This window comes from Pelobates fuscus, chromosome 10, assembly GCF_036172605.1.
Source record: "Pelobates fuscus isolate aPelFus1 chromosome 10, aPelFus1.pri, whole genome shotgun sequence".
Taxonomy (NCBI): domain Eukaryota; kingdom Metazoa; phylum Chordata; class Amphibia; order Anura; family Pelobatidae; genus Pelobates; species Pelobates fuscus.
Window position 1 is genome coordinate 139163742 of NC_086326.1, and position 72089 is coordinate 139235830.

Sequence of the window (72089 nt, forward strand, 5' to 3'; positions counted from 1 at the left end):
CCTGCCAGCAACAAGGACAAGGACAAGGACAAGGACAAGGTTATGGAGGCCAAGGGGGCTACCAGGGTGGTAGTGGAGGAGGATGTAAGAAGTAAGGTGCCAAACCTGGAAATTCTCTTGACAAGTCAACATCCCCTATCTACAATCTTAAATCCAATCAATGTCTACTGATTAAAAAATATATGTTTAATAAATCTTTAAATTAAATCTGTCCTCGTAATGAAATCAATTTGTCTATTCGTGTTTATTTATACTTAATTCTTTTTCTGTTCTTTCATTATATTAAGAATTTGGGGGAGAGATTGGCAGCAGATTGGAAGCAATATATAATGCGTAGTGCAAATTGCACCAGAAGTAAAATTCACCAATAAACTACGATCAGTAAAAAATGATTTACAGTTTATCTTTGTTAAAAACAAGGCAGTTCAATTAAAATTATTATATAGCTATTACAGAATATGCTGTTAAATTGAATCCAACAATCCAACAGAGGTTTGCCATCACAGTTAATGTAGGACAGTGAAAGTTACTGCAGTTATGAATAAACAGTATCAAGTCCCAAGTCAACTCTTATATAAAATATAAAAAAAACTCACCCGTAAATGTCTTCAACATGATGGAATGCAAACATTGCAAAACTTCATTTAAAAAATCTACTACATTCAGTATGGTGTTCAGTGTACAGACGGAGATCTAAAAGTTTGCAATGCCAGCAATATAAAAGCTGTGCAACTTATATTTTTAGATAATTAACCTGAAAACAGGACACAAAAACCATTTTCAATGCATTGAATGGAATAGAATATAGGACTTTCCTCAATCAATGTGTGAGTTTAGGACAGAGGGTATAGTTTTGATTAAGAGGAAGCAATATCAAGTCCAATCAGAGAAACAGGGTACATTTCCTGTACTTACCTCAAATATTAATTACACTAGTTTTTATTTTAAGTTCTGTATTTGGTATAACGACACACTCTGGATTTGGGAAGTTAAGTGTTAATTCACCCAATCAAACTATTATCAGCAAGAGAGACAGTGACCATCGCTACATCATAGCAACAACCCGTCACATGAAGAACATGCAATCAATCACAACACAGCTCTCTTAATGCTTTCCTATATGCAAATTGTGATATCAGACATGCCATTTGTCGGGAGCAGCAACATAAACATATAATTAGGTAGCCATGTAAATATATATTTCTTTTGTGATATGAATATATATGTGGGTAGGTATTATTTGTCATGGTATAACTAAAGAAAATAAAAAATGTAAAAAAGCTAGGCTGGGTTTGGCAAGGAGAAAATACATGCGATAGCGTGGTATTCAGGCTCACCCACCAAGACCTTATAATACATACCTTATGTACCAAAGAAATCTGAAACATTTGAATTGCTTCTCAACTTGAGAGTTAAGAAACTACAGGTGGACATGCATATGTAAGGACCTTACACGACCTATTCAGTAGTCTGTTTGCCGTTGGAAACATCCACTTCAAAAAATACCTTCAAGGATGTGTGGAATGTTGTATAATTGATGGAAGTACCCCATCATAGATTAGTAGGAGTTCTTTAAAAAAAAAAAAGAATAAATAAATAAATAAAAGGTTATCAGAAGTGGATATTAAGTATAGGAAGTTAATCAGGTATTAATTAGCTGTAGAATAAAATAAGCAACCTAAAAATACTGAAAGTAGAAATATTCTAGAACTAGGGCAGAAATTACAATGTGAGAATTAAAGGAAAAATAATGCAGCAAGATTGTAACATCAATCCTGATTAGTGATGTACCGAACTGTTCTCTGGCGAATCGTTCCTGGCGAACATAGCGAGTTTGCGTTCGCCACGGCGGGCGAACACATGCGCGGTTCGATCCACCCCCTATTCGTGATCATTGAGTAAACTTTGACCCTGTGCCTCACGGTCAGCAGACACATTCCAGCAAATTAGCAGCAGACCCTCCCTTCCAGACCCTTTCATCTCCTGTACAGCATCCATTTTAGATTCATTCTGAAGCTTCATTCTTAGATAGAGGAGGGAAAGTGTAGCTGCTGCTCATTTGATAGGGAAATTGATAGCTAGGCTAGGGTATTCAGTGTCCACTACAGTCCCGAAGGACTCATCTGATCTCTGCTTTAAGGACAGCACCCCAAAAAGCTCTTTTTAAGGCTAGAACATCAGTCTGCTTTTTTTTTTTTTCTGTGTAATGTAATTGCAGTTGCCTGCCTGCCAGCTTCTGTGTCAGGCTCACAGTGGATACTGTGCCCACTTGCCCAGTGCCACCACTCATATCTGGTGTCACAATAGCTTAAGCTTGCATTTAAAAACAACATAATTTTTTTCACTGTAATAGAATGAATAGCAGTTAGTTGTCTGCAAATGTCTGGGTGTCAGGCCTTCAGCGTGTACACTGCCAACCTCTGCCAGTGTACTTTGCCACTCATATCTGGTGTCACTATAGCGTGCACGCATAGTACCACTAATCCAAAAATAAATGACAGGCAGAGGCAGGCCACCCCGCAGGGGCCATCGTGGTCGTGGTGCTGTGATTCCCTTTTGCCCTAGAATAATGCCCAGTTTTCAGAGGCCACGTACCCTGAACTTGAAAAGTTCTGAGTACATAGTTGACTGGCTAACACAGGACACCCAATATTCTACAGCTTCCGCTCGGAACCTTGACGCACCATATTCCATCAGCTTAGCTTCGGGCACCTCTCAAGATACCACTCACCCGCCTGCTGCCACCACCAACACTAGCACCACAGCCGCTTCACTTGGTATGTCAGAGGAGTTATTTACACATCCGTTTGAAGAAATGAGTGATGCGCAACCATTATTGCCAGAGGATGTAGATAACAGGGATATGTCTCAGGCAGGCAGCATTACACACATGGACATACGGTGTGATGATGATGATGATGTTGTACCCGCTGCTGCTTCCTTTGCTGAGTTGTCAGATACAAGTGAAGCAGTTGATGATGACGATGCGTCCATGGATGTCACGTGGGTGCCCGCTTGGCAAGAAGAAGAACAGGGCGAAAGTTCAGATGGGGAGACAGAGAGGAGGAGGAGAAGACGAGTTGGAAGCAGGGGGAGGTCGTCGCAAGGAGCTAGTGGCACAGTCAGACAGCATGCATCGGCACCCGGGGTCAGCCCGACAGCACGCCAATCAACGCATGCAGTGTCCACCACCAGAATGCCGTTATTGCAGAGCTCAGCAGTGTGGCTTTTTTTTTGTGTGTCTGCCTATGACAACAGCGATGCCATTTGAAACCTGTGCCAAAAGAAACTGAGTCGTGGGAAGTCCAACACCCACCTAGGTGCAACTGCTTTGCGTAGGCATATGATCGCACATCACAAACACCTATGGGATCAACACATGAGTACAAGCAGCACACAAACTCAAAGCCGCCATCCTCCTCCTGGTCCTGCATCTTCAGCCACGTCAACCACTGCTGTCCTCCTTGCCCCCTCTCAACCATCCGCCACTCCGTCTCTCACCTTGAGCAGTTCCCGCTCATCTGCCCACAGTCAGGTGTCTGTCAAGGACATGTTTGAGCGTAAGAAGCCAATGTCAGAAAGTCACCCCCTTGCCCAGCGTCTGACAGCTGGCTTGTAGTGATGTCGCGAACACGAAATTTTCGGTTCGCGAACGGCGAACGGGAACTTCCGCAAACGTTCGCGAACCGGCAAACCTGGCGAACCGCCATTGACTTCAATGGGCAGGCGAATTTTAAAACCCATAGGGACTCTTTCTGGCCACAAAAGTGATGGGAAAGTTGTTTCAAGGGGACTAACACCTGTACTGTGGCATGCCGGAGGGGGATCCATGGCAAAACTCCCATGGAAAATTACACAGTTGATGCAGAGTCTGGTTTTAATCCATAAAGGGCATAAATCACCTAACATTCCTAAATCACAATGGATATGGATTGACACCTGACATATGACATATTGACACCTTGACATATGGATTGACACCTGTCCTCAGAGACCCTGATACACACTGACACAGAGCAGAATAGGGACTGTTCACCCTACATAGGGTCACTTGGCAGATATGGATTGACACCTGTCCTCAGATACCATGATACACACTGACACCGAGCAGAATAGAGACTGTTCCCCCTACATAGGGCCACTTGGCAGATATGGATTGACACCTGTCCTCAGAGCCCCTGATACACACTGACACAGAGCAGAATAGAGACTGTTCCCCCTACATAGGGTCACTTGGCAGATATGGATTGACACCTGTCCTCAGAGACCATGATACACACTGACACAGAGCAGAATAGAGACTGTTCCCCCTACATAGGGTCACTTGGCGGATATTGATTGACACCTGTCCTCTGACACAGAGCAGAATAGAGACTGTTCCCCCTACATAGGGTCACTTGGCAGATATGGATTGACACCTGTCCTAAGGATCCCTGATACACACTGACACAGAGCAGAATAGGGACTGTTCCCCCTACATAGGGTCACTTGGCAGATATGGATTGACACCTGTCCTCAGAGATCATGATACACACTGACACAGAGCAGAATAGAGACTGTTCCCCCTACATAGGGTCACTTGGCAGGTATGGATTGACACCTGTCCTCAGAGACCATGATACACACTGAGACAGAGCAGAATAGAGACTGTTCCCCCTACATAGGGTCACTTGGCAGATATGGATTTGTAGTAGATTCTTTTATGCAAACCAAGAAGTTTGAATGACTATCTGTTCCTGTCCAAATTAAAAATAATAAAGTTGCGTGCATGCAGAAGTAAATTCACACTGTCACAAGGTTCAGGTTAATGAAAGAACTTCAGGAAATTTAATGGCAAGAGCACAGAAAGTGGGTGCGCAGACCCTTAGAAAGGCATTATTACATCACTAAAGAATTCAAGATAACATTGATTTATGCATTAATAATTGGTTACGTGTTAAGTGGTTCATTCAAAGCATGCCCTACTAAAATGTTAGTTACTAAGAGATAAACTTTATTTGTTAATATCAGAAGACTTGTTAGCCCAAAGACCCATGACCGCTAACTTGGTGTTATTGCAAAGTGCAGTCGGATGTAATAAATATAGTACAAAATATCATTAGCAGTGATGGTTGTGGACTCAACCCTCGTCTTTTACTGTGAAATCATCTGGTACCCCCCTTGGCACACCTATGGCATCAATATATATATATATATATATATATATGTACAGGTCAACCTGTCTTTTACAGGGGTGCTCCTTTTTGTTCTGAAGCATGAATGTGGTGTGTCAAGAGTACCTTGTCATGTATTATGTGTATGGACATAATAACCTTGGCTAGGGCACATTTACTTATTCATCATAGTATGAAACCTGTCCCATGCTATGTCAGTGTAGGTGGACTTAAATCATTTAGTCAATATTGATATCACCACAAACTCAAGATGGGCAGATAATCCTGAAAAAGCTTGGCGTCTGAATCTCTTTAGCTTCACGAGGTCTCCTTTTTGGGGTCCTCGGCTTTCCATCGATGGCAGGTGGTCAGGCGTTATTATGGCCATCAAAACACCTACTTGTTGATATCTTTTTCTCTTCTAACAAGTAACTTTTCCTTTAGAGTCAAAGGTTTGTCAAGGTCAACAAATGTTACTTCCCATGTTGCAGAGATAGTCTTGAATCTGGAATGGTGAATCCACTGAGTGATCTCTGCAACCTTCACGATGCATTACTGGGTATATGGTCTTGGTTGTCACATTGATGACCGGCTAGGCCTCTGGTCATCCTGACAAAATGTCTATTATAACTATTGCATATTTGAACCGGCAACTCTCTGGCACCTGGATATAGTCACTTGGATTCTTGAAAGGGATAGTGAGAGTTAGCTAGATGCTTAGGATTCTCCTCCTCTTCTGCCTGAGCTGTCCTTGGCACAAATGACACAGGATCGGCAGTAACTGTTGATCAGAGGAGTAATTCTAGGTGCTTCAGAGTATTTATAGATCAAAGAGTTCATGAGGGTCTTGGATAGGTATAAAGCTCCATGGGCCCACTGGACCACTGCCCAGTACATGTTTTTTGGGTAAACAGAACTTGAGAGTGTTGGAGTACAGCCCGTCTTTAAGGGTTGCCCCTTTCTGTTTTCCAGCTTTGTATTTCTTCAGGGTCAGCAGCTGCTTGTCATTCTTTCAGGAGCTTGAGATCTGTGGATAGGATCTACATGGTGAGTATAGAAGTTTCTTCAGTGGACACTCTTCTGTCCACTTCCCTTGGTGCACTTGCGGCTTGCTTGGCAGCTTGGTCGGCTGAGTAGTGCTTCCTCTAAATTCAGTTTTCCGTGGGCCTTCACCTTCATTATGGCCACTTCTTCAGAAGGAGTGGGGCATCTACCAACTTCTTAATAGCCGTGCTATGCTTAACTGGCGTGCCAGTCACTGTGTGAAATCTTCTTGTCTTCCAGATTGATCCAAAATCATGTGCCACACCCAGGGCATATCTTGAGTCAGTGTAGATATTAGCACGTCTTCCTTCAGACATTTTGCATACCACTGAGAAGGCTGTCAATTCAGCGTCTTGAGCAGATGTGGGTGAGGAAAGTGAAGATGCTTGACGTACCTGATCTTCTGTAGCAACAGCAAATCCAGTATGGTACCTTGCCTTTTCAACCGCAAATCTAGAGCTATCCACAAACAGAGTGGAGTCAGGATCTGGCAAAGCTACTGCATGCATTGTTGAGAGATGTCTTGTTTCCTCTTTCATCTGTTCAAAGCAACCATTTCTGTGAGATATTGAGGGTATCTGTCTTTCCATTCACAGTTCTCTTGTTGACCAGGTAGAAATGAGGAGGCAGGTAGGATTCTCTTCCGCTATGGAGGCCGCAAATAGCCCATTTACAACAACTATTAACTGACCCTATGCTTTCCCTATAGAAAAATAATAAAAGGCTAACAAGCACATCTGTCTGAACAGGCCTCGAACGCTTCACTCCGTGGGTATCCCGCAGTGGCTAACCCACTACATCTCCCACGACAGACTTTTGCCCGTGGAGACAGACGCTATCCCTGACTCTCTCCTTTTTTTTATGACATATCTCAAAATATAATTCTTACATACATCACAAATATACATTATCACAATTTTATATCTCGCAAAGGGGATAAAACTTATGTTACTCTTCACTGATAATGTATTAAAACATACAAAATAGACAAATAACATTGTTTTCTGCGAAATAAATGAAAAAGATAATGGAGATTTTATTTAAGCTTTATAAATAGCTATACATTAATTTACCTTTCTTGTTTTCCAGTTTCTGGCTGTTAATGCACTTGCTGCTAGTAACAGATCTGGAATCAATACATTATAATGTCCAAAATCTCGACTTATATGTATATGCAATAATAAAATACCAGGGTTTACGTCAAAATTTATGTTAATCCGTTTTTGAATCTTGGAGGCTATCATTTTTCAATAAAGACAGATTGGAGCACACTCCCACCTTTTCCATTCTTCATAGTTTATGCTAGTACCTAAATCCTTATTCCATTTGTAAATAGTTAGGCTTATAATGTTTTCTGGTTCCTTTTCAATTAGATCAAAACATTTTGAGACCAATCATTTAACTGTATTACCATTTGTTCAAGAAATCTTTGTTTATTAGAAATGTCTTTGGGTAAATATGCTTTAAGATAACCCTTTTCCAGCATATTATCAATTTTTTTTTTTGTACACAAAGTTAAAACACATGTGTTACTTACACGTGAATCGATATATATATTTTCTTCATCATTAACTATCACTGTCACAGACACATTTCTGATACAGGGAAACAAATAGCAGGATTATTTTAGTAATTGTAACTTTTCAGTTCATAATATGTAGAGTTCAAGGAAAACAGTATATCTTAAGATAGGATGAGCATGATAGGGGTAGGCCTCATGATGGAGGCAGCCATGACAGGGGCGGGGAAGGAAATGATGACAAGGGTGGGAGTGACGACCATGATATGTGTGGGAAAGGAAGAGACAGGAGGTGAGGTCATGGTAAGAGCGGAAGTGAAGTTACTTTAGGAGCGTACGTGACTGTAGATAATGGTAACCAGGTGGAGGTCACGTGACTGGCAGGGCCAACCTCCTTCTGTATTAGAAGCCATTTTCTTTTAGGGTGGTGGCTGACGTACTTTCAACATTACACTATATTATAGCTAATAAAATAAGTCAGAGAAGCAACATTCTGTTCAGCAAAATGAAATACTAAACTATGAACAGACTTGGAGGGTTAAATAAGACAGTTGAGAACATTATGCATTTAACAGCCCATAAAGCTGTCTCTAGAAACATGTACTTTAAAATAACATGATGCAAAATAAACTCACGGAATTCAACCAATTTACCTTATCATCCAACAGCCATTAATCACTTCACATACTAACTTAACAACTTTGCATATTCCCTCTCTCCACCTTGCATAGTATTGCAACAAATCACACTTGCCTTTACACTTAACTCGTCCAAATATTCCTCTATTCTATCAGATTCACTTTCCTAAACTCCGTAATCAACACTGAGCCATACCCCCACTCTCTGCCTTATCACAAAACACAATATATATAAAGCGCTACGGAATCTGTTGGCGCCATATAAATGGCAACAACAATAACAATATACAAACCCTATAAACCTCTTATACGACACATCACTCCTTAACCATCCTATCAACTTTTATGTAGATAACAAAATACACAATTAGAATATTTTCTAGCAAAAATCCAATTTCTAACTCTTATCGGTAGCTCTGAATAACTTCACTGAACACCGACCTGCCACATTCTCCACTGAAGGCAGGCATGTCACTCCTCCCCTAAAGAGAGGAAGGGGGGGAGAGAAATTGAGACAGAGTGCAAAAAGGGGAGAGAGAGAAACGAGAGAAACTGCAGGCATGAAGGTTAACCATGTCAGTGCCGGACAGTTACGTTACAATTATTGCGAGCAAAGAGACACAAAAACACAACATTTAGACAATACACCACACACACCTAGGGTACCCATACTATAGCAACAATTAAACAAAATCCACAGAATAGCAGACAGTAATATGGCCATGTACATATAAGAACGATGCGCATATGAACAGTAAAACACAGCAAACAATCCCTGATCCAGTCAGGTCAATACATGAATAATCTCAGTGAAACTCAATACAAAACCGCAACCCTCTATCAGGGTGGTACCCGGCTCCTAAATCGTCCAACAAACAATACAAAAACCCAACAGCATTTAAGATTGGGGTAGGGTGGGGACCAGGGATGGTGACCGTGGTCAGCTACATTTCGGTCATTACTGACGGGATGTTGGGCGTGGTCACCTCCTGGACGCCATAATAGGGCGCTGGCTGGGAGAATTTCCCAGTAACACAATTATTATAATAAACATACAATCTTAAACCTTTGTGATCAATTTCTTCCTCAACCCAGCCCTCTTGCTGAATAGCCCTTGCTACTCGGTACCAGGCTTTTGCTGTTCGGACCAAATCATGGTCCGACAGCTTCCCTTTCTTTTCTGTCAGTAGCTTACGCCAGCTCTCTGGCTGCAATCTAACGCACGGAGGTACAGCAATTCCACACACTTTAGCAATTTTATCAACTTTCTTAACCATCTCCTCTCCTTCTCTATCTTCTACCAAATCACATGCTAACCAACCCTTATTGGGTTTATCTAACTTCTGTCCCATCCTCCCTATATAAGGCGTCCCAGATATAGGGAAAGGAAACGGAAAAGAAGGTCTACAGTGCTCGACTGCTACGTAAGAGTGGGTTCCTACGTACGTCTTCCCAAAATGTAGACTAGTCACTAATTTCGCCTACCCGAGGTAGCCGCGGATTGGAGCGTGGCGAGAAGTGTGTGACCAATCACTTCCCTCAACAAAGAGAAATAGGAGGGGAAAGAGTAAATAACACAGAGAGTAAAATAAGAACAGGCACAGGAATCTGTGTGACAGACATTTAAGACAACATTTCAGATAAATTACAGTGCATGCATCACAGTTCAAATAAAATTCAGCAGTAATCCCTTTCCTTTACTCTTGTGGCCCAAGCCACCTCCCTCAACCTCGTAGTGTCCCTGTTGCGGACCCACCCGCAAGTCTCACTACCACACGGTGATGGAAACAGCAATGCCTGCCCGAATCCAATCCCACCATCAACCAAACAATGTCCGTATCCGCGGGCACTGAGAGGTTATCAGAACACTGCCAGCGTCAGCGCTCGAGGCTGGAGTGTTCTACGCTCTGCAAGCAGAGTAATCGTGCACAATGAGGCTAGCCAGGCTCTCAAAGTGACACCCAGGGCCTGGGAAAGTAGTGAGACTACACAGACTTCCACCAGGTCCACCCCCCTTTTATCCTTACTGTTATAGCCACTTGGCACCTAAAAGGGGTAAACAGGCATTCACTCTCCCCGGGGACTAAGCTAAATACAAACCAATACAAACACACCCAGGCAACAGATAGTCAAAAATGCAGGTAAACTAGGTATCATTAAAAAAAAAAAAACAAGGTATCTGGGCAAGTTATTACCTGACTTTGATGTCCTCTCGGCAGCAGTAACAGAAACTGGGACAGGTCAATCACAGGGGCAGGAACATACCGGCTAGGTGCTGAAGCAATCTCTACGCGTACACATGCCTGAAAAATTAGGTATTGTTGCAGCCGATGTTGTAGCAGCGGCCATAAAAATTGATGTTTGTTTCCCAGGCAGAAAGTGCCCTAAAACATTGCGGCTTGAACCCTAGTTGGTGGCGGATAAGTCACGCAAGTCAACCGTCATTCAGAGCTAAAATACAGCAGCGTGTAGACCATTTTTAGCCCAAGGCAGCTCATCTCATCAGGCCTTTTTTAGTCGAATGTATCGCCCACTGTCAGTCCCTTCGGGATCCATCCCTCATTCATCTTAATAAAGGTGAGGTAATCTAGACTTTTTTGACCTAGGCGACTTCTCTTCTAAGTGACAATACCTCCTACTGCACTGAAGGTCCTTTCTGACAGGGCACTTGAAGCGGGGCAGGCCAGAAGTTCTATCGCAAATTGGGATAGCTCAGGCCACAGGTCAAGCCTGCACACCCAGTAGTGAAGGGGTTCATCGCTCCTCAGAGTGTCGATATTTGCAGTTAAGGCGAGGTAGTCTGCTACCTGTCGGTCGAGTCGTTCTCTGAGGGTGGATCCCGAAGGGCTGTGGCGATGCATAAAACTTAAAAAGCTCTGCATGTTCTCCATCAACAACACATCTTTAAAGCGTCCTGTCCTTGCCGGCATGGTCGTGGGAGGAGGAGGATTACTTTCACCTCTTCCCCTGTTAGATTCCCGTTGTGCTGTGACATCACCCTTATACACTGTGTAAAGCATACTTTTTAATTTATTTTGCAAATGCTGCATCCTTTCCGACTTGTTGTAATTTGGTAACATTTCAGCCACTTTCTGCTTATACCGGGATCTAGTAGCGTGGACACCCAGTACAGGTCGTTCTCCTTCAGCCTTTTTATACGAGGGTCCCTCAACAGGCACGACAGCATGAAAGACCCCATTTGCACAAGGTTGGATGCCGAGCTACTCATTTCCCGTTCCTCCTCCTCAGTGATGTCAATGATGGTATGTTCTTCCCCCCAGCCACGTACAACACCACGGGTACCAGATAGGTGACAACGAGCACCCTGGGATGCCTGTTGTGGTTGGTCTTCCTCCTTCTCCTCAAAGCCGCATTCCTCCTCTGACTCCTCTTCCTCACAATCCTCTTCCAGCGTTGCCGCAGGTCCAGCAAGCGATGCTGATAAGGCTGTTTCTGGTGGTGATGGTGACTAAAACTCTTCCTCTTCCTCTTCACGCTCATCTACGGCCTGATCCAGCACTCTTCGCAGGGCACGCTCCAGGTAGAAAACAAATGGTATGATGTCGCTGATGGTGCCTTCTGTGCAACTGACTAGGTTTGTCACCTCCTCAAAAAGACGCATGAGCCTACAGGCATTGCGCATGAGCGTCCAGTAACATGGCAAAAAAAATCCCAGCTACCCAGAGGCTGTCCTAGCACCCCGGTCATACAAATATTAATTAATGGCTTTTTCTTGTTGGAGCAGGCGGTCGAACATTAGAAGTGCTGAATTCCAACGTGTCGGGCTGTCGCAAATCAAGCGCCTCACTGGCATGTTGTTTTGCCGCTGGATATCTGCAAAGTGCGCCATGGCCGTGTAGGAACGCCTGAAATGGCCACACACCTTCCTGGCCTGCTTCAGGACATCATGTAAGCCTTTGTACTTATGCACAAAGCGTTGTACGATCAGATTACACACATGTGCCATGCACGGCACATGTGTCAACTTGCCCAACTTCAATGCCGCCAACAAATTTTTTCCATTGTCACAATCCACTTTGCCGATCTCCAGTTGCTGGGGAGTCAGTCACTTTTACACCTGTGCGTTTAGGGCGGACAGGAGTGCTTGTCCGGTGTGACTCTCTGCTTTCAAGCAAGTCAAACCCAAGACGGCGTGACACTGCCGTATCCGGGATGTGGAATAGTACCTGGGGAGCTGGAGGTGTGCCGTTGATGTGGAGCAAGACGCAGCAGCAGAAGAGGACTCAGCCGAGGAGGTTATGGAAGAGGATGGAGTAGGAGGAGTAAAGGAGGTGGCAGCAGGCCTGCCTGCAAGTCGTGGTGGTGTCACCAACTCCTCTGCAGAGCCACGCATTCCATGCTTCGCAGCCGTCAGCAGGTTTACCCAATGCGCAGTGTAGGTGATATACCTGCCCTGACCATGCTTTGCAGACCAGGTATCAGTGGTCAGATGGACCCTTGCCACAGCACTGTGTGCCAGACCTGCCATTACTTCCTTTTGCACAATCGAGTACAGGTTGGGGATTGCCTTTTGTGAAAAGAAATTTCGTCCGGGTACCTTCCACTGCGGTGTCCCAATAGCTACACATTTTTTAAACGCCTCAGACTCCACCAGCTTGTATGGTAAAAGCTGGCGGGCTAATAGTTCAGACAAGCCAGCTGTCAGACGCCGGGCAAGGGGGTGACTTTCTGACATTGGCTTCTTACGCTCAAACATGTCCTTGACAGACACCTGACTGTGGGCAGATGAGCGGGAACTGCTCAAGGCGAGAGACGGAGTGGCGGATGGTTGAGAGGGGGCAAGGAGGACAGCAGTGGTTGATGTGGCTGAAGATGCTGGACCAGGAGGAGGATGGCAGCTTTGAGTTTGTGTGCTGCTTGTACTCATGTGTTGATCCCATAGGCATTTGTGATGTGCGATCATGTGCCTACGCAAAGCAGTTGTACCTAGGTGGGTGTTGGACTTCCCACGACTCAGTTTCTTTTGGCACAGGTTGCAAATGGCATCGCTGTTGTCAGAGGCAGACACACAAAAAAAATTCCACACTGCTGAGCTCTGCAATGAAGGCATTCTGGTGGTGGCAACATCATGCGTTGATTGGCGTGCTGTCGGGCTGACCCTGGGTGCCGATGAATGCTGTCTGACTGTGCCACTAGCTTCTTGCGACGACCTCCCCATGCTTCCAACTCGTCTCCTCCTCCTCTCTGTCTCCCCATCTGAACTTTCGCCCTGTTCTTCTTCTTGCCGAGCGGGCACCCACGTGACATCCATGGACGCATCGTCATCATCAACCGCTTCACTTGTATCTGACAACTCAGCAAAGGAAGCAGCAGCAGGTACAACATCATCATCATCACACAGTACGTCCATGTGTGTAATGCTGCCTGCCTGAGACATATCCCTGTTATCTACATCCTCTGGCAATAATGGTTGCGCATCACTCATTTCTTCAAACGGATGTGTAAATAACTCCTCTGACAGATAAAGTGAAGCGGCTGTGGTGCTAGTGTTGGTGGTGGCGGCAGGCGGGTGAGTGGTATCTTGAGAGGTGCCCGAAGCTAAGCTGGAGGAGGATGGTGCGTCAAGGTTCCGAGCGGAAGCTGTAGAAGATTGGGTGTCCTGTGTTAGCCAGTCAACTATGTCCTCAGAACTTTTCAAGATCAGGGTACGTGGCCTCTGAAAACTGGGCATTATTCTAGGGTAAAAGGGAATCACAGCACCACGACCACGATGGCCCCTGCGGGGTGGCCTGACTCTGCCAGTCATTTTTTTTTTGGATTAGTGGTACTATGCGTGCAAGCTACTGTGAGACCAGATATGAGTGGCACTGTGCAGTGGCAGAGGTTGGCAGAGTACACGCTGTAGGCCTGACACACCCGCTTGAAGACAACTAACTGCTATTCAATCTATAACAGTGAAAAAAGTTTTTGGGTTTTTAAATGCACGCTACTGTGACACCAGATATGAGTGGCACTGTGCACTGGCAGAGGTTGGCAGAGTACACGCTGTAGGCCTGACACACACGCTTGAAGACAACTAACTGCTATTCAATCTATAACAGTGAAAAAAGTTTTGGGGTTTTTAAATGCACGCTATTGTGACACCAGATATGAGTGGCACTGTGCACTGGCAGAGGTTGGCAGAGTACACGCTGTTGGCCTGACACACAGACGCTTGCAGACAACTAACTGCTATTCAATCTATTACAGTGAAAACATTTTTTTTGTTTTTAAATGCAAGCTATTGTGACACCAGATATGAGTGGTGGCACTGGGCAAGTGGGCACAGTATCCACTGTGATCCTGACACAGAAGCTGGCAGGCAGGCAACTGCAATTAGATTACACAGGAAAAAAAAGCAGACTGATGGGGTGCTGTCCTTACAGCAGAGATCAGATGAGTCCTTCAGGACTGTAGTGGACACTGAATACACTAGCCTAGCTATCCATTTCCCTATCAAATGAACTTTCCCTCCTCTATCTAAGAATGCAGCTTCAGAATTAATCTAAAATTGATGCTGCACAGGAGGTGGGAGGGTCTGGAAGGGAGGGTCTGCTGCTGATTGGCTGGAATGTGTCTGCTGTGAGGCACAGGGTCAAAGTTTACTCAATGATGACGAATAGGGGGCGGATCGAACCGCGCATGTGTTCGCCCGCCGTGGCTAACACGAACACACTATGTTCGCCAGGAACTATTCGCCTGCGAACAGTTCGGTACATCACTAGTCCCTAAGTGTCTGTAATAACTAAGTGCCTGTAATAACTTAGCAATCTGTTGAAGTGAAGAAACTACCTGACCTAAAACAACATTATTCACAGTTTTTTTGTGACTCACCCAGCTCATGACTATGACCCATGGCGTCCTGGGCACCTTCACTCTCTTCATACAGCCTAGGTCTCTCCTCAGCCTCTTTACTCTTATTCTTTTGTTCGACTTTCCTGCTCTGTTTCCACTGCCTTTTCTTTCTTCTTATTGGAGATAGTGAAAAAATCTCCCTGGATCTGTAAATCCTTGCCTCACGAATCCTGCAGGGGTCACCTCATCAAATCTTCTTCTTGCACTGGCCCCTTAATTGTGGGAGGGAAACAGCCAGCACACTCGTCCATTGACAGCTCCTCCTGTGGTTCAACCCCTTCCTCCTCCAATTCCTTCACACCTGAAGTACCAGGGGCTGACACCCGGCATTCTTGCAGCCACTTAGTATCACCACAGCTTAGCACCTTCCTTTTGAGTTGTTCCAAAAGAGCCTTAAATGTGCCAGACATATCCCTGAGGTGAGGGCTTCAGCTTAATACTTACAACAGCCAATTTCCGATTTTGTTCTGTCACTGACTGAGGTGAATTTAATTTTTGTCGCCTTTAAATGTATAGCTCTACAGTTCCCACCGCTAGGTGGCTCGCACTGCAACAAACCAATCAGGTACTTTACCTGAGCGCAAGCTTCCTGCTGGCACCAGCCGCAAGCCCTGTCCTGCGCCTAACACCTACCTCGCGCTACCTCTGCAAATTAACCTTTTGATACTTGCCCACAAACCTCCGCTCCATCAAACCCTTATGAGGTTGCTCCTTATGTGTCTGCCCGCCCGCCCAACAATCTTGCAGTATCTAATACTTAGAATGAGTCCTAAAATGGTCTGACTAGATAAACCAATTGATTCTCATGTTAAACTAGGCTTCATATGTACAAACACAACACAGAAATGGTGGATTGGCACTTTTATAAAAATAAGCAACTACCCCCAGTGCCTAAAATCACTAAATGGCACTCAAGATACAGTGAAAGAAAGAAGTATAAGGGGGGTGCAGAAAGAATATACACAAATATGGTATACTTAGTACGATGAGTGGAACACCTCCTGATTTTCCTATAATAAAAACATATATATATAGTGTAACACAGTGTTTTAAAAGGAACATCAATCAAAAGAGGGTAATGGGTCACTCACAGTATGCAGAGCCATATAGAGCTGGCTATGACTTCAATGGCAGGTGAATAATAAGCTTATTCAGGCTTTCAGACTTCCCACCAGGATAGCTCCTTTTCCAGCCTCTCAATAATTCAGGATATCCAATTGGGTAAAGGTAAATAAAGCTTTACTGGATACAATACAAGAGATAAAATAAGCTAAAATAACATAAGTAGAAAAAGTTTCCACAGCACTAACGCGTTTCGACCTCCAGGTCTTTGTCAAAGTGTGTGGTTGCTGTTGCCTTTCTGTCACTTAAATAGTGGTCCTTCCTTTGAATTTGGCGATGTTTTCCCGGCGTCTTTCTTCACTTCCGGGTTCGTTGTGCATCCGTGTCATGTGACCTTCCGCCCGGTCACATGATTCTGACGTCATACGCATTGACGTCACTTCCGGTTTTTCGGTCACAGCTTTATACTTTGTTCACTGATCGGCAGTACTGGCGATTTCGCCATATTGGAAGAGGGAAAAGAACCACTACATACAGAAAATTTCAATATAAAGTATCATATACATATTCTTTATACATCTTAATACTTCACAATACAAAATATTATTGAAAAGACATATTTATACATAAAATAGTGCTACATATAGCACATTGCATCAAAATGACATATCCATAATATAAGGAGGATAACCCCTTAAAGTGAAACACACTTATACAGGGGAATAGTGATAATAAGTGTATAATTATAAAAGGAGATTTCTCACAAAGGGAAAATGTGTACTACATCTGTAAAAAAGGAGACAAAGATTGTTAGTAAAAAACATTAATACAAATTAATATTAATAAAAATATATTATTAAAAAAAATTTTTTTATATAATATAAAAATCCTTAAATGGGAATAAAAAATGGAAAAAATAATAAAAAATAGAAGGAGTGGAATTTGCAAACAAAGTCAGATAAGTGCTGTCATCTCAAAATCGACGTTGAGTCCGCCGGGAGACAAAGTGTCCAAATTAAATATCCACTTCATCTCGCAGCGGCTCAACGTCGATTCCAGATCCCCTCCTCTCCAGTGGGCTTCCATCCTTTGTATGCCGAAAAATTGAAGTCAGGAGGGGTCTCCTCCATGGCATTTTAAAAAAATGTAATGATACGTTGTGTTTTAGAAAGCCCCTCCTAATATTATAAATATGCTCACGTATCCTTGTCTTAAGGCACCTGGATGTTTTTCCAACATATTGGAGCCCGCAAGGACACGTGAGCAGATAAACGACACTTTTTGAATGGCAAGAGATAAACAAATCTATCTTATACATAGGGTTACCTACCCTTGACTTAAAATTCTCAACCTTTCGATTTTGGTGCTTGTAATTTTTGCAGCCCATACACTCACCACAATAAAAGAATCCCTTTTTTCCATCTTTAAAGGATTCTAAAAAGTTAGTATTGGTAACATCTATATAACTTGAGGTAAGTATATTTTTAAGACTTTTGGCTCCCCTAAATACAACTTTTGGTCTATTATCTATAAATGGTTGAATTTCTAGGTCCTGTTGGAGAATGTGCCAATTCTTATTTAAAATTTGTTTTAATTGTTTCTGGTCTTTACTATAATTGGAAATGAGTGGTATAGTGGAATCTGCTTTATCTTTCGCTTTAGTTGGTTTATATTTCAGAAGGGAAGTCCTATCTAAATCTCTAACTTTGTTTATTTCATTATTCAGTTTTTCCAACTTATATCCACGATTTAAAAATTGTTGTTTCGGGGGGGCGGGGCCAGGCCGCCGAGCAAGATGGTCGCATGTCAGACCAGCTCCTGAAAATTCAAACGGAACGAGCAAGAAAATCAGACTTTTGGCATAAAAAAGCTGACCAACTGCGGTAAACCTCATCGGGTTGAGAGTACCAGACCCAGGGTGAGGCTGGCCTGACTGGTTTCATTCCCCTGGTGGAAGAATCCTCATTGGCGCCAACGAGGCCTACTACGGCGGTGAGTGGAGCAGACGGCCGCTGCTCCACTATCCTGCCCATCGGTGCTCAACCAAGGGCCATACCAGTTGGGAAATGGCCCCGCTCCCCCCCCTCAGGACCAGGGGGGGGATCCCGGTCCTCACCCCCGCATGCCCCGACCACCCAGGGAGCAGCAACAGGGCCGCCCTGATCCGACACCAAGACGCAGCAGTCAAGATGGCGGAGGCCATAGGTGATGGCGCCAAAATCGGCAGCGAGGCCCAGAAGTGGCCCACACCGCTACCCCTGCAAAGAATGTACCTGCGGGCCGACCCGGCAAGAGGCGACACTTTCACGAGTGATTCCTACTGGATGCACCTTTACGGCTACAGCTTGAGAGACCCACTACCAGAGCCACAGATTACTCACCAACACAGAAACCGGTCCACGCTGAGACACCCAAGCCACACACTGCCGGTCCGAGGGGACTACGACTCACATCACGGGGGGTTCCCACTCATCCCCTAAGAGGCATTGGCTGATACTAAAGAGACTAGGACGTTATGGGCTGAGTGCTCGCTACTGCTCAGGTTTCTCTACTCTAACTGGACCCCCATGACTGTCTGCCGCCATTGCCTTTTCCCTCTCGGTTTCCTAGCCTGTTCACACGGGGGTCTGCGGGGAGAGATGTCACTGGTAGTTTCTCTGCTGTAACACGAAAATAATTATGCCCAGACTGGCTCAGATTCAAGCAAGTCTGAACCTATTTATGATTTTGCTGTCTGCATTCTATGTCTCATAACATGCATGTCTATATTAAGCTTTTTGCAGCACAGGAGGTCAGATAGGCATACTATGTAGTACCATGAGCGAGCCGAAAGCAAGCTAACATGCCAGCATGTACTGATCTTCTCAGTACACTCTCACCTCTACCTAAGCTCACCCGCAGCATTGTTATTTTATTTTATGTCAATGATTGTTATTACGCAGCTAGGCATTTACAGCACAACTAACTGAGAGAAATGTACTCTCTTTTGCTAGCCTTAGCATTTAATGATAGACTGCTATCAGAACCAGCATACGTTTAACTATATGCCAGACAACCCTCAGTGAAACAAATCGTAACCTTACGTACACCTGTGTTTATGCTCCAATTGTTAAAAATGCCAGTATTAGCGACGAATATAGCGGGAACACCACATGCTTAAGCTCATTAATCTACCATTATCATTATAAAAATTGTGCAGACATTACAGTTGCCATATGTGAAATGTATGTTGAATATGCGCACGTGACTGCTATTGTGGCTCATCTGTGAATTCTTGCACACAAAAATAAAGAATTTATAAAAAAAAAAAATTGTTGTTTCAGATTGTCTGCCTGATTGTTGAAAGACTCCAAGTCGGTACAGTTCCGTTTGAGCCTTAGAAACTGTCCTCTTGGAATATTCTCCAACCATGGTTGGTGATGGCAGCTCTCTGTGTGGATATAGCTGTTTACATCAACTTTTTTGAAAAAAGTTCTCGTTTTGATGTGGTTATCCTCTATGTAAATTTCTAAGTCTAAATAATGAATATTCCTGTTACTAATTTGTTGAGTTAATACAATATTCCATTGATTACTATTTAAGAAATTTAAAAAAGCTAAAACTTGAGATTCTTCTCCCTTCCAGACAAAAAAAATATCATCAATATATCTTTTGTATAGGACCAGGTTCGCGCTCCAGTCATGCGAAGAATAAACAAACCTATTTTCCCAATATGCCATGAATAAATTTGCATAACTGGGCACGAACCTGGTCCCCATAGATGTACCCCTGCGTTGTAAATAATACTCCCCCTCGAACCAGAAGAAGTTATTGCGGAGAATAAACAAGATCCCCTCCATTATAAAGTCCACCTGGTCCGAGGGATAAAGTGCCGACATCTCTAAAAAATAGCGGGTAGCCTCACAACCTAAATGGTGGTCAATACAAGTATACAAGCTAGTGACATCACAAGTCACTAGGATAAAGTCTGCCTCCCATTTAAAACCATTTTAAGTCAAGGGTAGGTAACCCTATGTATAAGATAGATTTGTTTATCACTTGCCATTAAAAAAGTGTCGTTTATCTGCTCACGTGTCCTTGCGGGCTCCAATATGTTGGAAAAACATCCAGGTGCCTTAAGACAAGGATACGTGAGCATATTTATAATATTAGGAGGGGCTTTTTAAAACACAACGTATCATTAAATTTTTTAAAATGCCATGGAGGAGACCCCTCCGGACTTCAATTTTTCGGCATACAAAGGATGGAAGCCCACTGGAGAGGAGGGGATCTGGAATCGACGTTGAGCCGCTGCGAGATGAAGTGGATATTTAATTTGGACACTTTGTCTCCCGGCGGACTCAACGTCGATTTTGAGATGACAGCACTTATCTGACTTTGTTTGCAAATTCCACTCCTTCTATTTTTTATTATTTTTTCCATTTTTTATTCCCATTTAAGGATTTTTATATTATATAAAAAAAAATTTTTTAATAATATATTTTTATTAATATTAATTTGTATTAATGTTTTTTACTAACAATCTTTGTCTCCTTTTTTACAGATGTAGTACACATTTTCCCTTTGTGAGAAATCTCCTTTTATAATTATACACTTATTATCACTATTCCCCTGTATAAGTGTGTTTCACTTTAAGGGGTTATCCTCCTTATATTATGGATATGTCATTTTGATGCAATGTGCTATATGTAGCACTATTTTATGTATAAATATGTCTTTTCAATAATATTTTGTATTGTGAAGTATTAAGATGTATAAAGAATATGTATAGGATACTTTATATTGAAATTTTCTGTATGTAGTGGTTCTTTTCCCTCTTCCAATATGGCGAAATCGCCAGTACTGCCGATCAGTGAACAAAGTATAAAGCTGTGACCGAAAAACCGGAAGTGACGTCAATGCGTATGACGTCAGAATCATGTGACCGGGCGGAAGGTCACATGACACGGATGCACAACGAACCCGGAAGTGAAGAAAGACGCCGGGAAAACATCGCCAAATTCAAAGGAAGGACCACTATTTAAGTGACAGAAAGGCAACAGCAACCACACACTTTGACAAAGACCTGGAGGTCGAAACGCGTTAGTGCTGTGGAAACTTTTTCTACTTATGTTATTTTAGCTTATTTTATCTCTTGTATTGTATCCAGTAAAGCTTTATTTACCTTTACCCAATTTGATATCCTGAATTATTGAGAGGCTGGAAAAGGAGCTATCCTGGTGGGAAGTCTGAAAGCCTGAATAAGCTTATTATTCACCTGCCATTGAAGTCATAGCCAGCTCTATATGGCTCTGCATACTGTGAGTGACCCATTACCCTCTTTTGATTGATGTTCCTTTTAAAACAGTGTTACACTATATATATATATGTTTTTATTATAGGAAAATCAGGAGGTGTTCCACTCATCGTACTAAGTATACCATATTTGTGTATATTCTTTCTGCACCCCCCTTATACTTCTTTCACTATGCTTCATATGTGCATTATGTATTTATTAAGATCAATCCTTATTTATGTTTGCTAAAATCACTATTACTAATATAATTATAACCAGCATTACATTGTTCAGAAACAATCAATTAAATTGACACAAGTTGTTTGGCTAATAAAGAAATTAGAGCTGTTGCTTAATCATCTGGCAGCAGCAACATGTTTTGTGTATAAGTAGAATCTTTAATTACTTCTGACATATCTAGGGCATCTTTAACCATATTTATGCTAATATATAGAATTTAAAAGTCATTAGATCGAATCTAGATGTCAAACAGGTTTGTAACTAGAAGCTGCAAACATCAACAAAGGCCCCATCCTTCATTCCCCCCTCTCCCCTATCACCTTGTGTGTTGGGTTGGTTGAGTTTGTTTGAGTGGTGGTTGGCCGAGGGGGGGGGGAGGGCAAACGGGGCAACCCTAATTTGAACCCTCACTTAACCCTAAATGTCCCGTGTGCCTAAGCTTAGTGAATGCACTAACTATAATGAAAGTGGAAAACTAGTTTTACTTACCTTCCAGGACCTGGCTGTGGAGGAGTAGCAGGAGTGCTAGCACGCATGTGCAGCACTCAATCCAGCTGATTCCCCTCCCCGGAAGTGACGAGGGTATAGAAATCTGACGGGGTATAGCACAATGATAGAACACCGGCAGGGGGAGGGAGTGAGAGAGGACTCGGGAGCTCAGCCTGCAGCTCCTCCGGGTCCTCCTCTCGCGAGCATGGAGCGTTGCCGCGGTTACCACGGCAACGCTCCAAATCTTGCGAGAGTGAACTCTAGTCCTGGAGCGCAGGCTAGAGTTCACCTCACCACCACTGGGACCACCAGGGATTCCCCACTGGACCACCAGGGATCGAAATATGTCCCCCCTCCTCCCAGTAAAGGTCAGAAGGGAGGGGGGACATAATGAATATTTATTTTAATTAAATTTAAAAAAAAAGCCTCCCTACCCTCCTTTCCCCCCATACAAACACTGCCCCCATACACACACTACACACACTGCCCCACAAATACTGCCCCCATACACACATTACACACACTGCCCCACAAAATCTGCCCCCCATACACACACTACACACACTGCCCCACAAAAACTGCCACCCATACACACACTATACACACTGCCCCACAAACACTGCCCCATACACACTGCCCCATACACACTGCCCCATACACACTGCCCCATACACACTGCCCCACAAACACTGCCCCCATACACACACTGCCCCACAAACACTGCCCACAATACACACACTATACACACTGTCCCACAAACACTGCCCCCCATACACACACTACACACACTGCCCCACAAACACTGCCCCCCATACACACTACACACACTGCCCCACAAACACTGCCCCCATACACACACTACACACACTGCCCCACAAACACTGCTCCCCATACACACACTACACACACTGCCCCACAAACACTGCCCTCATACACACACTATACACACTGCCCCCATACACACACTATACACACTGCCCCACAAACACTGCCCCATACACACACTACACACACTGCCCAACATACACACACTACACACACTGCCCCACAAACAATGCCCCATACACACACTACACACACTGCACCACAAACACTGCCCCCATACACACACTACACAAACTGCCCCACACACACTACACACACTGCCCCACAAACACACACTGCCCCACAAACACTGTCCCTATACACACACTACACACTGCCCCATACACACACTACACACATTGCCCCCCATACACACACTACACACACTACACACACTACACACACTGCCCCCCATACACACACTGCCCCACAAACTCTGCCTCACATACACACACTACACACACTGCCCCCATACACACACTACACACACTACAAACACTGCCCCACAAACACTGCCCCCATCCACACAATACACACTTCCCCCATACACACACTACACACATTGCCCCCATACACACACTACACACACTACACACACTGACCCACAAACATTGCCCCCATGCACACACTACACACACTGCCCCATACACACACTACACACACTGCCCCACAAACACTGCCCCCATACACACACTATACACACTCTGCCCCCATACACAGCACCCCATAAACACACTACACACACTGCCCCACAAACACTGCCCCCATACACACACTATACACACTGCCCCACAAACACTGCCTCCAATACACACACTATACACACTGCCCCACAAACACTGCCCCAATACACACACTGCCGCACAAACACTGCCCCCCATACACACACTATACACACTGCCCCACAAACACTGCCCCATACACACACTACACACACTGCCCCACAAACACTGCCCCCATACACACACTACACACACTGCCCCCCATACACACACTACACACATTGCCCCCATACACACACTCGACACACTACACACACTGCCCCATACACACACTAAACACACTGCCCCCATATACTGCCCCCCATACACACACTACACACACTGCTCCACAAACACTGCCCCATACACACAATACACACACTGCCCCACAAACACTGCCCCCATACACACACTATACACACTGCCCCACAAAAACTGCCTCCGATACACACACTATACACACTGCCCCACAAACACTGCCCCCATACACACACTGCCGCACAAACACTGCCCCCCATACACACACTATACACACTGCCCCACAAACACTGCCCCATACACACACTACACACACTGCCCCACAAACACTGCCCCCATACACACACTACACACACTGCCCCCCATACACACACTACACACATTGCCCCCATACACACAGTCGACACACTACACACACTGCCCCATACACACACTAAACACACTGCCCCCATACACTGCCCCCCATACACACACTACACACACTGCTCCACAAACACTGCCCCATACACACAATACACACACTGCCCCACAAACACTGCCCCCATACACACACTACACACACTGCCCCCCATACACTGCCCCCATACACACACTGCCCCCATAAACACACTACACACACTGCCCCACAAACACTGCCCCCATACACACACTGCACACACTGCCCCACAAACACTGCCCCCCATACACACACTATACACACTACACACACTGCCCCCATACACAGACTACACACACTGCCCCATACACTGACCCCCATACACACACTACACACACTGCCCCACAAACACTGCCCCCCATACACACACTATACACACTCCCTCACAAACACTTCCCCCATACACACACTATACACACTGCCCCACAAACACTGCCCCCATACACACACTACACACACTGTTCCACAAACACTGCCCCAGACACACACTGCCCCACGAACACTGCCCCCATACACACACTGCACACACTGCCCCACAAACATTGCCCCCATACACACACTACACACACTGCCCCACAAACACTGCCCCACATACACACACTACACACATTTCCCCACAAACACTGGCACCATACACACACTGCACACACTACTCCACAAACACTGCCGCCATACACACACTACACACACTGCCTTACAAACACTGCCCACCATATACACACTACACACACTGCCCCACAAACACTGCCCCCATACACACACTACACACACTGCCCCATACACACACCATACACACACTGCCCCCATACACACACTGCCCCCATACACACACTACACACACTGCCCCACAAACACTGCCCCACAAACACTGCCCCCATACACACACTGCCCCCATACACTGCCCCATACACACACTGCCCCCATACACACACTACACACACTGCCCCACAAACACTGGCCCCATACACACACTGCACACACTGCCCCACAAACACTGCCCTCATACACACACTACACACTTTGCCCTACAAACACTGCCCCATACACACACTACACACACTACCCCACAAACACTGCCACCATACACACACTGCCTCATACACACACTATACAGACTGCCTCACAAGCACTGCCCCCATACACACACTACCCCCCATACACACACTACACACTCTGCCTCACAAACACTGCCCCCCGTACACACACTACACACACTGCCCCACAAACACTGCCCCCCATAGACACACACACACTGCAACTCTCACACACACTGCCACCCTCACATACACACTGCACCGCTCACACACACATACACACTGCAGCTCTCTCACACACACCCACTGCCCCACACATACACTGCCCCCTAACACACGCACTGCACCCCTGACATACATTGCTGCCCTCACGCACTCGTACACACACTTCACCGCTCACACACACACACACTGCACCTTTCACACACACTTCACCCCTAACACATACCAATGCTCCTATGCCCTATGTCCCAGCAGACCCCAGGTAAGTTGTCAAACTGTTCTTAAATGGTTTGACTACTATACTCTGGGATGGGATCCTGGCACTACTGGCGCCATAACTACTACACTGAGCTGTAGTGGTTATTGTGCCTGCATTATTTCTTTACATAATCTACAAGTGCCCCTCCCGAGATCAGGCTCTGGATCCGCCACTGAACTGGCTTAGTGTGATTATGTGTACACATATGGCTGACTCTGACTGTGTGTACAAGTATGTATTTGAGTGTGAGCTTGGCTGAGTGTATTTAAATGTGATTTGTTGTGTGTGGATGGCTGTGTGTGATTACGTGTACGGTTACCTGCATTTGATTGTGTGGGTGGTGGCTGAGTGTGATTGGGTGTGTGCAGATGGCTGTGCGTGATTAAGTGCATGACTGCCTGCATGTTATTGTGTGGGTGGTTGACTGAGTGTAATTGTGTTTGGGAGTGTGACTATGATTATTGTTAAACCCTGCCTTGCTTATTTATTTATTTATTTACATTCTTTAGTAATTTACTTGTCTCATTTTGAAAAAAAAAATATGGTCGGCTTTTTTTATCCCATTCTTTATTTTTCTCAGAAAAAAATTGGGATTACAATATGGCACATATATTAATTGACAGAGAAAATTGTGCTAAATTACTGTGATATGTATAGCAAAGAAGATTGTACAGACAATTTAGATGTGAGTAGAGTTACGGCATTTAAAGATAAGTAATAATTTGGGGCATTCATGTCCAAAACGTTAGCGAACTATCAAGAAACGTAGTAGTAGTTATAGTGTGTTCATTGCTGCCGCCCAGGATTGATGGGAGTGAGTGCAGGACTTATCTTTCTGTATTTGTATGTTACAATGCTGCCGCCCATCCCATGTGTTCCCTATGAAAGATTAACAAGTATATAGGGGTGTATAAAAAAAAAAAATACCCCTTTCTGTTTTATTAGAGATATTTTTGCCAGAAGCTCAAGGAAGCAAGGTAAAAAGTCAGAGTAGGACCCGTCTAGGGGGGATCTGCCTTGACGTTGGCAGGCGGGCATTCCCTCCAGTGGCCATTGGAGTAACTAAATGACCTGCATTTGTTTAAATATACATAGGGATTAAGGAGAGAGCGCAGGTAACTTTTTTTTTCCTTTGGTTTTTATTATATGTATTAGTTGATGTGTACTGTGGTCATTGCTGCCGCACAGGAGTGATGGGAGTGGGTGCAGGACTTTTCTTTTTGTATTAGTAGCTATAAATGCCTATTTCCACTTTGTGGTAAACTGGTTTATATAAATACTAAAATGCCAAGTATTAGTTATTATTATTATGTTATTATTTATATAGAACCAGCAAATTATGCAGCACTTTACAATGGGTGGACGAACAGACATGTAGTTGTAACCAGACAAGTTGGACACACAGGAACAGAGGGGTTGAGGGCCCTGCTCAATGAGCTTACATGCTAGAGGGAGTGGGGTAAAGTGACACAAAAAGGTAAGGATAGTATTAGACTAATGACAGTTGCAAAATACGTTTTTTTTATATATTATTTTGTTTTTTTAAAGATTGATAGAGTACATGCATGCATTGACATCGACAAATGTACAATAAAATTGATCATCAGTGAGATCTGGTGTTTAGATTTACAATGCAAATGGCGGCATCAATAACATCAATACAAAGGTGTACAACCTTAGACAAAACAACACGCTACATCACAGTCACATATATTCAGGTCAAATCCAGCAAATGTGCAGTGAATGTTATCAAATTGTGTACATTATACTCCTTATATTTGACAGTCGTCGATTCAAGCATGTCATGTCAGTTGTCATTGCAAGTATGCATGCGTAGGAAAAACACAATTATTGCGGATAAATTAGAGAATGAAAGAAACAAAAAGAGAGAACATATTTTTGAGAGTGTAAAGGTTCTGGGCTAGTGTGCATTGTCGTGACAATGTATGTTCAACTACTTAGTGGGATACCGGCAGGCCGTTCCACAAATGCTCTATACAGCTTGCTAACACCTATAAGGGGTGTGTGGGATGTAAACGAGTGGGGCAAGAGGGAATGCTATGCAGGGCCGTCGCTACCATAAGGCGGCCCAGGCGGCCGCCTTAGGGCGCACCGGCCCTGGGGGCGCAAAATCAGGCTGACCGGAAGGAGGGAAGCGCACTGCGCTCCCCTCCAACCGACGACCTAATGTAGCGTGGCCGAGCGCCCGGTTCTGCGGGCGCGCGAGGGAGCACTCTCCCATGTGTGCTTCCTCTTCAGCTCCCTCGCGCGCCGCATACTGATACCGGAGCCGGAAGATGACGTCATCTTCCGGCGCCGGCATCCCTACGCGGTGCGCGAGGGAGCTGAAGAGGAAGCACACATGGGAGAGTGCTCCCTCGCGCGCGTGCCCGCCAGCCAGCCAGCCCGCCTGCCTACCCACCAGCCCGCCTGCCTACCCGCCAGCCAGCCAGCCTGCCTACCAGCCCGCCTACCCGCCCGCCCAGGAGCCCAGCAGCACCACTGGACCCCAAGGAATCCCTTCAGCACTCCAAAAGGTAAGGAGGCTGGGGGATTAAATTTAAAAAAAAAACATGTGTTAGTGTGTGTGTGTGTGTGTCTGCTAGTGAGTGTCAGTGTGTGTGTCTGCTAGTGAGTGTCAGTGTGTGTGTGTCTGCTAGTGAGTGTCAGTGTGTGTGTCTGCTAGTGTCAGTGAGTGTCTCTGCTAGTGAGTGTCAGTGAGTGTGTCTGCTAGTGAGTGTCAGTGAGTGTGTCTGCTAGTGTCAGTGTGTGTGTGTCTGCTAGTGTGTCAGTGTGTGTGTCTGCTAGTGTCAGTGTGTGTGTGTCTGCTAGTGTGTCAGTGAGTGTGTCTGCTAGTGTGTCAGTGAGTGTGTCTGCTAGTGAGTGTCAGTGAGTGTGTTACTGTGTGTCTCTTACGGAGTGTGTTTGTGTGTGTATTAGTGAGTCTGTTTGATGTCTGTTAGTGAGTGTGTGTTTGTCAGTGAGAGTGTATGTTTTGTAAGTGAGTGTGTGTGTATGTCTGTCGCTGAGTGTGTCTGTCAGTAAATGTGTGTGTCTGTTAGTGAGTGTCAGTTTGTGTGTCTGCTAGTGTCAGTGAGTGTCTCTGCTAGTGAGTGTCAGTGAGTGTGTCTGCTAGTGAGTGTCAGTGAGTGTGTCTGCTAGTGTCAGTGTGTGTGTTTCTGCTAGTGTGTCAGTGTGTGTGTCTGCTAGTGTCAGTGAGTGTGTCTGCTAGTGTCAGTGTGTGTGTGTCTGCTAGTGTGTCAGTGAGTGTGTCTGCTAGTGAGTGTCAGTGAGTGTGTTACTGTGTGTCTCTTACGGAGTGTGTTTGTGTGTGTATTAGTGAGTCTGTTTGATGTCTGTTAGTGAGTGTGTGTTTGTCAGTGAGAGTGTATGTTTTGTAAGTGAGTGTGTGTGTATGTCTGTCGCTGAGTGTGTCTGTCAGTAAATGTGTGTGTCTGTTAGCTGGTGTGTATGCATCTGTTCGTGAGAGTGTGTGTGTGTGTCTTCAGCACTTACCTTTCTCTAGCGCCGGACTCAATGGCACTGGGGATCCCTCCGCCTCTCAGCTCCGAATGCTCTTGCCGCGCACGCATTCAAACCGCCCATAGGAAAGCATTACTCAATGCTTTCCTATGGACGTTCAGTGTTTTAGAATAGCGGAAGCTCCTCTAGCGGCTGTCAGTGAGACATCCACTAGAGGCTGGATTAACCCTCGGTGAAACATAGCAGTTTCTCTGAAACTGCTATGTTTTCAGCTGCAGGGTTAAAACTAGAGGGACCTGACACCCAGACCACTTCATTGAGCTGATGTGATCTGGGTGTCTGTAGTGGTCCTTTAAGTGTGTGTGCATCTGCATTCACTGGCGTACATACCGCGGTCGCAGGGGTCACAGCCCTGCAACCCCTGCGACCAGGTGCCCGCCGCCATGTGTTGGAGGGGGCGAGGATATGAATGACATCATATCCCTGCTCCCTGTGTACCACACAGCGCAGCTGGCGCCCTGTGATGGGGCTGTGATGGGGCTGTCTGTATGACGGTATGTCTCTGTATGCGTGTATGTCTTTGTATGCCTGTATGTATGTATGTGTCTGTATGCCTGGATGTCTCTGTATGTTTCTGTATGTCTATGTATGTATGTATGTATGTATGTGTCTGTATGACGGTATGCCTCTGTATGTATGTCTTTATATGCCTGCATGTCTCTGTATGCATGTATGTCTCTGTCTGTGTCTTTATGTCTCTGTATGATTATTTCTGTGTTTGTATGAACCTTATTTTAACAGAAGGTGGGGGGCACCAAAATGCATCTTCGCCTGTGTAACTAAAAATCCTAGCACCGGTCCTGATGCTATGGAGTCTATACAGCAACATATTGCTGAGGGTGATGTGATTATTTTGTTGTTAAGAGTGGCACATGGGGTCCATACCTGTCCTGCTTACTTATATGCAAGTGGGGAAGTTTAACCCCTTAAGGACCAAACTTCTGGAATAAAAGGGAATCAGGACATGTCAGACATGTCATGTGTTCTTAAGGGGTTAATGCTTGGTTGTCCAGTAGGTTCTGGTAGGATCCCAGAAGATGATGTATACCGGATCCCTGTTGGCCCAGTGGAGAAGCGTATGGTCTGCAACTCCTGTAGGTGCAGACTACAGCACAAGTTCCTTACCGTCGGCACTTATTCATTGAGACATATAAGCACTCCCTCACAAAATGTAACAGTAGTTTAACATATTGATAGATAGTTGGATGCCTAGACCTTATGTTAAATAATAAAGTTAAGAGTTAGCGTTTAATAAATCATTAAAATGATATAGTTGGTGACAAACAAAAGTGTTAACATCACGGGGGGAGGGGTGGACCCTCCAAAATATATACAGCAGACATAAATGTACAGGAAAAAAAAAATATGATACTAAATGAAGTATATACACAAAGAAATTGTATCTATATATCAAGATCAGGATTGAAAAATCCAAGGCAATATACAGTGAACTATAGCTAGTATATATTCGAAATCTAAATAAAGCTCTAGTGCTGGATAGCCTAGTGTATCGACTGCCTGAGAGGATAGGGGTAACAAACCCCCACGTAAAGAGTCTGACCGTATAAATTTAGATACATGTAACAAATATGTTACTCAGACCCCTGAGAGCAACACTTGTATCGCAGAGTGAATTTCGTTCAAGAAGGGGAGACCTTCCTTAGACAGTGTTATCTTAAACAGTCTATCAGTCAGTAAACACACTGTCAATGTATTGCAGAACCTGGATATAAACAATTCAAAAAAGATGTTAGTGATCCATGCTAACAAAATTCTATGCTGTGCTTTCAAGAGCGCCTAAGCTTGTGTCTGATAAGACTCAATCTAGCTGTCACCAAAACCAAATGATACCTAGATCACCCAGATCAAAAACCAAAGAGACCGTATTTTCTCTAGCAATAAACAAAAAATGTGAAGACTTGTAAATAAGTCAGTCGAATTGGTACAAGTGATTATAGGTATAGTAGGAGCACCGAGTTGCATTTCGACAGTTTGGCGGCTCTATGACAAGGATCCAAAAACTCAGTGTTCTCCTAGATAAGTTTATGAAGAAAAGGACAAAGATAGATATTTTTCTCCAATGTGGAATCTTGGGTATCACATTATTTATTATCTGCACTGGATATGGGACCCAGAGGCACAGTTTTAGAAAATATATATTCTGAATACATTAACAAAAAAATCTGTTATTAGTAAATATTATGTGAATTTGATAGAGCCTACTGAAAAATATAGAGCAGTATATTTGTCCTGCCATAGTCATACATTGGGTTCCAAACGTCTAGTTTGATCCTTAACATAACTCCAGCAGAGACTGAATATCAGAGAAGATTTTAATAAAACAAAACAATCAATAATGTTTTCATTTCTGTTCCTCCCTAAAAAGAACTTGACAAACCGGCAAGCAACGAGAAAATATGCTGACTATTGTGCTTTAAGCACTCCTGCATTTTGCACAGTAAAAAAAAAAAAAAACCTGACTTGTACAGTAAATGTCCTTTGATGAATTAATTGCCAAACATTACACAGCTGCCTCAGCTTCATAATAAGCCCCAAAACATAGTAATTCTTCTTAAGGAACGTTTTAATAATATTCCAGTGACAGGTAATATCTGTGACTCACACTATAGCTTAGGTTAATTCATGGTAAACTTAAACCAAATTACCTTTCAACTGTTGTGTTTTGAACATGAAATGTCAGACAGTGTGTTAAAATGACTAGGATAATAGTATGTATATGTCGGTGATGGAACTGAGCAATCTATACAGCTGTAGAACCCATTCAAACACCAGGGCTACAATCAGTGGGGTGCCTATAGTGGTCGCAGGGGTCACAGCTGCATCCAGGCACATCACTCAGGGGGACCCGGCCCTCCTATCAGCCCCTGCGACCACAATGACTTTAGGGCTGGTGCAGAGCCACGCCGTTCTGGGATGCATAGTTGCTGGGTGACCGGCAGGATGGGGTATACAGCACAGTGCTCCCCTGTTGCCGGTCACGGTAAGTAGCGTGGCTGAGTGGACTGGGTACTTTGGTCAGCTCAGCCACTCTACATGAAGGTAAGGGGGATGGGAGAGAGACACATGGAGGGGCTAATGGGGAGGATGCGGCACATGGAGGGGATGGGGGAATGAGAAATTGTTTTTTTCCCTAGAATAAAAAAAATAAAAAAAAGTTTAATTCCTGACAATTCCCATTTGAGTGAATAAACCAAGTGGGCTGAAATACTGGGATGGATTTTTAATGGCAAACCTGAGGCCAAAATAACCCAGATGTGTCTATAAATGAGTTGGAGATTATTTTTATAGAAATCAGTTATTTTAGCCTCACTCTTGCCATTCAAATGTCAGTTCAATACAATTTGAAGTTTAAGGAATAAACTGAGTCAGATTGCATACTTCCCAACATTGAAATTGGGATGAGTGGTCCTTCAAGGAGGCGTAACTTGTGTCACGGGTGACACCATAATAGGTGGGCCTGACTGCAAAGTATGCACGCATGCCTCGTCCATTCAAGGGGGCTATCATTCTGGTGTCAAGTACACTCCTCCAAAATACAGGACCATGCAGAGAGCACTAGTATCTGGTGATGCTCCTGCACTGTTGCTGTCTGGTTATAGTTTCCTGCTGTCTCCATATGCATGGCACTGGGGAACTGAATCAGGACAACTGTACAGAACCTCAAAATAGGAACTATCCTACCAAATGGAGCTGAGATTGCAGTAAGACACAATGTGAGGTACAGGCTTGTGAATGTTTTACTTTTCTTAAACATAGTCACTTCTTCAGAAAACTTGAACATTTATTCGAGCCATCTTACACCTTCTGTCATCTCTGGCTAATTTGTGCAACTAATTTGTGCAACTTACTCATTATTCACATTAATAAAATGAACATGTACTAACCATCCTAGATAGGCCTAAATACAGGAATGGCCGCGGGGAATGGCCGTGGGGAATGCGGAAGTGATGGGGATAGTGATACCACGTCACTCCCGATCACCTTACTGGACTAAAGGTGAGGAAAACAACCATGCAACAAACAGAAACCTGATTGGATAATGCGAGTGAAGGACCGCCCCCCAGGATGAAAAGACCGGCATATTTAAAGCAGCAAGATATTAGAAACACTAAATCCGAATGAAAAAGCCCACAGAGCGTGGGCGAAACGCGTCTCGGAGCTGGAGCCAGCTACTGGGACATTTACACTTTGTAAACTAGCAATTGGACACTTTGATTTTATTTTCTTTGATTTTATATTTAAAGTTGCAATAAATTTACATTTTTCATATTAAGTCCCATTGACTTTCTACCCTCTCTTTCTGCTAAAAAAAGAGGCACCCCCCTCTAGAGGCACCCAGGTCTACCATCCAGAGCCAGGTTTTCATTGGCTCAGAAATAGGTGGGCACAACCATAACCACTGTAATTTTGATTCATGCTGAAACATAGTACACTAGGAAGTCTCCCTTTTTTTTTTCTCTTGAGGAAACCCATTCCAGCCAAAGGGTGCAGTGTCTCCATACGACACTACTGTGAAAGCGATTTGAGCCTGTTCCTTTGATGCTCCAATCCATGTGAGTTTGACTATTAGAAACATTACTATAATACATCTCTATTTGCAGATTCACACTATATGGTGTTGTATTCTTCTGTTTCCTTTATATGTACCAACAAACATCTGAGTTTTAACTCTATTTTATGGTAAGTGTATATCTCTAGCGCTCCACTCACTTGATTAGTACAGTCTGGATATCACCAATTTGTCTAAATACAGGAATATCTGTTGAACGTCTGAGTCCTGCAGTTACATTTGACATCCATTTACATATCATCTAGAAAAGAGGTGCCCAAAAGGTAGATCCCCAGATGTTTTCAAACTACAGCTTCCATGATGCTTTGCCATTCTAAAGGCATCCCAAAGGCATGCAAAGCATCATGGGAATTGTAGTTCTACGACGTCTGGGGGTCTTGGGCACTCCCGATCTAGAGAAAGTTACCTCAATTAGACTGATTTATTGACTCTCCTTATTACACCCTTTTAGAGAATAATGATGTTAAATCACAGCACTCTCCGGCTTCATTAGATCAAACAGAAACTATACATGTAGGTGTGTGGGGCACAGATTCTTTACTATAGCTGTAGACCAACAGATGGCATACATGGTTATTCAATAAAGTGAGAATTCAAAGTGAATTTCACATTTAAGGCCAGAGTAGCTGCATAGAAAGCATAGATATTTTAAGTTAGATATTTTCTCCATTTCAGCTATTTTGACTTTAAATTTGAAATTCTCTTTTAATTCGCTTTGAATTCTCACTTTAGTGAACTTGTGTCTAGACTAGATAATTTGTCCAAATCAAATTCCTGGTAATCACCAAATAAATCAATCGTTTACTTGTGGAATCTACAGGTAAGATTGATTCCGAATCGATTCGTTCCAGTAGAGTTTAACAGGAATTTCGTTTTGGCGAATCACTTCAAACTAAATTTTGCACAGATCTACTCGTGGCCCGGTTCAAACTGCTTCATCCTGCTATAACTGTAGTTAAAAAAAATAAAAAATAAAAAATAAAAAAATAACTATTTTACCACTATCTATATTAAAATTAACCAGTTAATAATAATTATTCTATAAAAACATAGCTTGAAAGGTCTCCTTGAAAACGTTGATCGCTAAAATGCATGTTTTACTTTGCCATCCATCAAGGATGCGATTTAATGAGACGTACAACAAGCACTAGCATTAAACGTTATTTAGAGATGAATAGAGAGCAAAATATAGATCAAACGTATTCTGCCTTTGAGGTGCACAGAATAATTGCCGACATTAAAGGATTGCAGAATGTTTAGTTATAGGAAACTCAAATAGAAATCCCATTGGTTGGACTAGGGATTCCCAAATACAGACCGTATTTATTCATAATTTAGAGGCAAGGAACTGTGTATATAAAGACATTCTCATACTGATTAGTTACAGAATTCTAAAAAAAATGTCTGGGACTAAAGGTGGTAGCAGCCAAAAACATGGGCAGTCCAAAGATCATGAAGGTAAGTTTCATTTAATGTGTATTTTAGATGTACTCTGTTATTAACTCTAACTATTAATGCTCTGTTTTGCATGTTTTAACGATTAATTAAAGGCACCCACGTTCGGTGCAATGTGTAGGGTTACACTCCAGTTAATTATACTGAGTGTGCATTTGTTTTTTTTTCGATATTGAATAGCATGATCCAATAAATCATCTTTCTGCCTGTCTTTCCCAAGCTACAGAGTTCCCTTTTTATCCAACGATACAGCTGCGTGTGAGTTCATACATGTACCTGTGTTATCCTGCGACACTCCAAAGCAGACATTTCTGGGAGCTTTGCAGGTGTTACAAAAAAAAAAAGCTAAAACTGAAATACAAATCTCGGAGCCTTCTGCTATGCCCAAAAAACACTGGTGTGCAGGGCTTTCTTAGAAGTTAAAGGTGAACCTTCACTGTCACTTTAAACAGTTGTTTACGTCTCTCTATATTTAACAAATATGTACTGGTGAGGTGTCATTTTTTTTTAAAATTAAATTAAATGTAGAAATTTACCTGCAGATGAGCGCCTCCATCGTTCATCCATTTTTTTTTTTTTTTAAAAAGCTCTGTCCTTCACACCTGGTAGTAAGCACAGGGAAAGCCTACAGAGAAGAAGATAAATTAAATAATGTGTCTAAATTTCCTGGACATTTGCTTTATTTGCCCTGGATTGGCCTCGTATCAACTCGATTATGATGTTTTTTGTTATTTTTTTAAAATAGAAATTTTAAAGAAAAAGAGAATCTTGTTAAAAAGGTTAGCACACATTATAGGTCATTTTCAATGTTTTATTAAATGGTTTAAATGTAAGAGAAGTGACAGATTCCGTTTAAGTGATCATCATGATTGACTTAGTAAGTTGCAAGTCATGGACGGAGCCTGGGTAAGTACGGCAAATGCAGAGAATTCAAATGGCAATAGGTTTATTGTTTTTCTATATATTTACTACTTCGTTATCTGTAACATGCATAAAAAAATGAATGCATTGGTGGGCTTTAGCCTGGAATATCAATTTAATTTAGGATTTACAGTGCTCTTAGAAAAAACTTTTTTTTTCTTTGTTTTTTTTTTCTGTTGTTGGATGTTTGATTTTAAGAACATAAGAAACGTAAGAAAAATATACACTCCATAAAAAGGTATTTCATTCACAGTGAATTTTAAATTGCAGGCCAGAGTAGTTGACCTAAAAGCATAGTTGGTAAAAAAATGTTTTTTCCCTTTTCAGCTATTTTCACCTTAAATTTAAAAATCACTTTGAATTCACCTTGAATTTTCACTTTAGTGAACAACCTGATAGTCACAAAACTAAGACCATGGGATTTATGTAAATGGCATAAAATAAAATGATTGCTGTATAACTTGATGATACAAACAGTTACATATAGAAACATAGAAACATAGAAACATAGAATGTGAAGGCAGATAAGAACCATTCGGCCCATCTAGTCCGCCCAATTTTCTAAATACTTTCATTAGTCCCTGGCCTTATCTCATAGTTAGGATAGCCGTATGCCTATTCTACGCATGCTTAAACTCCCTCACTGTGTTAACCTCTACCACTTCAGCTGGAAGGCTATTCCATGCATCCACTACCCTCTCAGTAAAGTAATACTTCCTGATATTATTTTTAAACCTTTGTCCCTCTAATTTAAGACTATGTCCTCTTGTTGTGGTAGTTTTTCTTCATTTTATATATAGTCTCCTGCTTTACTGTGTTGATTCCCTTTATGTATTTAAATGTTTCTATCATATCCCCCGTCTCGTCTTTCCTCCAAGCTATACATGTTAAGATCCTTTAACCTTTCCTTGTCCATTTTATCCTGCAATCCCTGAACCAGTTTAGTAGCTCTTCTCTGAACTCTCTCTCTAAAGTATCAATATCCTTCTGGAGATACGTTCTCCAGTACTGCGTACAATACTCCAAGTGAGGGCTACTTAAATGTACATACACAATGTCCCCTGAGGACTATAGAAAGATTACGCTGCTCTAATTCAGAGGTCCCTACCCCATCCCCAAGGCACACCTATAGTTTTTAACCCCTTAAGGCCTAAACTTCTGGAATAAAAGCGAATCATGACATGTTACACATGTCATGTGTCCTTAAGGGGTTAAATACCTGTCTATTTGGGCTTTACAGCTCTGTTGTTACTAAACACTATATCTGTATGGGCTGAAGATGGTGTTCCATTTGGCCTCCAGTATCCCACATGTCCTAGCTTCTGATGATAATTGTGTCATTTGGGGATGGGTCCACTGTCTGCCACCCTTCTGGGGATGGGGGAAGTGAGCATGAGGTAAGTATGTGTTAAAATGCTCCCCCAGGAACAAATAAGTATATAATCTATATATTGACAAAATAGTCATTATCTATTTTTAGGCTATAACGAAATCTCTCTTTTCTAGTAGGTACCAAATTGGCACAATCTCAGGATGCTACACAAGCTCACTCTAAAGGTAATAAAACACACATAATGTACTGTAGAATTTTATAAATACACAATCACAAACATGGATTATGATTGAGGACATGAACCAATTGATCCATTAAACCTGCCATTTTGAAATTGCAATAAAGAAAAGAAACACAGTGCTGATCAGAGTGGGTGCACTGACTTCTATCTCATACAGAATTTATCAATATCTCAAAATAAGGAATAGTCCAGGAAATATCTTCCAAAATCTACAGTAGTCCTTTTTTACTATTGTCTCTCAAAGTAATTCTTTGGCCTTAGCTATGATTTCGTCAAATCATGCTAACGGTGATTTATATCATGCTCCACTATTTAAATTACGCAAATCTATGTTTGAACATGCTTTGTTAACGACTCATTTAGAGCTGAAACGTTGCTGTAAGCAATGTCACTCATAAAGGATTGAAGAACACGTTGGAGAAGGTGTCCTGGATTGTTCTTTAATATTCTGGATTTTGAAACTTCAATTTGGGTTTGCAATTAAGGATCATTAAACATAGGTTCCAAACAACCTTGCACTATTTAATTGTTTTAGATTCTATATCTTTCTCTTGATGGCTACTTCGTATATCTACTAGACTCGTAAATAAAATGTCTTGCATCACTTAAAAAAATAACATTAATTAACACTTCCTGCATTATTATTTTTTTCCAAAAATAAAATTTTGTTTGGGATGTTGGACTCTTGTTCATTTGTCAGTTTGGCTCGTCTGAACATCGTCCAAGAAAAATATTTGGGGAAAACGATTCAGACCAATCACAAAGATTGTGAAAATGAGTCCCTAATTGCAAAACCCAAACTGAGGTTTCAAAATCCAGAATATTAAAGAACAGTCCATGACGCCTTCTCCAGTATGTAATGCAAAAAATACACAATATAAATATTATGTATATATTTTGTAGTATACTGATTGTTCTGCCATTTGGTTCACAGATCAAGTGTGAAGAGGTAATCAAGGGAAAAACAGGAGGAGCAGTAGAAAAATCTAAAATGATATATTTATATGTTATATATTTTTATTAAATATATAATATATAAATATAGATATTTTTTTACTTATTATCCTCTCTTGGTGACTTCTCATTTGATATGTGAATAAAGCTAACATTTAGTAACTGTAGATATTATTACATTATTTAAAAAAAGGTCTGGAAACTTTTTTGGATAATATAGATTATTTAACAATATAATTTATATGACTGAAGATAACTCAGTCCATGATGGAGTCAAACATTTTTTCATCCCTTTTGTGGTGTAATTGGCAGTCATGTTAAAATATTTTTCTACTTCTTTCGGGTCAACAACATAAACAAAAATTTGGGATTGGCTTAACTTGGTGGACTCGGGTAATTTTTCAACCTCGATTAATATGTAACTATGTTTCCGCTGCACTTTGATTGACATATTAAAATAATTCAAATTATGTGTTATTTTAGAGGTCCGTATTTCTACATTTTTGTGGACAGGGTACCCAGAACCAGAAGATATTTCTAACATTTTGGAAAACTTAAAACGTAGATCAAATCAATCCTTACAAAGCACAATAAATAGGATTTATTTTATCTAAATACTATTCCTGAATAGCCAAACATAAAGAAACAGTTTTGCTGTAGTGGTGCTTTGTATGTGTCTTCTCTGCTAAATTTAGATTATACAGTTATCAGTGATAGTGCATCATGTTTCACATTTTTCAATTTCTCATTAGAACCCAGTCACCAACAAGATCATGGGGGTCAAGATCATGCAAGCAAAGAGAGCAAAGGCCATGAAGATAAAGGTCATGGTGGAAAAGGCTCTGAAGAAGGTGGCCATGGAAAAGGTCAAGAAAACAGTGGTCATGAAGGAAAAGGCAATGAAAGTAAAGGCCACGAGAAAAAAGGCTCTGGAGAATCAGGTTTAGGGGGACAAGACCATGGAAGTAAAGGCCACGCAGAAAAAGGCGATGACAATAAAGGTCATGGGGGCAAATGATCCAGAGGTTCAAATGATGGAGTTTAGACGTGGAAACACAAGAGCTACCCGACAAGTGAAGATTCCAAAAATAAGCACCTGGCCCTTTTCTTTAACCTTTAAGCCCTGTGCGTAGGAACCAGACAATAAATCATTACTTCCAACTCTATATGTTTATTGAGCAAAAAGTATAAGCTTCTGAGAAATTAAATAGTTAACAAAAAATTGCATCTCTCTTGTTTATTTTGTAATGGTATGAATATATATTGTGATGAACAAATGATGTAGGAACTGTAACCATCAATCTAAGGCATTTGTGTCAAGGAAGGGATGTTAGATAAGTCGGTTACCATGGTAATCTAGAATTCCAAAATTCTATCTTCTATCATGTTGATGTCTGCGCATGTTTACACAAGCATGAGTCTACAAGAGTGTTTTACTTTTTATATATAAAGAAGTAAGTGGAGGAACATGGTTGGAAGTAAAAGAGTTGAATCTATGTACTGACTTACATAACAGAGACCTTTAATTAATTAATTAATTAATTAATTAATTTAATAATTTTACCCAAGATAACTTAACATGAAAACCAAAAAAAATAGGGGACAACACTAAATTCAATAGCAGAAGATTTAAGCAAATTCAATTTACAAAACTCTAGCAATAGAATTAATGTGACAATGTCTTGGTCTGTTAAAAGGTGTACATCTTGTGTGTGCAGTACGATACACAGATTAGGGTTAAAAATCACAATTTAATACTCTCATGTAATAAATGTTACCAGATATGACTTTATTGTGGAAATCATGCTTAGCCAACTTACAGGGTTATTCTCTAAACTCAAAAAAATTCAAAATTAAATGAAAAATTCTCCCGCTCAGCTAGAGTCTGCATAACATCTTTACCATTCGATTTTAATTATTGAGTCTTCTGAATAACCTTGTGAGTGTCTAATTTTGCACAATAGAAGAAAATAAATGTGTCTAACCATTTAATAATGGTAATCCTTCACCGGTAGTAGAAAAAATATACCTCCCAACAAACTGGGATCTAGAAAGATAGACCCACAAATATGGGTTAATGTCTTACAGCTCTTGTTTTATCTCCCCGATAAGAGTAGCACAAGCATATCATTGGTTTTCCATGAGATGCACACACTGAGTTCAGAAATATTATAACCCATACAAGATTGCTTCAAGAGGAATCTGCACATGGAGAATGCTGAAAGGGTATGGCCAGAGTGGCTGTCCTTCTTTTTGTCTGGCAGGTGGGGCCAGTTTTGAGAAATATGAAATGGAGTTTCATGAACCACAGTGTGCCGACTGACACAATATAATATTAGGGACACTAATCAACACAAGTTTACAGAATCCTAAATACTAAATATTCCAAATACTCCAAGATTAGAGCCGGACCAAACTCTACCTGATGAAATGCAGAAGGGTAACGCTGAACCATGAAGAAAGTAAGTTATGTGGCATTTACAGGTTGCAATCAAATATTTTTCATATTTCCTGGCCTGTTGAATCGTTGACTGGCTAGGGCACCTTGACATTTTACTTATTGTTGCCTTCAGTGCTCTGTCAGGTAAATAAAATGTCTTGCATCACTTAAAAAAATAACATTAATTAACACTTCCTGTATTATTATTTTTTTCTCTTAAAAACACAATGCTTATTGAAACCAGTGAATTATAATTAAAATATGGCTTCATATTTGTGAGGTTCCTTCCCAGTACACAATGTAACTTTTGGCCAATCATTAGAGAAACTATAATAACCTAAACTATAATAACCTAAACTATAAATTTATTATTTTGTGTGGCAGGTTCAAATTTAGAACTCTGTGTTAAAGGAACACTATAGTCACCCAGTTCACTTGAAATCACAATGGAAGGGCGTGGGTGCAGTGTCCCTGTCCTCTTAACCCTGCAATCTGAAACATTGAGGTTTTTGACAAACAGGAAAAATGGGTTGGACCTAATACCCCTAGGGACAGAAACACTATAATGCTAGGAATACAACTTTGTATTCCTAATGTTATAGTGTTACTCTAAATGTATTTTGCAAGCTCTAAGTTTTGGAATACTAAAGCCCTCTTTATAATATTTGACCTATAACTGGTGAAGGTTGGATTAAGTCCCGTCATAAACTCTGAGTGAGTTCCAAATCTCAGAACTAATATATGAAAATATTTAAAGGTATTATTCTGCATGTGCACTAATTACAAATGTACAAATTATTATTAGCATAATCTAAGTGTGTGTATGTGTCAACTGCAAAAGAGCTTGTTCATGTTCTGGCAATCTCTTGCATGGATTACTATAATTCTTTCATGGTTGGTCTCCACACAAGCCGAACAGCCCTGCTACATTCTTAAATGAATGCTCCCAGCAGGCTGATTTTTCTCACCTGTCGCTCCTCTCACACCTTGCCCCTCTGTTGATCCTTAAATTGGCTTACTGTATCCTATAGGTGTCAATTCAAAATACTAACCCCTTACCTATAAAGCTTTAAACAACTGTAGCTCCTGTTAAATTTCTTCACTGAGTCATAGATATACATACCCCTTCTCGATCTCTCCGCTCTGCCAGTGACCTTCTCCTGTCTGCTGCTCATAAACTTACTGCTAACTCGCGCTTGCAGGACTTCTCGTGGACAGCTCCCTTCCTTTGGAACAGTCTGCCTAAACCTATCAGACTTTCCCGCAGTCTTCAATTGTTTAAGAAGTCCCTCAAAACACATCTGTTCAGGAATGCGTATGGACTTCCAGAGTAACTTATCTATACTTATCCATATCTGTCTCTTGCTCTCCTAAAGAGCCACACTCCACTCTCACCTCCAGCTCTGCTACTTTTCCACCTTGTTTGTTGCCTGTCACCCTTGCTACCCAGTTGTGTTTTTGTTCCCCACCTCCTCTACACTGTGAGCTCATTTGAGCAGGGCCCTCATCTACTTATTGTTCCTGTGTCATTGCGTAATTGTTTAATTTACTGTAAATTTCATAATATTGTAAAGCGCTGTGGAATTAGTTGGCACTGTGTAAATACTAATAATAATCTGCGTATTTATATGTGTATTATGTTGTGTGTGTGTGTGTGTATATGTGTTATAAGTGTGTATATATGTTATCTGTATATGTAAGTTTGTAAGTGTCTGTACATGTATGCATCTGTTCGTGTGAGTGTACCTTTGTGTGTATTTGTATTTGTATGAGTCAGTGTGAGTCAGTGTTTATCTATGTATGCATCTATCTGTGTCAGTGTGTGTATCTATGTGGGGCAGTGTATGGGCAGTGTATGTGCATATGTGCGTACATACCAACAGTCAAACGCCAACTCACATACAAACACATTTGAGCACCAAACACAAATACACCACTGCTTTCAAATAGCAACAAACACACAGCTGCATTCAAATGCCAACATTACACACAAATACATACATACATACATACATGCAAGCACACATGCTTCCATCAGGGCCGTGTGTGTGAGTGTGTGTTTGTGTGTCTGTCAGTGAGTTTCTGTATGGGTGTGTGTGTGTGACAGTGAGTGAGTTTATGTGTGTCAGTGAGTGAGTGTGTGTGTGTCTGCCAGTGTGTGTGTGTCTGCCAGTGTGTGTGTGTCTGTCATTGAGTGCGTGACACGAAGGGGTGGCAAAATGGATCTCTGCCTAGGGCGGCAAAAATCATTGCACCGGCCCTGGCTTCCATTTAAACACAAACACTTCCCACAAATACAGCTCTGCAAGGATAAGCACATAGAAGATCCCCAGCTGGGACTCCTCAAATGATGGGGATATACCTCTTGGCCATGCTTGCACTACAGAAGGCCAAATAAAATTAATTCTTGCACCAGAGCCCTCTCTTTATTAGTTCTGCAACTTTTGGCAATGGTAATTGATATATATTGCCTCACTCGTGGGTGAACCAACAGCAGTCTAGTTATATTAGTGCATGTAGTGTATAACACCAGGTGCTAAAGAATACAAGGTGCAGCTCGTAACACTGTGAAATAAATTACAAAAAAATTCCACTCTTACAATAAATACAACACATAGGAGTGAACAGTGCAATCACCACACAGCGGTATATAATAGCAGTATATAATAGCAATATTGCACACATTGATTGGCACACTGCTGTGTGGTGATTGCGCTGTTCACTACCTATTTGTTTTGGTTGTATTAGTATCTAGTCACTTTATTATTACATAAAGCACGCAAGATGATGTCATCGTATAACAAGCTTCAGTCACACCTGCAAATAATTCAATGCTATTTATTTGTGACGCAGATATAATGTATTTCTGCATGTGGAGAAAACAAAAAGTCAGCAAAAATGGGATTTGAAAAGAGTTAGGAAAAATGCTTCATTATTTTATCCTTTAAAATGAGAAAAGCTTTTAAGGAAGCCAGATTAATGGCTGCAATTTAAGGATTGCGATGTTCTGATAAAGAATGGTGTGCTGGGATTGTTATTGGATAGTATGTGGCTTATTCACAATCAAACGGTCTTAGACTATATAAAGAGAAATGGACCATTCTTATTACATACACAGCAGTGTTCTACTCCAGTCTGTTGGCAGAATCTGTTACCATGTCGGGGGAAACAGTAGGCCTGCAAAACATTGGTCCACGTACAGATCACAATGGTGAGTAATATTGGGAATGTAAATTCAGACATGCATACGCTGTCAAAGGCCTAAGACCTGTAAACATTTATTGCCTTTCTAGTGCTGTGATCAAAGTGATTTAACAGGGCATTCCAGACATTGTCTATCAAAAACTTGCATAATATTAAATAGAAAATACCGGTAATTGAAAAAAAAAAAACCTATTTCCTCCTAAACTATGTGATCGGCAGGATTTATAAAATCAGAAAAAAATTGATGCTTGCTATATTTTCTATTTTATTGTTGAGCTTTTTCCCAGATTCAGCTGTTTATGGCAAAGTCAGGGATTCTGGGAGCTATATTACACAGCTTTTCACAGCTAGCTTTTTGTTGTACATATGTTTTTCATATATATATATATATATATATATTTATTTATTTTTGAAGATAGGAAGGGTACTAATGTACATAAATGTTGTGAAAAAAGCACAAAGGAAGGGCTGAAAGAGCAAAGTAATTATCTCGAACACTATTTAAAAAAAAAAAAAGATAGCAGGAAAAACATATCCAGCATTTTAGTTAACCAAACTACTTATTGATATTGTTGTCAGGAATGCTATATTACAAGGTTACTCCAAACTATTTATTATCATAGATATATATTATTTGTTATGCCCTAGGGGGCACTAATAGAGTTCCATCACTCTTTCGTTTAACCCCTTAGTGACCAGACCACTTTTCAATTTTCTTACTTTTTGGGACCAAGGCTGTTTTTACATTGTGTTTGTGTTTAGCTGTAATTTTCCTCTTACTCATTGTAACGGACCGTTTCACTTACAAGAGGATAAAACCCAGTTTAGGCGATAATCCCCTTTTCCAGAAAGGCACAGCTCCTGCAGAACATCAAAACTCACGAACTCGGATATAGGTGAATAAGGTAGCACTCCAGCTGGAACCTAACAAATAGCTGCTAGCAGATGAATAGGAAAAGCAGACATCAGCTTACACTCCTTAGCAATCAATCTCCAACAGCATACAGTGAATCCCCCCAAGAACGAGACAAGGCTCCGTGTTGAGGGTCAAGCAGTGGTCTGAGGTGCTGGGGCACCCAGCCTGGTTTTTATTACATGAGTACACATACAGGCCACACCCATGGGGAGGCATAAAATAACCAATCACATACATGGTTCAGCCCACACATCCCCTCCCCTCAGATAACATTAAACCCAATTATCCGGTACACTTTTCCAGCCAAGTTCTGGATGTACCCCAAAAACAGGGGGTACACCTTTAAATCCAGCATCGCTGGATAGCCCTTATTCAGGGGGGAAACATATCCAAAATTCAAGTCATTCGGATGAACAGTTCGGCAGATATGGGTTTCCAAAGATTTGACCGACCGCATGGGTAAAGTATCCGAAAACAGTTCCATGCATTTTGGCCCTGCGGTCGGTCACAAACAAGGGAATGAAAACAGACGAATTGCCTGTGTTATAGAGCCTGGAGAGGGTTTGAATGAATTCCCTTGTTTGTGGGGTTCTTTCTACCGAACGGCGGGTCATTCGGTAGTTTCCATACGAATTTCTGGAAGTATGGAGGTCTCAGCAGTGTTTGCCTAGTCAAGTGTCCGATTTTAGTTCCAGACACTCGACGGCCAAACACCGCTGTTCGGTAGTTTAAGATGGCCGCCGCCGCCACGTGTTTGTTTCCCGAATGGCGGCCACCCAGAGGGCAAAGAATACATTACACTGATTGCCAATTACCCGTTTGCAACATTGTTGCAAACTGTAATTGGAGGCACACTTATTCCTGGGTGGTCTGGTTGTTCGGTAGTTTCACTCAATATAATGAATGGAGTGATTCTACCGAACAATCAGTGAATGCTGCATACATATCACCCAGGTTAAACTTAACACATGAATACATATACAATATTACAGGCAGTACACTAGAATATGCTTCACAGTCTTAAAGGGACAGTAGTCCCAAAAGTCCCAATCTGTTCATAGATGACTTTAAAGGGCCAGTAGCAGCCATATACATTATTACATGCCCAAATATAGTTTTTATAGAGCAATATGTCCAGGGGCCGTAGTCGCAGGGCAGGAGGCGGGCAACCAGGCTCCTCCAAAACAATGTGGCGAGATTGGTTTCGTCACACTCATTTACTGTACCAACACATATTACATACCATTTCTCTCGACATTAATTGGTCTTTCTAAAGATACCATTATTTTCATCATATCATATAATTTACTATAAAAAAATTATAAAATATGATAAAAAAATGTAAAAAAACACACATTTTCTAATTTTGACTCCCAAAACCTGTTACACATCTACAAGCGCCAAAAAACGCATGTGCTAAAAGGTTTCTAAATTTTGGCCTTATTTTGACTCTTTTCATGCAACCATTTTACCACCAATCTATGCCAAATGTAAAAAAAAAAATTAAAAAAAAATAAATTGGTGATTTTTTTTTACACACATAGTATTTAAGAATACATGTACTGATAACTTTAAGGGTTACTGTCAAAGAACACCCCAATATGTGTTCAGAAACATCTCCTGAGTACAGTGATACCAACCATGTACAGGTGTGTCGGGTTCTCTGGGGGCTAAAATACCTTATTTGGAGGGTACGCATTCCAGTTTTCCAACTTGGAATTTTCACAGCTGGTCACTTTTTTAGTAGTCACTTAGTCACAAACACTGGCCAAAGTTAGCTTTATATTTGTTTGTGTGTTAAAAATGCAAAAAACAATTATGAACGCTAACTTTGGCCAGTGTTTGTGGCTAACTGGCTACTAAAAAAGACTGAACATACCCCATTTGCAATACCTTGGGCTGTCTTCTTTTGCAAATGGTATGCCATCATGGGGGTAATTCTCATTCCTGGACTACCATACGCTCTCAAATGCAACATAACCAATCTGGCAAATTTCAATGTGAAAAAATGTGACCCTTATATATGACCCTGTAACTATGGGGTATTAAATGTATTACAACAATGATATCATCAGTGAAAGTGCCGTTTGTGTGTGAGAAATTTAAAAAACGTCACTTTCACTGACAATATCATCGCTGTGATATGTTATACTGTTTTGAAACACTAATATTTGTGTTGAGCGAAGTCTACAGAGTAAAACAGTACCCCTCATGTACAGGTTTTAGGGTGTCTTGGAAAGTTGCAGGGTTAAATATAGTGCTAGCAAATTAATTATCTGATCTGTCAGGCAGGTCCCCCAAATTGCAATCAATAAAATTACTTAGCCTACAAGTAACATCATACCCCTGCATATTTAATGACAATTATAGCTTACAACCCAATCTCTGCCTGCAGAATTAAGCAACGGCAGAAGGGCGATACACATGGGCACACCAAGCTCACCACTCTCAGCCATTTGCAGGCCTCATAGAGTGAGTGAGTATTACATCAGCAAGGGGTTATCCAAGATTTATTAACACTGCCTCAGGTTCACCTATGGCTCCTTTTTCTGTTTATGTTTAATCCATTGTCAGCATTTAATAATGTATTGATTAACAACCACATATCCCACATATCCCACACCCTAGTGGCGTTGATGCACATAGCACATAGCCTCATAGCCTCTGTCATATAAATAATGGTATCCCTATAAATAACTGAATCCTATGCATTACTGTATCCTATGCATGTCATATATATTTCCATATCTTAAGTCACATAATTCTCATACATACTGCTGGGTTAATTAGGCAGTATGGGATATAATTGTCCAGGTCAGAAGGTTGAATACTCATTCCAGTATTTTACTACCACAACTTATTCTGACATGTGTTAAACTCAAGACACCAAACCTAGACAGACTTTGCCATCAGAACCTACATTACATACCAGGAATTCGGACGTCATCCAAAGGTATAGGCCTCCCCCCATTGCAGGATCTCAGCCTACTGCAGAACAACCAAGCATACATAGTTCATACAGGTACGTTTCTCCCGTTTCCTTAATCATGAATTTAATACAAAGATTCATTCCTCAAAGACAAGTTGGTACTTTTCTCCCAGGTGCCTTTTGCCTTAGAGTTAGAGGTCCTGCGAGGCCAACACCCATCCTCCACGAAAGAGGTAATAACGCCCCACATGCCAAATCATAGCTAGACGCCTCGCATGTTGCATAGCAAGGGCATCACTCGTTACAACCCCTCCTCAAATTAAAGACTCATTTCTCGTAAGCCCACATCCAGCACATCACCCCCTCGCACCAACCATACAGCCGACCCAGCCGCTTGGCAAACAGTAGGGACTCACCGGTCACCAGTCTAACGAATTGTTTTGCCACTTCGGCACTAGTTAAAAACATCGGTATACACCCAACAGGAACTCACGCTTCCTACACATATATTTTAGTATGCCCCAAGTTCCAGAAGAAAGAGATGACATTTCTATTGCAAAGTACTCCAACTAGGAATGCCAACAAACAAGGGGACACCGGCAGTCCACCTTCAATTAGATCGTGGACCCTCACACAAATTACGCAGGGCAACATATCCTTACAGCTACTGCCCGCAAAACAGAACTATTCAGGCTAAGGCAAGCCAATACTAATAATCAGACACAGGGGAAGGGACAAATGGCACAGGCTATGCCAACCGGTATACCAGGACTGCCTCTATAGTAACATCCATGAGGCAGATGAACGATAAACTAGAGAGACTGGAAGCCCATAACTGTCCAATCGGGACATCAGAAACCACTCACACGGTCATTCCGGTCCCTCCCCATTCCCAACCCGGTAATCCTAACACCCCCTTCATCTTAGGGCCTCTAGTCATTACCCCAACCGTATGGTACCGGCAAACCTAAAAAACATCCTGGAGGACAAGAACGTTCATTTCGTCTCGCTTCTCATTGCCTCCCAGGATGTCACAGAGTACCGCTCATACACCAGGGCGATAGCTCAGTGGTCCTTGAGGACAGAGACACAAGACGAAAAATTATTCATCAGTATATTTATAAACCTTCCTGGTCTGGTGTCAGTACAGACACTTCTGCATTCCACATGTCTCAGCCTATATTCTTGGTAATTATGTCCTGTACGTCTGCCCTCAGGTCATTGGACTCAGCAGGTATGTAGTATATTTAGTCATGGCATTTCGGCACCTCTATCATGTTCCCCGTATAGACCCTACAACCATCATATGTTACACTGTAGGTTACTGTATGATACCAGTATGACCATATTTCAATTCTAGCTACGCTGTCATAACCAGTAGTTTTCAACTGATCCACAACTTAAATAAACCACCAACCCTACACCATTAAATTCCACTCAGACTTACGTGACCTCCCAGTACCACAAGAACTACATTGGGCTGCGCTTAACCTCTTATGCATAGTCCTCACACAAAGCCATCTATGGACTGTTGGCAACATAATTCAGGTAACCTTAGGGTACAATACGTCCTGGCCAAACGCACAGAATGTATAATTCCCTCATAACAGACGTTCTCCTTACCTCTCATTGTACTACTTCAGTCTAGCATATTGGCAATTTATGACGTGCGCAACACGCCACATACATTATGATACGTACTGAAGTTACCATGTAGGTCATTTAAGTTTCCCGGGTCGACCTTACTAGCCAGCCGCCACTGGTCTTACATAGTCAATTCCATATTGGACTATTCCCACATCACCACTGCATATTAGACACGTTCATATACATCATAGTATACTGTCCTTCCCACTTTCCTGGCTTTTTGACTGCTCGGGCAACCAAGGTACAAGTTACCACATTAACCATACACGTGCAAGCCTATGGTACGGTCTTACCCAACATCCAGGCGGTTAAGTAATTCCAGCTTACAGGGGCAACCATGACCTTAGCATACCACGGCCAAAGTTATTCAAACCACACTCTTTATCCGTTGCATACGACCCTCCAAAAGGGTCTATCCACTATAGCATAATGGCAGCCCCTCATTTGGGCATACGGCATAGGAATTATAATTTTGACATAAGTTTGCAATTTTGTAACAAACTACCACAACATGCCTCTACACGTGGCCCTCACTAGGCCATCACTCTCACGTTACATACAACCCACGGCGAGCAATCCACTACGACTCAATTTCGGCCCACAGATGGGCAATTACAGATGACCATGGTCACGTTAGACCATTCAAATCCTCCCTATATGGCCTGGCTTGGCATTTACAACTCCAGTCACAGACACCTACGTGGTCTCCAATATTAGTTCCCGCCGGTATACTAGAATGTCCCACATACTTCATACATATTTCAGGTTCTTCTAGCGGAAGGACGCCCAGCAGGAACTCACCTAGGCACAATATATGTAGGTGTCTCTTCCCTATACATATATATATATATATATATATATATATATATGTCTTTAACTAGGGTAATCTACATATGTAGTCACCCCGATGCAGCGGCTTACACAGGGCTTGCTTCAATCCCAGGGGACAGTTGGCTATGGGTTAGGGGCCGGGTGTCAGGATCGGAACAGGGATCCAACACGCAGAGTACAAACAGTAGCCAGATACGTATACCGGACCTTAGAATGGCCGGACTAACGTAAGTAGTACCGTATAGAATGGTCAAAGACAAGCCGAGGTCGAGGGTAACAGAAGACAGGTAAGCGAGAGACAAGCCGAATCAAGGGTAACAGAGATAAGCAGAGTAAGGTAAACAAGCGACTAGAGTGACTAGAGCAAGCTAGAACCACGACAGGGCAATGAGCTAAAGAAGGAAGCTCTGTTAAATACCCTGTTCAGAGCAGTAACCACACCTCCGAGACGTCCTGATTGGTCCTGCAGCAATTGACTGACAGGTCGATCCGGGGGAGTGTCCTGATGATGACTTCCTGCCTAGATGGTGTAAAAGGCAGTCACTTCCTCGCGGCCGGCCTTGCATGACCGGATAGACCGCGGGGAAGGGAGTCATCAGACCGTCTGGAAGGTGGAACAGCTAAGTCTCTACCTCTTTTGGAGGTAGAGACCACAGGTACCCTGACAATACCCCCCCTCTCAGATACGCCCACCGGGCGGAATGAACCGGGACGAGATGGGAAGCGAGAGTGATACGCCCTGCGGAGACGGGGAGCATGAACATCCTCCTGAGGTACCCAACTCCTCTCCTCAGGACCATATCCCTTCCAATCAACCAGATATTGTACTCTCCCCCGGGAGATTCGAGAATCAATAATAGAGTTGACCTCATACTCCTCCTGACCCTCCACCTGAACGGAGCGAGGAGGGGCTATTGTGGAGAAAAATCTGTTACATATGAGTGGTTTCAGCAATGAAACGTGAAACGAGTTCGGAATGCGTAAGGTATTAGGAAGAGCTAAACGATACGCAACCGGATTGATACGGGTCAGCACCCTGTAGGGTCCAATATAACGAGGAGCGAACTTCATGGAGGGCACTTTTAAACGGATGTTCCTCGTGCTCAGCCATACCCTATCACCTGGAACAAAGACCGGAGCCGCCCTTCTACGTTTATCAGCGTGTTTCTTGACCAACATAGAGTTGTGCACAAGGATTTGTCGAGTTTGATCCCACAACTTCCTCAAATTGTCAACATGAACATCAACCGACGGCACCCCCTGGGAAGGAGAATCCGAAAGAAGAATAGACGGATGAAAACCATAATTCATGAAGAAGGGGCTTGAATGAGTAGAATCGCAAACGAGATTGTTGTGTGCAAACTCCGCCCAAGGAATCAAACCGACCCAATCATCCTGGTGTTCAGAAACAAAGCATCGTAAATATTGTTCAATTTTCTGGTTGGTACGTTCAGCAGCTCCGTTAGACTGAGGATGATAGGCAGAAGAAAAGTTTAATTTAATACCAAGTTGAGAGCAGAAGGACCTCCAAAAGTGGGAAACAAATTGGGAGCCTCTGTCCGATACAATCTGAGAGGGTATCCCATGTAGGCGAAAAATCTCCTTGGCGAATATCTCTGCCAATTCGGGAGAAGACGGAAGTTTAGGCAGGGGAATGAAGTGTGCCATCCTAGTAAACCTGTCAACCACGGTGAGGATAACAGTCTGTCTTTTAGAGATAGGTAGATCGACAATAAAGTCCATGGCCAAACAGGACCATGGTTTCTCTGGAACCTCCAAGGGTTGCAGGAGTCCACATGGAAGCGTATGGGGTTGTTTGGTTTTAGTACAAACTTCACATGCAGCGATGAACTCCTCAACATCCCTCCGTAAAGTAGACCACCAGAAGTCCTTAGAGATCAAGGCGTAAGTTTTGCGAATACCAGGATGTCCCGCCATCTTGCTATTATGTAAACACTGTAAAAGTTCCAGTTGAAAAGCAGGAGGAACGAAATGACAACCCGCAGGGGTCTGTTTAGGTGCGAGATGTTGCAACTTAATGATCTCGGCCAGTAATGGAGAATGAATCCTGAGATTCGTATTAGCAATGATATTGCACTTCGGAACTATAGAAGAAAGAACTGGTTCAGGTACAGTAGAAGGTTCATATTGGCGAGATAATGCATCGGCTTTAGAGTTTTTAGAACCAGGTCTGTAAGTCAGTACATAATTGAAGTGAGTCAGGAATAAGGACCAACGAGCTTGTCTAGAGGATAAGCGCTTAGCCTCCCCAATATATGACAAGTTTTTGTGGTCTGTCAAAATCGTAATAGGGTGTAGGGTCCCCTCCAACAAATGTCTCCACTCCTTTAAGGCTTTAATGACTGCTAACAGTTCCCTGTCTCCGATGTCATATCTGCTCTCAGCCCCAGAAAGTTTCCTGGAAAAAAAACCACACGGGTGTAATGGTTTATCTACCGCTAATCTTTGTGACAGAACCGCACCTACTCCTGTCTCAGAGGCATCGACCTCGAGTAGAAACGGCAAAGTCGTATCAGGATGGACTAATATTGGAGCAGAAGCAAAAAGTTCTTTGAGCCTCTTGAAAGCAGCGAGAGCTTCAGGAGACCACGTCTTAGTTTCTGCCCCCTGTTTGGTCATATTGGTAATGGGCGCAATAATAGACGAGTAACCCTTAATGAAGCGCCTATAATAATTGGAGAAACCAATAAACCTCTGAATAGCCTTGAGTCCCTTAGGTAATGGCCAATCTAAAATAGACTGGAGTTTGTCAGGGTCCATCTTAAAACCTTCCCCAGAAATCACGTAACCAAGAAAATCTATCTGAGACTGATCAAAGCTGCATTTTTCCAATTTACAGTATAGACCATGTTGCAGAAGTTTCTGTAATACCGCTCTGACCTGTCTATGGTGAGTTTCAATCTCCCTAGAGTGTATCAGTATGTCGTCTAGGTAGACAATGACACAATCATGTTGAAACTCCCTAAGTACCTCATTAATCAGATCCTGAAATACTGCAGGAGCATTGCAAAGTCCAAACGGCATAACTGTGTATTCATAGTGACCGTACCGAGTATTGAACGCCGTCATCCACTCGTGTCCCTGCTGGACTCTCACCAAATTATATGCCCCTCTGAGATCTAACTTGGTGAAGATTTTGGAGCCCTTAAGACGATCAAATAACTCGGTAATAAGTGGAATAGGATAGGCATTTCTGACAGTTATTTTATTCAAGCCTCTGTAATCGATACAAGGTCTCAGCGTGCCATCCTTTTTCTTAACGAAAAAGAACCCAGCCCCGGCCGGGGAAGAAGACCTCCTAATGAATCCCTTTTCTAAATTCTCCCGAATATACTCCTCTAGAACCAAGTTTTCCTGAACAGACAAAGGATATACATGGCCCCTCGGAGGCATAGTCCCAGGTAGAAGCTTAATTTTACAATCAAATGGCCTGTGTGGCGGCAAAGAATCGGCATTCTTCTTGTCAAATACTGCCTTTAAATCTAGGTAAAGGTCTGGTATCTGTCTTTCTGTGGACTGAATAGGAGTCTCAGGTATGTTAACATTAGCTAATGGAGAAACCTTGCATAAACACCTATCCTGGCAACCCTGGCCCCACAAGAGTATCTCCCCTAACTCCCAATCGATAATAGGGTTATGTTTCTTCAACCATGGGTACCCCAGAACTATGGGAACGGAAGGGGATGAAATGAGCAAAAGAGATAAATTCTCCACGTGTAGGATACCAACATTTAAACTAATGGGTATGGTTTCACGAAAGATAACAGGGTCTAGTAGTGGTCTACCATCTATGGCCTCAACGGCCAAGGGTGTCTCCCTTAGCTGGGATGGGAAATTGTTCTTAATAGCAAAGGCTTGGTCGATAAAATTCTCAGCAGCACCGGAATCTATCAATGCCATAGCCCTTACTACTTCCTTCTCCCAAGTTAAGGAAACTGGTAGCAGAAGCCTGTGATCTTTATAATTAGGAGTAGAGGACAAAATAGAAACACCCAAGGCTTGTCCTCTAGAGAGACTTAGGTGCGAGCGTTTCCCGGACGGTTAGGACAGTTCGAGAGTAAATGACCCTTGGCTCCACAATACATACACAAACCCTCTCTTCTCCTGTACTGTCTTTCCTCCTCAGAGAGGCGGGTATACCCTATCTGCATAGGTTCAGGAAGCAAAGATACCGTGGAGTCAGGACTTGGAAAAGCGGGGGCTAACCTAAAAGAAGGTCTCCGGTTCCTCTCTCGAGTGTTCTGTCTCTCTCTTAAACGTTCATCTATACAAGAGATGAACGAAATTAAATCTTCTAAATTCTCAGGGAGTTCTCTGGTAGCAACCTCATCAAGGATTACTTCAGATAGGCCATTCAAAAATACATCCATATACGCCTGCTCATTCCACTTGACTTCTGACGACAGAGACCTGAACTCTAGTGCATAATCCACCAGTGTTCGGTTCTCCTGTCTCAGGCGCAACAGTAATCTGGCTGCATTAACCTTTCTACCTGGAGGATCAAATGTTCTTCTAAAAGCAGCTACAAATGCGTTATAGTTATACACTAATGGGTTATCGTTCTCCCATAGTGGGTTGGCCCATCTCAGAGCTTTCTCAATAAGTAGGGTGATAATAAATCCTACCTTTGCCCTATCTGTAGGATAAGAGCGGGGTTGCAATTCAAAGTGGATACTAATTTGGTTTAAAAAACCACGACACTTCTCAGGAGCCCCACCATAGCGTACTGGGGGGGTAATGCGAGAAGAAGCACCCACTGTGGCTACCTCTAGACCTAAACTGACAGGAGAAACAGGGGTATTACGTATCTCCTCTGGTGGGTTATTGGCATGAGATAATAGAGCCTGTAGCGCAAGCGCCATCTGATCCATTCTGTGATCCATGGCTTCAAACCTAGGATCAGGAGAAGCCAGCTGACTGTTTGTACTTGCAGGATCCATTGGCCCTGTCGTAATGTCAGGATCGGGACAGGGATCCAACACGCAGAGTACAAACAGTAGCCAAATACGTATACCGGACCTTAGAATGGCCGGACTAACGTAAGTAGTACCGTATAGAATGGTCAAAGACAAGCCGAGGTCGAGGGTAACAGAAGACAGGTAAGCGAGAGACAAGCCGAATCAAGGGTAACAGAGATAAGCAGAGTAAGGTAAACAAGCCGGGTCAAAACCAAAAGGGATAATAGAATACACAAGCACTGAGTGACTAGAGCAAGCTAGAACCACGACAGGGCAATGAGCTAAAGAAGGAAGCTCTGTTAAATACCCTGTTCAGAGCAGTAACCACACCTCCGAGACGTCCTGATTGGTCCTACAGCAATTGACTGACAGGTCGATCCGGGGGAGTGTCCTGATGATGACTTCCTGCCTAGATGGTGTAAAAGGCAGTCACTCCCTCGCGGCCGGCCTTGCATGACCGGATAGACCGCGGGGAAGGGAGTCATCAGACCGTCTGGAAGGTGGAACAGCTAAGTCTCGACCTCTTTTGGAGGTAGAGACCACAGGTACCCTGACACCGGGGAAGTAAGCCAGATTGTAGGGTTCCTTAAGAACTCTACATGCTTCAAGGCTATCCATCGTAGCCACAGCAGCAACATGGGGTCATTTATGGGCAAGCAGACCGGTTCAAGGTCTCGGACAATTTATCAATTGGCCACATCACAAAGATGTCTGGTATTGTATCCCTTATTATGAAGTCATCAGACGACTAACGTAGGGGAAGCCTGTCACCAATTTTATTTGGTATGTTACCACATTCCAGGCATTTACAATACAGCTGCGTACCAGTTATCTAGTCTTCAGGTTCAGGCGTTCAGGAGGTCCTTAACAACTGCATCACCGATAGCCACGATCGCTCCCCAGCTCCCAGCATACCTATGGAATAGAAGTTGCTAAGTCACAGCAGGAACTCACACAGTTGGCCCTCAAAGAATACACACACGGCTATGACAGAGCTAACTGCATATATCAAAGTTCTTGTCAGATCACCATCTTACAAACTGGTTCACAAATACAACATTCGGGGCTTTCACCACTTTTGCCATATCAAAATAATCACACAACACTATTAAGTTAAATCTCCCGGGCATTCAACACCACATGTTCTCAGTTACAAACACCATTCTCAAAACCACCATACTTGGCGTTTATGGTTTCCCACAACCAAAGAATTTACCATCACATGGGCAACATGATTCCAAGCTTTGCCTACGGTATTCTAACCTGTAAAAATACAGGATCATTACGTATGGACTTACCCAGGGGCGTACCTAGAGCATTTGGCACCCGGGGCGGGTCCTATTTTTGGCACCCCCCTGCCCCCCCCCCCCCCCCCCCCCCCAAATTTAAATATAAAAACAACCAATTTTTTTTTATGTATTTAGCACTAAGCAGTGTTTGTGTGTTTGAATGTATGCATGTTTTTGTATGGAGTATATGTGAGTGAATGTAGCGGTGTGTTTGTATGTAGTGTTGGCGTTTGAATGCAAGCATGCATTTGTGTGTTGTGTGGTATTTGAATGCAGTGGTATGGTTATATATAATGGTGGGGTGTGTATGTAGTGTTGACGTTGAAATTCATGAGTGTATTTGTGTGTAGTGTTGGCGAGATTGTTAGATGTCTGCACATATACACATACACGGACATACACACATGCAGATACATATACACAAAACACAGTCACACACAGATACACATTGACACACATGCAGACATCGTGGCGACTCTAGGAACAATATATATGAGGGGGGGGCACATAAGATACCACAGTCAAAACAGGAGGGGGAGGGGGAGCAGTAAAACTTCTCACTAGGGGATGGGGTAATATGCTGCCATTGGCTGTCTGATGCCAGCATGCTGTGTTCTGCATGCTGGCATCTGACTACACATTTGCATATTATTCACATTAGCCACCCAGATTTCTTGTTGTGGGCTGGCTGACACCTCTTAATTGCAATCTTTGTTTAGCAGATAACTCCTCTATTTGCTATCCTTTGTGGGATTGCCATATTTAAGGACACCAAATAAGGTGCTATCTGCTAAACAGCACCCTAATTTGGTATCTTTAAATATGGAAATCTCACATACGGGCACCAATTCAGGGAATGATCTACTAAACAGATAAAGGATAAAAAAATGCCCTTTTCTTATTTTCAGTTGTTTAGCAGATAAATCCCTTATTTGTTATCCTTATGTGGGATTGCAATATTTAAGGACAGGAAATAAGGGAGCTATCTACTAAACACATACGCAGAGATACACACAATCACACATAATCACAGATTTACACAAACACAATCACTGACCCACAATCACATACACACACACAAATATTACATACATACACACATTTAATCATTAAGAGGTCCACCCTGCCTCCCTACCTTGCTCTAGAAGGGCTGGAGTGGATCCTCAGTCCCTGGTGGTCAGTGGTTGCTGCTGGGATCTCTGTGCTCTTTCTGCACAGGTCCATCGCACGCCCTGTAATGATGCCGAGGCCGCGATGACATCATATCCTGGCTGCCGGCTCACTGCAGGGCAAAGACCGTCAGACACAGTCACTCACACACAGTTACAGGCACAGTCAAACACGCAGGCAATCACACAGGCAGACAGTCACACATACACACACAGATTCACAGACAGTCACACCCACAATCACAGGCAGACAGTCACACATACACACAACACAGTCACAGGCAGTCACTCACACACACACACACACAGTCACAGACAGTCACTCACACACACACGCACACACACACACAGTCACAGACAGTCACACACACACACACACGCACGTACACACACACACAATCACAGGCAGACAGTCACACAGACAATCACAGTCAGACAGTCACACACACAGTGGCACACACACACACACAGTCACAGACAGTCACACACACAATCAGAGGCAGACAGTCACACATACACACAACATAATCACAGACAGTCACACACACACAATCAAAGACGGTCACAATTAGGGATCGACCGATATTGATTTTTTAGAGCCGATACCGATACCGATAAGCTGTGAACTTTCATGCCGATAGCCGATAACTTGCCGATATTCTGTACATTTACCATTTTGAAAAAATAAACTCTTTCTAACGGTAAATGCACAAAATATACATGCCACATGTAGTGGATGAAGTGTATTTAGACAGGGGAGCTGTGTGTGTAGTGGATGCAGTGTGTATTTGTGTAGTGTGTATATATAGTGTATGCAGAGTGTATAGTGAATGCAGTGAGTGTTTGTGTAGTGTGTGTGTATATATATATATATATAGTGAATGCAGAGTGTGTATAGTGAATGCAGAGTGTGTGTTTGTGTAGTGTGTGTATAGTGAATGCAGAGTGTGTGTTTGTGTAGTGTGTGTATAGTGAATGCAGAGTGTGTGTTTGTGTAGTGTGTGTATAGTGAATGCAGAGTGTGTGTTTGTGTAGTGTGTGTATAGTGAATGCAGAGTGTGTGTTTGTGTAGTGTGTATGTATGTATGTAATGCAGTTTGTGTGTGTGTAGTTTGTGTATGTAATGCAGTGTGTGTGTTTGTGTAGTGTGTATGTATGTAATGCAGTTTGTGTGTGTTTGTGTAGTGTGTATGTATGCAATGCAGTTTGTGTGTGTTTGTGTAGTGTGTATGTATGTAATGCAGTGTGTGTGTTTGTGCAGTGTGTATGTATGTAATGCAGTGTGTGTGTGTTTGTGTAGTGTGTATGTATGTTATGCAGTGTGTGTGTGTTTGTGTAGTGTGTATGTATGTAATGCAGTGTGTGTGTGTGTTTGTGTAGTGTGTATGTATGTCATGCAGTGAGTGTGTGTGTGTGTGTGTGTTTGTGTAGTGATGTAATTTGTGTAAAATGGAGGGGGGGATTTTTTATGTTTATTATAATTTTTTTTTATATTTAAATTGTATTGTTTTTGTTTCTTTTAGTCCCCCCCCCCCACCTGCTTCTTACCAGGGAGGGGGGGGATATAGTATTCCCTGGTGGTCCGGTGGCTTGTTAAGTACTGTGGGGCGGCTGGCAGCAAGCGCTAACTTACCCTCCCAGTAGCTCCTCCAGCTCCCCAGTGTAAATCTCGCGTCCCTTAGTGCCGCGCGGAGCGTTGCCATGGTAACCCGTGGCAACGCTCTGCAGCCGCGGGTCTCGCGAGATTTAGACATGGAGCTGCAGGAGCTGCTGGGAGGGTAAGTCAGCGCTTGCTGCCGGCCCCCCCAGGATCGCCGGGCTTGTAATGAGCCTGGCGGTCCTAGGAGGTATTATCGGCAATATCGGTAGCTATATTGGCCGATACCGATATTTCCGAAAATAACGAATATCGGCCGATTATATCGGTAAAACCGATAATCGGTCGATCCCTAGTCACAATCACAGTTACACACTCACACACAGTCAAAGACAGTCACAATCACAATTACACATTCACACACAGTCAAAGACAGTCACAATCACAGTTACACACAGCACACACAGTCAAAGACAGTCACAATCACAGTTACACACAGCACACACAGTCAAAGACAGTCACAATCACAGTTACACACAGCACACACAGTCAAAGACAGTCACAATCACAGTTACACACTCACACACAGTCAAAGACAGTCACAATCACAGTTACACACAGCACACACAGTCAAAGACAGTCACAATCACAGTTACACACTCACACACAGTCAAAGACAGTCACAATCACAATTACACACTCACACACAGTCAAAGACAGTCACAATCACAGTTACACACAGCACACACAGTCAAAGACAGTCACAATCACAGTTACACACAGCACACACAGTCAAAGACAGTCACAATCACAGTTACACACAGCACACACAGTCAAAGACAGTCACAATCACAGTTACACACAGCACACACAGTCAAAGACAGTCACAATCACAGTTACACACTCACACACAGTCAGACAGTCACAATCACAGTTACACACAGCACACACTCTCTCACTTACAGTAAGCTTGGGCTGGAGGAGGAGTGGATCCAGTCCCTCCTGTGCTGTAGTTGGGGAAGCAGGGACTCCTTCCTGCTTCCCCTCTCTCTGTGTGCAGCAGTATGAGGCTGCATTTAGCTCCGCCCCCGCATCCGGCTTGGCTCCGCCCCCACGGCCGTTTTAGCTCCACCCCCAAATCTCCGTGCAGGTTTCCTGCTTCCAGCCCCTGCGTGTGAGCTGTGTCGGCTGCCCGGCGCCCTGCTGCTACGGCACCCGGTGCAGCCACACAGCTCACAGAATAGCAAGCCTGGCCAGCCCTGGTGGCACCCCCTGCCTGATGGCACCCGGGGCGGACCGCCCCCCCCGCCCCCCCCTTAGTACGCCACTGGACTTACCATCAACTAATACCAGCCACAGGGGCCACGAGGTACTTAGTTAGTACTACCCCACCAACAATGCATCCCTCAGCCAACACAAGAATTAAGGAATGCATTTGTGATATGTCATCGTAATACGCTAACTCCATGTCTTGTGTTTTCGTAATAAACATCTTTGATTACACTACATGGGTATTCCTTTTTGCCCACTTATTTACAGGCCTACCACACACATCGGTTTCGGCACAACTCTCCCGACTTTTTAATATTGTAATAAGTTTACTCACTAGCTATTTCATACTATACTGAAATGGCCCCGATTACAAATTGGAAGGCTGGGCCTGAAGTTGTGGGAGGGTCTATGCCCATTTAAAAGGGACTCCCCCTCCTAGCTAACTTACCTACGGGTCCAGACGTACTTCTGGCCCACCCTCCTCTCCCTCTCTTCAATACTATTTAAGGTGGTCCCACTTATTTACAGGCCTACCACACACGTCGGTTTCGGCACAACTCTACCGACTTTTTATTATTGTAATAAGTATACTCACTAGCTATTTCATACTATACTGAAATGGCCCCGAATACAAATATATATATATATATATATATATATATACACATATTATATATAGATATAATATATAATATAGAATTTCTGGTTGTCATCCACCTGTGTGCCATTCGAGTGTCACTCTCAAAAATTTTACACCTGGATCTGGATGGCCCCAAAGTTTATTAGCGGGTATATCTGAATAAAAGAGAATCGTCAAGGAGCTATCAAAAGTTGTGGAGAAGCACTGATACATGTATTGTGAAAAAATGGAAGGAATATGGCACACACTGATGAAGTGAATAGGCTGATGAGGCTCTTTAATGAGGAAGGTAACACATGTCAGCTTCATAGACATGTGAGGAGAAGCAAGACAATGAAAAAGAAAACAAACAAATAGTAGTTGGAGTTTGTCAAAGTGCCTGTAGCAGTCCCAGTAAAAGTACGGAAAAAGGTTCCCTAGACTAATGAGACAAAATTTTAACAATTTTAACAACATGGAACTAATGATCCCATAACGTTCAACATAACAATTAAAATGTTTGCATTATATTATATGTGACAAACTTAGTCTGAAGACATCCACAAAATATGTTGTAAATGTAAAGTATAGTAAATGTCTTTATCATCTCCTGTATTGCATACCATGTACACCAGTAAAATATTAACTAATTTCCTGGATGGAGTCATGTAAAAAGGTTTACAGCAGTGTAAGCTTAATAATTTCATGTGACACTTAATTGCTCTACTGGTCAGAGTAATAGTAAAGGAACATCTTGTATGCAATATTATGAAATCACCGGTAATGTACAAATAATGGCACAAACTAACACAGGCTATTTTTTTTTTTTTTATTAGATCTTGGAAAACAAAAATGTCAGGATGGTCAAGGCTACAAAGATGGTCAATGTCAAAGTAATTTTGGTAGAAGTCATGATGAAAGACAAGGAAGTCAAGGTCATGATGGCAGAGGCAATGGTGAAGGACATGGGAATCAAGGTCGTGATGGTAGAGGTCATGAAGAAAGAGAAAGAAGTCAAAGTCATGATGGAAGAGGCCATGCGGAAGGACATGGAAATCAAGGTCGTTTTGGTAGAGGTCATGATGATAGGCCAGGAAGTGATGGTCATGGTGATAGAGACCATGATCAACAACATGGAAATCAAGGTCAGACTGGTAGAGGCCATGATGATAAACAAGGCAGTGAAGGTCACGGTGGTAGAGGCCATGATGAAGAACATTAAAATCAAGGTCATGCTGTTAGAGGACATGGTGAAAAACATGAAAATCAAGGTCATGCTGGTAGAGGATATGGTGATGAAGAGCATGGTGATGGGAATAAAGATAGGATATAAATGTGAAGACTCCAAAAATGAATGTATTTTGATGGGATTTTAATATTCACCTCTACAAGCTCTAATGTTGCATTCAAATTGAAAACTATTGCTTTACAAATCTGTCTGTGATCTAATGGTATGATGGTAATAAATACTCAGAATTTTATTTCAAAACTAAAAAAAGCAACTTACTTTATTACTATATATATTCTAAACATTTCTCCACATAGTTATGTACCGTATTTCAAACACACTGAAATTGTGATGCAAATAAACATGAAATATAAAGTTCTCATTACATGCAGTCATAAAAAAGTTTCACTCTCACATACAGTCAGGTCCATAAATATTGGGACATCAACACAATTCTAATCTTTTCGGCTCTATACACCACCACAATGGATTTTAAATGAAATGAACAAGGTGTGCTTTAACTGCAGACTTTCAGCTTTAATTTGAGGGTAATTACATCCAAATCAGGCGAACGGTGTTGGAGTTACAACAGTTTGTATATGTGCCTCCCACTTTTCAAGGGGCCAAAAGTAATGGGGCAATTGGCTGCTCAGCTGTTCCATGGCCAGGTGTGTGTTATTCCCTCATTATCCCATTTACAAGGAGCAGATAAAAGATCCAGAGTTCATTTCAAGTGTGCTATTTGCATTTGGAATCTGTTGCTGTCAACTCTCAATATGAGATTCAAAGAGCTGTCACTATTAGTGAAGCAAGCCATCATTAGGCTGAAAAAACAAAACAAACCCATCAGAGAGATAGCAAAAACATTAGGTGTGGCCAAATCAACTGTATGGAACATCCTTAAAAAGAAACAACGCACCAGTGAGCTCAGCAACACCAAAAGACCCGGAAGACCACGGAAAACAACTGTGGTGGATGACCGAAGAATTCTTTTTCCTGGTGAAGAAAACACCCTTCACAACAGTTGGCCAGATCAAGAACACTCTCCAGGAGGTAGGTGTATGTGTGTCAAAGTCAACAATCAAGAGAAGACTTCACCAGAGTGAATACAGAGGGTTCACCACAAGATGTAAACCATTGGTGAGCTTCAAAAACAGGAAGGCCAGATTAAAGTTTGCCAAACAACATCTAAAAAAGCCTTCACAGTTCTGGAACAACATCCTATGGACAGATGAGACCAAGATCAACTTGTACCAGAGTGATGGGAAGAGAAGAGTATGGAGAAGGAAAGGAACTGCTCATGATCTAAAGCATAGCACCTCATCAGTGAAGCATGGTGGTGGTAGTGTCATGGTGTAGGCATGTATGACTGGCAGTGGAACTGGTTCTCCTGTATTTATTGATGATGTGACTGCTAACAAAAGCAGCAGGATGAATTCTGAAGTGTTTCGGGCAATATTATCTGCTCATATTCAGCCAAATGCTTCAGAACTCATTGGACGGCGCTTCACAGTGCAGTTGGACAATGACCAGAAGCATACTGCAAAAGCAACCAAAGAGTTTTTTAAGGGAAAGAAGTGGAATGGTATGCAATGGCCAAGTCAATCACCTGACCTGAATCCGATTGAGCATGCATTTTACTTGATGAAGACAAAACTGAAGGGAAAATGCCCCAAGAACAAGCAGGAACTGAAGACAGTTGCAGTAGAGGCCTGGCAGAGCATCACCATGGATGAGAACACAGCGTCTGGTGATGTCTATGCGTTCCAGACTTCAGGCTGTAATTGACTGAAAAGGATTTGCAACATGTATTAAAAAGTGAAAGTTTGATTTATGACTGTTAATCTGTCCCATTACTTTTGGTCCCTTAAAAAGTGGGAGGCACATATACAAACTGCTGTAATTCCTACACCGTTCACCTGATTTGGATGTAAATACCCTCAAATTAAAGCTGAAAGTCTGCAGTTAAAGGACATCTTGTTTGTTTCATTTCAACCCATTGTGTTGGTGTATAGAGCCAAAAAGATTAGAATTGTGTCGATGTCCCAATATTTATGGACCTGACTGTATGTACTTAAAAACCAGTGATGCCTGTCAACATATCCAAAAAGCTCTCAAATCCCATGAACACAGCCTTATTGCCAAAGAGGTCAAGTTTTAACCGACCGCACAAGTGCCACCAGCCCAAAATAGTTCCAGGAGAAAGGTGGTGGCTGTCTGTCTTTTTCGGGAGTCCAAAAACACCGAACAGATTCTTTGGCTCCTAGGTAGTGTTTGCCTAATGCATGTGAACAATCCTACCAAACAGCACTCTTCTGAGGTGTAAAGTGTCGAAAGCAGGTGAGGATGGAAGTTCAGCGGTGTTGGCGAGTTAGTCTGTCCGATTTCAGTTCCATGCACTCGATGACCGAGCACCGCTGCCTGCATTTGTGTGACAAGATGGCCACCAACTCATTTTCCACGTGTTCGTCCCTGTGAACAGCGGCCACCCAGGCGAACACTTGAAATAACGATGTGTGGAACTATGATGGAGGTGTCAGGAGTGGTCAATAGGGGTTAACGAGCCAATAGGTGGTCAAAATATGGGGTGTATAAATGGGCAATTTGTGTGTTTTTTCAGTTCACGAACCATAAGTAGTAACTGAACTGCCAGCAATGGTTCAGTGACTAGGTGTTCTGTCACATAAGTGTATTTTGATATGGATATATAAAACTATCAATATCAAAAATCATATATATATATATATATTTCACCTGATTGCTTTAATAATATTTTTTTTAATCTTTTTTCACCAGTAGGGGGACTGCCTGACAGTTTAGGCAGTCCCCCTGCAGGCAGCTGCATAGACAGATATGCCTGCCATGTAATCACTCTTTCAGGCAGTCCGCCAGAAGCGGATTGCGGCAGAGGTAAGTACACCTTGGGCGCTGGGGCTCAAAGCCCTTAGGGCATTCCATGCAATCATAACTGCTTTATAGCCCATTATAATGGGGAAGGCTTAGAACTCCCTAACGGTGTTAACGGGTTAATAAATTGATGTCTGGACTATGACTGGGCCATTGCAACACCTTGATTCTTTTATTTTTCAGCCATTGTTTTGTATATTTGCTGGTGAGTTTGGGATCATTGTCCTGTTGTATGAATCAATTTCAGCCATGCTTTAGCTGTTGTACAGATGGCTTCACATTCGACTCTAGAATACTTTATAAAACAGAGGAGTTCATGGTCGGCTCAATGACTGCAAGGTTCCCAGGTTCTGTGGCTACAAAAAACAAAAGTCAAAAATCATCAGCCCTCCACCACCCGTCTCGACAGTTGGTATGAGGTGTTTGTGCTGATTTGCTGTGTTTGGTTTTTACCAATTGTGGTGCTGTGCATTATGGCCAAACATCTCTCTCAAACATCACTTTGGTCTCGTCTGTCCAAAGGATATTGTTCCGGAAGTCTTGTGGTTTGTTCAGATGCAACTTTGCCAACCTAAGATGAGTTGCCATGTTCTTTTTAGAGAGAAGAGGCTTTCTCCTGGCAACCCTCCCAAACAAACCAGACTTGTTCAGTCATTTTTCTAATTGTACTATCATGAACTTTAACATTAAACATGCTAACTTAGGCCTGTAGTGTCTGAGATGTAACTCTGAGATGTTTTTTTGTGCAATTTCTCTGAGCATTTTCCCATGATGTTATACAACATAACCACTGAAAGAAAAGTTAGAATTGTGCCATTAGTGGGGGAAGGGCTATGTAAAGTTGTTGTTTTGTGTGGGATCCACAGTGTTGTTATACGCAACAAAATAGTTATTTCAAAAAAGTGCCCCTTTAACACAACAATCACTAGAATATATTTTGCTAGTTTCTGCTCCGATCTGCCTATAAAACATTTTACAAATATGAATGTATTACGTAGATATAAAGATTGATTGGTGACATTTAATTGTTAACTGCTCTAGCTAATTCAGGTCTGATAAGTAGTTATTGCATAACAGCCAAACGCAGCAGTATTGCTCCCTCCCTGTATGTCGAAAGGTTTTGATTATTATACGTTGAATAGCTAGCACCCTCTTCTGGCCAACGTCTGGTAATGCAGTTTTGTTCTTTCCACTAATTTTCATTTTCTAGTCACACCTAATTTGGATATCAACATGTTTCTTTGCCAAGATAACTCTGCAGAGCCCATTGTTAGGAAAATGCTGAAGACATTCCCACCCCCTTCACTTCTACTAATGTCAGATATAAGGTTTCTCCTGCTGTTTCTTCGCCTGTTTTTATCTGCATGCTCATGTTGGTGGTCCCTGAGGACTCAACACTAGTGTGCAAAATGCGTAGGAAATTTCTTTCAAAAGGATGTGCCCTGAGTCTGTTACATTTTCACTTTAATATTGTACAAAGTTAATCTTCTAACCATCCAGGAGTCCGGTATCCAGTGGGAGTGAGCATTCTGGCCCCCTAATGGTCGGGGGAGACACCTTGGGGTGCTTATATCTGGCTACATCTTGTGGCTGTAATCCTACTGGGGTGGTAATTCTCCTCTTAGAAGAAACACAAATGAGCCCCATGATTGCCACTGTAATAATCAAGCATGGTAGGGACAGCTGACACTTCTTTCTACTTAAAATCTGTCTGTCAGTGTCCTTGTGAGTGTATGTTACTCATTTTTGCACAAAAAGAGAGAGGTGCAGTTCCTTATTACAGGAAATCGGTAGTTCTATCAGCTGAAACTCAATAAAAAAATCACAAGCATACAAACTATGAATAGGTGTTAAAACTAGTTTTACAGCACCACCTGCTGTTTGCTTCCAATATTGCAAGCTCAATTATTTTTATTAAAATACACTGCTATTCATACATTGTGCTTGGCTCACTACCGAACTATAAGCTGGCTCTGACTGACCATTGAAAATTCCTAGAGGGCCATGATGATCATGAGCCAAGAGCCAGCAGTTAAGATCTGAAAACGTCCTGGTCAGAAGAAGGTGAACAATAGTTCAGATTTAAGTGCTTAAAGTATACTGCTTGGTGGTATTTGCCTGGGCCTATTATTAGTCCCAGTCTGTTTCTTACTAGACTTTAACAGAGCACGCAGGCACAATAACCACTGCAGCTTATTATACTTGTTATGGTGCAGTCTCAGATTTAAATGCCAGGTGATTGTAGGCACAGAATAATAAGGTGCCCCATGATATTTGGAGCCTGCTTGTGGGATTGCATGTGTAGAGTGAGCTGATTGTGGTGTTTTGTGTAAATAGGTCAGTTTCAGTTGTGTTGTGTTTCTGTTGTAATATACGTGGCTAGGTGCTGTAGAGAGTGAAAGAAAAAGTATGGATAGGGGGCTTAGTGTGTATAGAGGGTGATATAGTGTGTGTACGGACTGCAAAGAGTGGTATTTAGGGAATGGAGTGTGTTTGCTTACAGGGGATCTAGTGTGTACATAGGGGATTCAGAGTGTGTATGTCAGAAATGTTGTGTGTTTAGGTGGTGCAGTGTGTGCCGAAAGGGGATCTGTGTAGGTGGTCTAGTGAGTTTGTGGAGAACCCAAAGTGTGAATAAGGGGTCTAGTGAGTGTATGTGTAGAGAATTCAGAGTTGTGTAGGTTATCTAGTGTGTGTGTGAGGGGTGCAGTATATGTGTGTGTGTGTGTTTGTGTATATATGTAGGAGGCAGTGTTTGTGTGTGAGGGGTGCAGTATGTGTGCGGGTGAGGGGTGCAGTGTGTGTATGAGTTGTGCAGTATGTGTGAAGGATGCAGTGTGTATGTTGGGAGGTATTGTGTATGGGAGGGGAGACAGATTAAGCAATATATTTATTTTTTTTTTAATTAAAAAATATATACTTTATGTCACCCCTCCCTTCCTACATTTGCCGAGTGAGGGGAGACCTTTCTGCAATCCTTGGCGGTCCTAGTGGTGAGTAAACTCTAGCCTGCAGCTAGTGGGGCAAGCGTTCATTCTCGCGAGATTGGAGCATTGCCATGGTAAACTCCCGAGAGGATGAACCCATTCGGAGTTGTAAGTTGGATCTCCCATGTCCTCCTCTCCCTCATTCCTCCCTCACCAGTGGCCACAGCAAAATTCCTTTGAGCAGGTGAGGGAGATCTTTGATACACAGCAGGACCACGCTTTGACATTTGCCCGGTTTGTCCAATGGCCAGTTCGAGTCTGTATTACATACAGGTGATACTCAAAAAATTAGAATATCGTGCAAAAGTTAATTTATTTCAGTAATGCAACTTAAAAGGGGAAACTAATATATGAGATAGACGCATTACATGCAAAGCAAGATAGTTCAAGCCCTGATTTGTCATAAGTGCGATGATTATGGCTTACAGCTCATGAATACCCCAAATCCACAATCTCAGTAAATTAGAATATTGTGAAAAGGTGCAATATTCTAGGCTCACAGTGTCCCACTCTAATCAGCTAAGCAAGCCATAACACCTGCAAAGGGTTTCTGAGCCTTTAAATGGTCTCTCAGTCTGGTTCAGTAGGAATCACAATCACGGGGAAGACTGCTGACCTGACAGTTGTGCAGAAAACCATCATTGGCACCCTCCATAAGGAGGGAAAGCCTCAAAAGGTAATTGTTGAAGGAAGTTGGATGCCCCCAAAGTGCTGTATCAAAGCACATTAATAGAAAGTTATGTGGAAGGGAAAAGTGTGGAAGAAAAAGGTGCACAAGCAGCAGGGATGACCACAGCCTGGAGAGGATTGTCAGGAAAAGTTGGGGACTTTCACAAGGAGTGGACTGAGGCTGGAGTCAGTGCATCAAGAGCCACCACACACAGACGGATCCTGGACATGGGCTTCAGATGTCATATTCCTCTTGTCAAGCCGCTCCTGGACAACAATGTCAGGAGCGTCTTACCTGGGCTAAAGAAAAACAGACCTGGTCAGTGGTCCAAAGTCCTCTTTTCTGATGAGAGCAACTTTTGCATCTCATTTGGAAACCAAGGACCCATAGTCTGGAGGAAGAATTGAGAGGCACACACTGCAAGATGCTTGAAGTTCAGTGTGAAGTTTCCACAGTCTGTGTTGATTTGGGGAGCCATATCATCTGCTGGTGTTGGTCCACTGTGCTTCATTAAGTCCAGGGTCAACACAGCCGTCTACCAGGAGATTTTGGAGCACTTCATGCTTCCTTCCGCAGACGAGCTTTATGGGGATGCTGACTTCATTTTCCAGCAGGACTTGGCACCTGCCCACACTGCCAAAAGCACTAAAGACTGGTTTGAACTATCTTGCTTTGCATGTAATGTGTCTATCTCATATATTAGTTTCCCCTTTTAAGTTGCATTACTGAAATAAATTAACCTTTGCACGATATTCTAATTTTTTGAGTATCATCTGTAGTGTATGCTTTAGCTTTTAAGACGCCTGTAATTGTAACCTTTTTGAATGTGTGTGGGGGGATTATTACTGAAGTGTATGTTTCCATTATTTATCATTTGTCAATTTAAAAAAAATGTGAGATCTATAACCCAGGCTTCAGATGGCTCCTACAGAAATAAAAAGAGAAAAAAAAGGTTAATCGTGACATATAAAAAATATATTTCAATAAATAATATCATTTGTAATGTATCAGTGTATCAACTGTGACATGCATATCTATGAGTGCTGATATTCTGGGCAGGATAGTACACCTGAAGGAAGGAATGCCTCTAGTGGTAAAAATTAGAAGTTCTGAAAAAATGTAAAAATTGCGAGAGACACACATGGTGTAAACATGTGACACATACCAAAAATACCAGGGGGGCAGGGATTAGTGAAAAGACAGGTTTCTCCTTAAATCCCCATATATAGACAACACTTATCCTCCACCAAAGACTGCTTCCTAACTGGAACAGGGGAAAAACCTCAGCGCTTCTCCCCAGTCACCATGGCTTGACTGGGGTCCACCTGGAGCAGGATAGGAGACTAGCTCTATTCCCTCCCAGGGACTGGACGACACATGCAGTCCTGGGAGCTCTAGTCCTTACAAGGACTTTCCCCACCAAATGCTCCAAGAGCTGAAACAAGGTGCTGAACAGGGATTAAAACCTTTTCCCTCCCAGTAACTAGACAACACATAGTTCTAAAACTCCATTTAACATGGTACAGACAATTTATACACATACACTCAGCAGGGGGTCCCCATACAATTACACACAAACTCCTCCCCTGTGCTGGGATATAATTGAGCTCAACAAACTCAATTATCTCCCAAGTACAGAAAAGTATACCATTTTAAAACATCCCAAAACTACATTTTAAAAACTTTGGAACCCCACAAAAATAATAGCTTGGACCTGAGCGTACACTTTGCCGAAATATCACTCAGATCCCTTCATTGGTTTCTTTAACTTAGAGCTACTACATGAGCGCAGTGGGTGGGAAGGCTAAAAAAGAAAGGCATGAGAGCCTTCTCCCACTGCGTCTCTTATCTGGGGGAGGTGTCTCGGCAAGGGTACATAATTCATTATTGCACTATAGAATATTGCCATTAAATATAATTTGTGTAGTGCATATATGAAGTGGCTGCTTGGTAGAGGTGGTATTGACAATTTCAAAAGGGGTTAATTTGATTGTATGGGAGGTCAGAGCTTACAACCTAAATTCCTCTTTGAAGCTGGGACCCCGACCAAGCTACCCTGTAAGGTGTGAGAAGTCCCACATAAGTGGCCTGGAAGTCTGGTTTCAGTATAAACTAACTCTCTCATTTGCCATATGTCTTGATTCCCTCTTAGATAAGTAGTCATTTTATCTGAACAAGCCTTGTGTTCCAATATCATATCCAAAAGAGACTTTAATACCTACCCACAGATTATGTCACAATCTCTGGAACCAGACACA

The 72089-nt window shown here is 42.6% G+C and overlaps 1 protein-coding gene and 1 long non-coding RNA gene across 3 annotated transcripts in view; both read left to right on the forward strand.

Moving 5' to 3' along the window:
• Window positions 1-229, forward strand: part of LOC134575436 (uncharacterized) — a 1677-nt gene extending 1448 nt beyond the window's left edge. The window contains exon 3 of the long non-coding RNA XR_010085658.1: window positions 1-229. This exon is cut by the window's left edge and continues 18 nt beyond it. This is a non-coding gene — a long non-coding RNA (uncharacterized LOC134575436).
• Window positions 230-35620: 35391 nt separating this feature from the next.
• On the forward strand, window positions 35621-40308 carry LOC134575437 (uncharacterized). Of its 2 annotated transcripts, none has more exons than XM_063434732.1 (3): window positions 35621-35701; window positions 38126-38176; window positions 39900-40308. In XM_063434732.1, the coding sequence occupies exons 1-3, from the start codon at window positions 35644-35646 to the stop codon at window positions 40163-40165; spliced, it is 375 nt and encodes a 124-aa protein (XP_063290802.1). In that variant the 5' UTR covers window positions 35621-35643; the 3' UTR covers window positions 40166-40308. The 2 variants fall into 2 exon arrangements, with proteins under 2 accessions (XP_063290802.1, XP_063290803.1); XM_063434733.1 differs by having other exon boundaries at window positions 35626-35701; window positions 38129-38176.
• The last annotated feature ends 31781 nt before the right edge of the window (window positions 40309-72089 follow it).

Bases quoted from the DNA above. Each gene is read 5' to 3' on its own strand.
- LOC134575437 (XM_063434732.1), top strand. From the start codon at position 35,644: ATGTCTGGGACTAAAGGTGGTAGCAGCCAAAAACATGGGCAGTCCAAA. The intron at 35,702-38,125 runs GTAAGTTTCATT...TCTCTTTTCTAG, and splicing joins GCAGTCCAAAGATCATGAAG to TAGGTACCAAATTGGCACAA. The intron at 38,177-39,899 runs GTAATAAAACAC...ATTTCTCATTAG, and splicing joins TACACAAGCTCACTCTAAAG to AACCCAGTCACCAACAAGAT.